The sequence below is a fragment of the Panicum virgatum genome, chromosome 8K (genome assembly GCF_016808335.1).
Source record: "Panicum virgatum strain AP13 chromosome 8K, P.virgatum_v5, whole genome shotgun sequence".
Classification (NCBI taxonomy): domain Eukaryota; kingdom Viridiplantae; phylum Streptophyta; class Magnoliopsida; order Poales; family Poaceae; genus Panicum; species Panicum virgatum.
In genome coordinates, this window is record NC_053143.1 from 9,833,737 (window position 1) to 9,903,753 (window position 70,017).

The window sequence follows — 70,017 nt, forward strand, 5'->3', positions numbered from 1 at the left end:
TCTGGGCTTAATTCTGGCCTTTTTGGATGGTTCAAAACTAACTGACATACGGTCTCTTTTTGGTCCCAACTACTCTCATTTGAATTTTGCAATCAACGTTCTCTTCTCAGCTGTGCCTTTAGGTTTGTTTACCTGAATGAAGCAGCAGGTAGATATGCTTAATTACAGCCAGTTTTCATGTCTGGAAGCTTTTTTTTAAAGAAAAGTTCAGTTTAAACTCTTAAACTATAATAGAAGTTCAATTTTCAACCTGCTTCAACTGCAAAAAAGAATAATGGAGGCCATCAAATTATCGAAACTGGACAAAATTGGCCCTTTGGGTGGTTTCAAAGCTGATTTTTTCATGAAATTAAAAATATTCAAGTTTAAATAAAAATTCATAAGTCATTTATTTTAAATAAAAAAGAAACATGTGTCAACAATTTACTAAAAATGTAACCTATCTATTGGCACTCTACTTCAATTGTTCAGATCCATTTTTTTCATGTTTGTAGCTATGCTTATTATTTTTGAATAAATAACATTCAACTAGAGAAACAACAGATAGGTTATATTTTTAGAAAAAATCTTGGTCCTAATTTCATAATTTATAAATTATAATTAATTAATTGCATAACTAACCAGAATTTTTTATTTTTTAATAAAATACAAAACCACATTTAAAAACCACCCAAGAACCAAACTTGTCCAGATTTGACAGTTCGATGGTCCTTGTTATCCGGTTTTGTAGTTGAAGGTTGAGAATCGAATTTTGTGATAGCTCAAAAGTGTAAAGTGGACTTTTTCCTTTTCTTTTTCATTCCGAAGTAATTGGATTCCGGTGGTTGTGTCAAATGCATAAGAAAATCAATGCAATTCTTCCCCCTGCCTTGGCTGTGAAAAACAATATTGACACCGTTTATGTCTAAATATTTGTTTATAGTTGAAAAATTCAAAATTATGTTTCTTAAACGACCTTGAATGAAGGCATGTCCTATACCCAAGTTGTAGTGCTCAATGAGATCTAAAATATTATAGTTGAATTTTTTTTATTTAAGATCAATTAAGACCTCAAATATTGAATTTTTCGGGAGAAGTTAATACAAATGATAGTGTGGTGTGGTGTCTAGGAGTCCTCATGCCAAGTTCAAGGTCAAACAAACTATGGTGTATGGAGCATGACCGTGTAACGGTGGGTGGCCACTTGGGTACAAAGAAAAAACTTATTAATTTTTGGTGTAGTTTTCTTTTTTTTCTAATTTTTCGAATCAATTTTTAGGGCAGCTTGTAACATAGACAGTGTAGCTTCCTATTTTCTATAATGTTATTTTGTTTCAAAATCATTCAATACATGTGCAGCCGTGAAAATTTTGTTTGCAAAATAAGGTTAAATTGCTGTTTTATTAGATTTTTCATGTAAATTAGATGTGCGCGAAAGCTATTTAGTCACAAGAGCTCACGGATGAGTTGGATTTTCATTTGGATTTCTGTGTCGAATTCAATCGAACCAGATCTAGACACCTAGCTGGCTCGACCCTATCTTAAGCGAGCTCACCACGAGCCAACCTGCTAACTCACCTTTTTTTTTTTTGGGAGGAAGCTAACTCACCTAACAAGCCAGCACAGCAAAGCTACCACCAAAAAACGTCGAGGCCTGCTGCTTCTAACTTAACTATCCTGGTCCAAGACCTTGTTCAGGCCCAGCAACAACCAGCGCGCTCCTCTCCTTTTCTCTTCACTGACCGGTGGGACCGCAGCTGTATCAGCGTCGTTCCCACGCAGGCTCGTTCGCTCGCTAGCCGACAACGCGACGACGGGCCCTATGCATGGTCGCTTCCACCGCCGGGCGAAGTTCCCACGCTGCCCTTGCTAGGCGAGGAAGGATGATGAGTTCCTGTCCACCAGTCCTGCAGCAGTTCACTGTTCCCATGCCTCCCGGCTAAGGATGGATTCGGATGTCTGAACATCCGAATTATCCGTATTCGTATCCGCTTAAAACGTAAATATGGATATCCGTATCCGTATTCGAATTTAATATGGATGTCATATGGATGCATCCGAATTCGATTTTAAGAACTTTTCTCTATCCGATTCCATATTCGTATTCGAAGAATATCCGATTACATCTGTATCCGTCCGTATCCGCAAAGAAAAAATGACTAGTGAGACAATCTTAAACTTATCTTTATACCTATTACTTAATGATGTACAATATTTAAATTATTTAGAAAGCTAGATAACTAATAATATATTTATTAAAATTAGTAATGATATAAAAATTAACTTTAACTATTTAATATATTTATTTCATGATTAAAATTATTTAATACGAGTCAAATTAATTATTTATTTAATGATAAAATCTTTTTTATATATCTTAATTATTAAGTATTTAAATATTTATTTATTTTACATTTATAATTAGTATTATATATTTAATATAAAAGCTATGCATAGATAATTATATATTTTTTTATTAGCTATCTCCTAATCCTTTACTTCCTACTTACAGTATATAATTATTTTGATCTACTATAAGATTATTTACAAAATAAACATACTTATGATAGCTCTATGTTTCAAATCGAGAAGGTATTCGGATTCGTATCCGGATTCGAACTATCCGTTTTGTATTCGTATCCGATGAGATCTGCATTCGTATTCGTATCCGGATTAAAATGTGGTAAAAGGTGACATCCGGATCCGATTTCATCCGTATCCGATCCGAATCCATCCTTACTCCCGGCATCGCTACCTCTCCCGCTGAATTCACTGTTCACTACATGTGCCTCCGCACGGCATCGCTGCCGCACCTGACCCCACCGCCCGGCGCTCCTCTCCGCCGCTCGCTTTCCAGCCTAGCCTCAGGCCCTGTTTGGCAGGGCTCCACGAGCGGCTCCAAAACCGGCTCCGGTAGGAGCCCTGCCAAACGGGGTGCTCCACAGCCGGCTCCGGCTCCATGTCCCTAAAAATCCGGTGACTTGAGCACTTTGGGCGAGACGGAGCCATGAAAGTGTGGCTCCATCCGGCTCCGAGCGGCTCCTCCTCATCCTTTCCCAGTCCTGCCCTCGGTGGGGCCCGCCAGCACTGTGTGCCGGCATGTGGCCGACGGCCGCCGCGGAGGCGCGGTCCGCGGGGACCGGGGAGGAGGGCGGCCGGAGGGTAGATGCACGGCGGGCCCGAGATGGCCGGCGGAAGATGGCCCTGGGCGCGGCGGAGAGGGGCGGCGGTGGAGGGGGGCGAGGCCGCCGGCGGTGTGGAAAAGGGAGGCGGGGGGGGGGCGAGGCGGCCGTCGGCGTGGAGAAGGGCCGCGCCGGAGGGACCGCGTGGCAGCGGCGGGGCTCGAGGCGGCCGGCGTCGCGGAGAAGGGCGGCGCGGTGGAGAGGGCTGGTGGCAGGGGGAGCTCGCAGCGGTGGGGGCCGAGGCGCCGTCGGTGTGGAGAAGGCGGCCCAGTGGAGCTCGCGGCGGCGGGGGTCGAGGTGGCTGTCCGTGTGGAGGAGAAGAGGAAAGCTAGAGCAGAATGGATAAGGAGAGGAGGAGTAAAAAGAAAAGGGGAGAGAAAAAAAGAAGAAGAAAGAAAATAAAAGGAAGGGTAATTTAGATATTTTATAACATCAATCAAACAGGTGAAGCTGTTTTGCCAAACGTTTTTCAAAATGGCTCCAGCTCCACTAGAGAAGCCGCTCCATCAGAGGAGCCAAAGCTGAAGCTGTTTTTGGAGAAGCCGGAGCCCTGTCAAACAGGCCCTCAGACTGACTCCAACAAAGGAATGCAAAGTCATTTTTGCATCTCGGCGGACACTGTGCCGCATGAAATCCATCTCCAACAGATGAGGCATTGCAGCATGAAGTTTGCATCGTGAGGAGAGAGGTGAGCTAAAAATAGATTCCCTCTCTCCTCCTACGCAAATCCGAAGGCGAGCGGCGGGGCTGGCAGCGTGAGCGAGCGCGGGCGATCTCCTCCCCGCGCAGCGGGGTAGCGGCGACGCGCGCGGCGGGACGGAATGGTGGCGACGCTCCTTCCTCCCTGGCCGGCCGGCTTCCCCGCCGCCACCCACTCCCTCGCCGGCGCTCCTCCCATCCTCCTCCTCCCTCCTCTCTCCGCCGCGACCTCCGTCGGCCATCCCCCTCCTCTCTCCGCCGCGACCTCCGCCGGCCTCGAGCTCACCGGCCAAGCGGTGGCACGGGCGTGGCGAGCGGAGCCGCAGGCCCGCGCCGCCCTCACGCGTCTCGAGCTCGACCTCCATCACAACCTCCGCCGCATCATTTTGGGAGAGTTGCACTTGTGAGAGGGAAAAGCTTTGCTTGGGGAGTTTCTGCTTTGTTCTTGGCTCCTGGTTTTTCTCGTTTTCCCTCTGCTTCTTGCATGACTGCGTCGAGTGTTACCTCTGTCTTTGAGGAGTCTTGTTTTGGCTTTTGATCGATTGCGTCGAGCCGTTGCCCTTGTCTTAGGGGATCGATCTCTACTTGGGTAAGTGACTGTTTCTGCTTTTCTGAGCTTTGTGTCACTTGCTTGAGTTCTTCACTTTCTTTCTTCTCTTTTTATCACTTCTCTGGTTTCAGGTGGTGTGTTGACAATACACTCATCAAGGGGGAGATTGAGGAATGTTGAGTACTCTAGCCTGCTTGTGATGAGTGAATTGTCAACCGTGCTGTGTGATCGTTCGCTTGGTCTTTGGATTGCAGGTACACGGGCGTCGAGTGTCGACGGGGAGCTGCCGTGGAGGTGCTGTGGCCGATGGACCGTGCGGTGGACGGCGGTGAAGGGCAGCCGGGACCGGAGCTCGGACCGGGCGGCAGCTGTGGCGTCCACTCCTGGATCGAGGGCGCAAGCGGCGACAGAAGGCGGGTTTCTTGGTTTGCGCCACAAAACCAAGGAGGCGGACGGCGGTTGAAGACGCCAAGTCGTGGAGGCACGGGCGTTGGTCTCGGGACTGACGGAGGCGACGGGCATCGACGGTGTCTAGGGCCTCGCTGCGGGCGAGGAGGTGACGGGCGTCGGGCGGCGTCTAGGGCTGTCAGGAAGCCGAGGCGGGAACGGCGTCTAGAGCCACGGCGTGGAGGCGGGAATCTTCCCGCGCGTGAGGTTTTGGCGGTTTTCTCAAAACCGGCCACCTACCCGGGTTTCACGGACCCTCCAAAACCGCGGACTGGATCTTCATCAAGACGGCGGCATCGTGGAGAAGACTTCATTCCGAAGAAAGAACCTCGGCCGTCTGATGAGATCGTGTACAAGGGGTGCTGTAGGCCAACCGGTCTGACCGGTCCCTGGCACCGGTCTGACCGGTCTAACCAACCGGTCTGACCGGTGCAGCGTACCAGTCTGACCGGTCCCGCGGGTATAAATACCCCTTCACTTGTGTTAGGTCAAGTGCGTCTTTTGTATTGTGTCCGTGAATTCTATGTTTCCCCAGGCCGCCGCCCCTGCGTCTCCCTCCCTCTGTTCCTCTCGTTTGAGTTGATTTTGTCCATGGATTGTTGAAACCTTGTAAGGGATTTGATTGGGAAAGGAGGCCCTATCCTTCTTGTGCCCTCTGGGCTTTTGAATCAACTCAATTCTCTGGTTTTTGTGCCCGGTTGTGTTGAATTTCGGTTTCATTTTTGGTGCTCACGATTGCGATGGTTCCACGAGTTCCTTGATGTGATTCTTGTGCTTCTAGCCCTGTTCTAAACCTTCTGGAATCACTAGTTCGTTCGGATTCGATTTCTTGAGTTCTAGAGAAAACCCCATCCCTTTTGATCTCCTCCATAATTCTCAAGATTCGTTGATCTTTAGGACGAGACCTTTTGGGGATATGTTCACGGGGTAGGGGCGAAGCTATCCCCAAAGTTTCATCGATTTTCATGGTCGTTTGATCGAGATTCACCGTTTGAATCTAAGTTTTCGGGGGTTTTCTGGGTGCCACCGGTCAGACCGGTAGGCAAGACCGGTCTGCTCGCTTTTGCACAGCCCCGACCGGTCAGACCGGTCCAGTGCACCGGTCAGACCGGTCCTGGCTGTTCAGATCAGCTGTTTTCCCTATTCGCTTCCGATTTGCTTCATGGTTTCGCTCGCTCGTTCGAGGCCTTTTGTGTTGGTTTAGCTTTTCCATAGCTATTCCAAACTTTGGCCCGAACGCTTGAGGGCTTGGGTGATTTTCGGGATATAGGCTGACGGTTTGAATTTCGGAAGAAATTTTGATCGGCTCCCATTCACCCCCTCTGGTCGCCGGCTTCGGTCCTTCAATTGGTATCCGAGCTCGGGTGAGGTTTTCAGTACCTTAACCGGTTCGAAAACCACTCGGCAACCATGACGAGTCTTAGTAAGATCCCGGTGTTTTCCGGCGAGGACTATACCTACTGGAAGGTTCGCATGAGAGCCTTCCTGCAGAGCATGGGAGCCGAGGTCTGGGAGATTACCAAGAACCAGCTTTATGAGGTGCTGGCTGTTCGGACTACGCCTCTTCAGGTGACCCAGCACGAGGCTAACGCCAAGGCCGTCAATGCCTTGTTCGCTGGCGTTTCTCGTGTGGAGTTCTCACGCGTCCAGGGTTTTCAGGAAGCCCACAAAATTTGGACGTGCCTTGAGAACTACCACGAGGGTACACCTCAGGTGAAGGCCAGACTGTTCGAGACTCACCGGCGTGAGTACGAGAACTTCACACAGGAGCCGGGTGAGAGCATTGACCTGATGTTCAGTCGTTTTCAGTCGATTGTGAACAAGGTCAATGCGAACAGATCTGCTGGTGCCCTTGAATACACAGAGCACGAGAAGGCCCTCAAGTTCCTTTACGCACTTGATCGCTCTGTGTGGGATCTCAAGGTGAACACCATCATTGAGTCTGCTGGCTATGAGACTCTGACGGTGAACGAGCTTTTCAGCAAGCTCAAGGTCACGGAGGTGGATAACCAGACACGAGCCAAGCTCAATGGTGCCCCTCCTTCCAAGAGCGTCGCTCTTGTGACTGGCCCAGGTGGATCGAGCTCTAACGCTAACTCTGCTCTTGGCTTTTCTCTTGCCTCTTTGCCTTCTGTTTCAGATGAGCAGCTAGAGACACTAGGCGATGACGACTTGTGCCTCCTCATCAGCAAGTTCCAGCGCGTCTACCACAACAGGCAGAGGAAGAAGAACCCCAGGTGCTACAACTGCGGCGATCTGAACCTCTTCGTCGCCGATTGTCCCAAGAAGTCCGGCGGTGGCCAGAACAACTCCTTCAACTACTACCGCCACCGCGACCGCGACGAGGGAGGCTCCAACAAGGAGAATCGGCACCACAAGCACCGCAGTCGTGACCGGGGAGGACGCTTCGACAAGGAGTCGCTCAAGAAGCGCTTCCAGTACAAGGCCAAGAAGCGGGAGAAGGCCTTCCTGGCGCAGCTCAGCGACCTCGACAAGAGCTCCGACACCGACCACTCTTCTTCACCGACCTCCGACGACAACGACAACAAGAAGAAGAAGCGGGACAAGGAAGCCACCGGCTTCATCGGCCTTTGCTTGGCGGCCGGTCGGCGCAAGAGCTTCTGCACCATGGCGGGCGAAGCCAATGGTGCTCGTGCGTCTTCGGGTGGACATGCTACACCGACGCACTCCGGCTCTTCTCCTGGATCCGAGAGCAATTCAGAGGTCGAAGGCTTGGAGAACAGGTGGATCATGGACTCCGGTTGTTCGCGCCACATGACCGGAAATGACAAATGGTTCTCCAGCCTCACCCCGATGCGCTCAAAGGAGTACATTGTGTTCGGGGATAATGGAAGAGGAAAGGTACGTGGACTTGGCGCTGTTCGAGTTTCTGATCGCTTTACCCTAAGAGAAGTTGCTTTGGTTTCGAATCTTGGTTTTAATTTGCTCTCTGTCTCGCAACTTCTTAATGAGGGGTTTGAGGTTCGCTTTAAGGAGGGCTGTTCGCGTGTTCTTGATTCCAGGGGAGATTTGGTTTGCCGGATTACACCTCGCGATCGAGTTTTCTTGGTTGACTTCTCTGGAACTCCTTTTGGCCCTTCTCATTGCTTGATGGCTGGTCCTTCTTCTGATTTATGGAAGTGGCATAGGAGACTAGGACATTTGAGCTTCGATTTGTTGTCGAGACTGAGCTCACTTGGCCTGATCCGAGAATTGCCCAAATTGAAGTTTGAGAAGAACCTTATTTGCTATCCTTGTCGTCACGGTAAGATGATTGCCGCTTCACATCCGTCTGTTAATCAGGTGATGACCTCTCACCCTGGAGAGTTGCTACACATGGACACTGTCGGTCCTTCCTGGGTGATGTCTGTTGGTGGGAAGTGGTACGTGATTGTGATTGTGGACGACTTTTCTCGCTATTCTTGGGTCTTTTCATGAGAACCAAGGATGAGGCTTTCGAGTTTGTTCGAGACTTGATCTTGAGGTTGAAAAACGAGCTACCCCAGGCCATGCGAGCGATCCGCTCTGACAATGGCACAGAATTCAAAAATGCTCGTTTTGATGTCTTTTGCAGTGATCAAGGTCTTGAACACCAGTATTCTTCTCCCTACACTCCACAGCAGAATGGAGTTGTAGAGAGAAAGAATCGGACGCTGGTTGAGATGGCGAGGACGATGCTCGATGAGCATAGGACTCCTCGCAAATACTGGGCTGAGGCGGTTAACACCGCTTGTTACGTGTCCAACCGCATTTTCTTGCGTGCCTTCATGCACAAGACTTCTTATGAGTTGCGGTTTGGACGCCAGCCCCGTGTTGACCATCTCAGAGTTTTCGCTTGCCGGTGCTTTGTGCTGAAAGATGGAAATCTTGATAAGTTTGAGTCTCGCTCGTCTGACGGTATTTTTCTCGGTTATGCTTCTCACTCTAGAGCGTACCGTGTGCTGATTATTGATACTAACATCGTCAGAGAGACATGTGAAGTCACTTTCGACGAGACTGCACCGTGCAATTCTTCTATCTTTGAAGTTGCAGGAGATGATGAGCTCGGCACCTCCATCTTTGAAGATGAGGAGGAAGAAGCTACAGAGGGCGACGCTGAGGCTACCACGCGTGCTGTGGACCCAGCTATCTCTGCCACGAGCTCGGACGATGACGACGGCCCCGATCCGACTACATCTACTTCACGGGGGCTGTTTGAGGAGGTGACTCAGGCTACACCAGCTGCACCTGAGGAGGCACCAGCTTTGGTTGAGGAGGAAGCGACTTCGACACGGGAAGCACCACGACACATTCAGCGTCGCCATCCCCCTCAACAGATGCTAGGTGATCTCAACGAGCGAGTCACCAGGTCCAAGGTAACAAGTATCGCTGCCTTTGCTCATTCAGCGTTTGTTGCCTCTTTTGAGCCCAAAGATATTGGACACGCTCTTTCTGATTCTAATTGGGTCAATGCCAACATGAGGAACTTGAAAATTTTGAAAGAAACCAAGTTTGGGTTTTGGTCGAGCCTCCACCTACTTGTAATACCATCGGAACGAAGTGGGTTTTCAAAAACAAGCAGGGTGAGGATGGTTTGGTTGTTAGAAACAAGGCTCGTCTTGTTGCCCAGGGGTTTTGCCAAAAAGAGGGTATTGATTTTGAGGAAACTTTTGCCCCTATTGCTCGTTTGGAAGCAATTCGAATCTTTCTTGCATTTGCTGCTTCCAAGGGTTTTAAAGTTTTCCAAATGGATGTTAAATCTGCATTCTTGAATGGCTTTATCGAAGAAGAGGTTTATGTGAAGCAACCCCCTGGTTTCGAAAATCCCAAGTTTCCAAACTGTGTTTATAAACTTCAGAAAGCTCTTTACGGTTTGAAACAGGCACCTAGAACTTGGTATGATAGATTGAAAATCTTTTTGCTGGCTCAGGGCTTTAAAATGGGATGTGTGGATAAAACTTTGTTCCTCATGCGATCTGGCACTGATTTCCTTGTGGTTCAGATATACGTGGATGATATTATCTTTGGTGGCTCTTCTCACGCTCTTGTCTCCAAGTTTTCTGAGCAGATGTCCAGGGAGTTCGAGATGAGCATGATGGGTGAGTTGCAGTTCTTCCTCGGGCTGCAGATCAAGCAAACTCCTCAGGGCACTTTTGTCCATCAAGCCAAGTACACTAGAGACTTGCTGCGGAAGTTTGACATGAGTGACTTGTCTCCTCAGCCGACTCCGATCAGTACATCTACGGCGCTTGATGAGGACTTGGATGGTGAGGCGGTGGACCAGAAGGAGTACAGGAGCATGATCGGCTCCCTCCTGTACCTGACGGCGACGCGGCCGGACATTTCATTCGGCGTCTGCCTCTGTGTGCGGTACCAGACTTCTCCGCGCACCTCCCACAGGCAGGTGGTGAAATGCATCTTCAGGTATCTGAAATTCACCCCTGAATTTGGTCTTTGGTACTCTGCGGATTCTTCCCTTGTTTTGGTGGGCTTTTCTGATGCCGATTTCGGTGGGTGTCGGTTGGATCGCAAGTCGACATCCGGCACTTGTCAATTTCTCGGTACATCTTTGGTGTCTTTGTCCTCTCGCAAGCAGGCTAGTGTAGCACTTTCTTCCACAGAAGCTGAGTATGTTGCCGCTGCTAGCTGCTGCTCCCAGATACTTTGGATGAAACAAACCTTGCAGGATTATGGCTTGAGTTTTGGTCGGGTTCCCATCTTTGTAGACAACATGTCAGCCATTAGCATTGCAAAAAAACCTGTCCTACACTCCAGAACCAAGCACATAGACATCCGATTCCATTTCCTGCGAGACAATCATGAGAGAGGACACATAGACCTGATCCATGTCCCTTCAGAGAGGCAAACCGCAGATATACTAACCAAACCGCTAGAGCAGGACACTTTTGCTCGCTTGCGAGGGGAGCTTGGGGTTTGTTACCCCTTTTGATCGCTGACTTTTGCTTTGGTTAGCTTGGTAGGTCTTTGTTTTGCTTCTCTTTGTTTTTCTAGGTTTGGTAGTTGCATTGTGCATATGCATTGTATATGTTTGCATCTTGCATTGTCTCACTTGCACTAGCATTCTTGAATACATTGCTATGATCTTCTAGTGCCTGCTAGTGTGAGTTGATAAACTTGATCATGTATAGCTTGCTCCACTGTGTATATGACATCATCTCAGTTAAGCTATTTTGTTTTGAAAATCTAAAAACATGATCACCCTGCTTTGGCTACTAGCATGTTAGGGCGTGTTGATGTGCTTTGCTATCTTATTCATGCTAGTATAGCTTTCTGTTCAGCAATTCACACTTGAAATGATCTAAATCTGATAAAATTGCTTGAACTGTTCTTGAAATGGATTGAAAAGATCCAGGTGGGATTGCTTGTCGCACTGATCGAGGTTTCGGGACGGCTCACTTTGCACTTGTGAGAACCCAGGCAAGGCTGTGCATGACTGAAACGAGTGCTTTAAGCTTCTGATTGTCTTTTGGCATAGGCTTGGCCTCGTTGCTAAGTGAAGCATGACAAGCTTTCAACCCCTGGCATTAAGAATTGATTGAGATAAATTTGATTGAAAAATAAATGTTGGCAACTTGTTTTGGCTGTTTTGGCTCACCTGTATGAGTTTGAGTAGCTCTGCTTTCCATTTCCTCTTGCTAGTACTAGATCATGGGTGTTGCTTTTATTTCTCCTAAACTGAACTTGCCTAGCTCTAGACTGTTTTGATATACCCTGTTGAGCTAGATGCAGTTCTTGTTTATGGATGCACACATGCTTGTGACTAGATGTTGCTCATATCATTGTATCCCTGAATGCTTTCACTTACACCTCCTGCATTGCATTCATGGCATAGCATCTGTTCAGGGAGAGTTTTTGCTTCAGGGGGAGCTTTAGGTCTTTTTAGACTTGATGTGTGCATGTGCCAACAAGGGGGAGAATTTTGAGAGAAGTGATCGAACAAGGGGGAGACTTGTTTGATTTTTTGAAAAACTTGTTGTGCACAGGGCTTTGAGAGTGCATCATTTTGGGAGAGTTGCACTTGTGAGAGGGAAAAGCTTTGCTTGGGGGGAGTTTCTGCTTTGTTCTTGGCTCCTGGTTTTTCTTGTTTTCCCTCTGCTTCTTGCATGACTGCGTCGAGCGTTACCTCTGTCTTTGAGGAGTCTTGTTTTGGCTTTTGATCGATTGCGTCGAGCCGTTGCCCTTGTCTTAGGGGATCGATCTCTGCTTGGGTAAGTGACTGTTTCTGCTTTTTTGAGCTTTGTGTCACTTGCTTGAGTTCTTCACTTTCTTTCTTCTCTTTTTATCACTTCTCTGGTTTCAGGTGGTGTGTTGACAATACACTCATCAAGGGGGAGATTGAGGAATGTTGAGTACTCTATCCTGCTTGTGATGAGTGAATTGTCAACCGTGCGGTGTGATCATTCGCTTAGTCTTTGGATTGCAGGTACACGGGCGTCGAGTGTCGATGGGGAGCTGCCGTGGAGGTGCTATGGCCGATGGACCGTGCGGTGGACGGCGGTGAAGGGCAGCCGGGACCGGAGCTCGGGCCGGGCGGCAGCTGTGGCGTCCACTCCTGGATCGAGGGCGCAAGCATCGGTGGATGGCGGGTTTCTTGGTTTGCGCCACAAAACCAAGCTGGCGGACGGCGGTTGAAGACGCCAAGTCGTGGAGGCACGGGCATTGGTCTCGGGACTGACGGAGGCGACTGGCGTCGACGGCGTCTAGGGCCTCGCTGCAGGCGAGGAGGTGACGGGCGTCGGGCGGCGTCTAGGGCCGTCAGGAAGCCGAAGCGGGAACGGCGTCTAGGGCCACGGCGTGGAGGCGGGAATCTTCCCGCGCGTGAGGTTTTGGCGGTTTTCTCAAAACCGGCCACCTACCTGGGTTTCGCGGACCCTCCAAAACCGCGGACTAGATCTTCATCAAGACGGCGGCATCGTGGAGAAGACTTCATTCCAAAGAAAGAACCTCGGCCGTCGGATGAGATCATGTACAGGGGGTGCTGCAGGCCAACCGGTCTGACCAGTCCCTAGCACCGGTCTGACCGGTCTAACCAACCGGTCTGACCGGTCCAGCGTACCGGTCTGACCGGTCCCGCGGGTATAAATACCCCATTCACTTGTGTTAGGTCAAGTGCGGCTTTTGTATTGTGTCCGTGAATTCTCTGTTTCCCCAGGCCAGCGCCCCTGCGTCTCCCTCCCCCTGTTCCTCTCGTTTGAGTTGATTTTGTCCATGGATTGTTGAAACCTTGTAAGGGATTTGATTGGGAAAGGAGGCCCTATCCTTCTTGTGCCCTCTGGGCTTTTGAATCAACTCAATTCTCTGGTTTTTGTGCCCGGTTGTGTTGAATTTCGGTTTCGCTTTTGGTGCTCACGATTGCGATGGTTCCACGAGTTCCTTGATGTGATTCCTGTGCTTCTAGCCCTGTTCTAAACCTTCTGGAATCACTAGTTCGTTCGGATTCGATTTCTTGAGTTCTAGAGAAAACCCCATCCCTTTTGATCTCCTCCATAATTCTCAAGATTCGTTGATCTTTAGGACGAGATCTTTTAGGGATATGTTCACGGGGTAGGGGCGAAGCTATCCCCCAAGTTTCATCAATTTTCATGGTCGTTTGATCGAGATTCACCGTTTGAATCTAAGTTTTCGGGGGTTTTCTAGGTGCCACCGGTCAGACCGGTAGGCAAGACTGGTCAGACTGGTCTGCTCGCTTTTGCATAGCCCCGATCGGTCAGACCGGTCCAGTGCACCGGTCAGACCGGTCCTGGCTGTTCAGATCAGCTGTTTTCCCGATTCGCTTCCGATTTGCTTCGTGGTTTCGCTCGCTCGTTCGAGGCCTTTTGTGTTGGTTTAGCTTTTCCATAGCTATTCCAAACTTTGGCCAGAACGCTTGAGGGCTTGGGTGATTTTCGGGATATAGGCCGACGGTTTGAATTTCGGAAGAAATTTTGATCGGCTCCCATTCACCTCCCCTCTGGTCGCCAGCTTCGGTCCTTCAAGTTGGCTTATTCTACTCACCTGCTAATTGAAAACATTACTGTTGCTTCCTAGTAGTTGCCCAAGTACAATCAGCAAGCGACGAAACGAAGCATTGGTCGCTGACTCGCTAGTCTCTGCTCTGCAGGGCCTTGCAGCATTGTTTTGCTCACCGGATGCAATTCCTCCCACTCCATCGAACTTGATCTAGACATCAACAAAGCCGGGACGGCAACGCCTGCTTGTTCTTCCTGCATTTCGAAGCGTTGACCTGAAAGCTAGCTAGAGTTGACTTGTCAAATTTGTGATCAGATTTTTCACATACACTTGTAACGCTGAGCTCTCCGGTAATTCCACACAGCCATCATGGCAGAGGCTGTTGTGGGAGTTCTGATCGGCAAGCTGGTCACAGCATTGGCAAACGAGGCAGCAACCTATGGCGCATCCCTTTTGTGCAAGGAAGCTTCTGCCCTCAAGGGTCTCTTTGTTGAGATCCCTAAAGCCGAGGTAGAGCTGCAGAGCATGAAGGCCTACCTGCGTGACTCTGAGAAGTTCAAGGACACTGACGAGACTACTGGTATCTTCATCAACAAGATCCGGGAACTATCTTTCCGGATCGAGGATGTTGTCGATGAGTTTATGTACAAGCTTGAGGATAACAAGCATGGAGGATTTGCAGCCAAGACCAAGAAGAGGATTAAGCATGTCAAGGTTTGGCGCCGCCTAGCACTCCAGCTCCGTGATATCAATGCCGAGCTTGAAGACACTACAAAGAGGAGGGACCGTTTTGTCATCCCAGGAATGCAGATATACACTGGGAGCAGTAGTGACCATCATTTCAGATCCACCAATCAAACTTCATGTTTTGCAAGGGAGGAGGATCTAGTGGGTATTGAAGGTAATGCAACCAAGCTCAAGGGGTGGCTAGTTGATGATTTGGAAGAAAGGAAGACCAAAATCACCAGAGTTTGGGGGATGGGTGGCATAGGTAAAAACTACTTTAGTTGATCATGTCTATAAGATTGTGAAAGTGGAGTTTGACGTTGCTGCATGGGTAACTGTGTCCAAGAATTACCAAGTCGAGGATTTGGTAAAGAAGATTGCTAGAGAGTTCAGCATCTCAATCGATTCCAGCAATATGGATATGAGAAGAGTAGTTGATGTCATCCGTAACCATCTTGAAGGTAAAAGGTTTATCTTGGTTTTGGATGATGTTTGGGAACAAGACCTGTGCATTAATAATATCATGGAAATCTTTCCAACTACTTGTATCAGCCGATTTGTCCTCGCATCTAGAAATTTTGAGGTTGCAACATTGGCAACTGGTAACTGCAACATTTGAGGTTGCAACATTGGCAACTGGTAACTGCACAATTGAGCTGGAACCACTAGGAGAAAATCAGTCTTGGAAGTTATTCTGCAAAGTAGCTTTCCGGAACAATGATGACAAAAGGTGCCCACCAGAGTTGCTAGAATTAGCAGTAAAGTTCTTACAAAAGTGCGAAGGGTTGCCTATTGCCATTGCATGCATAGGCCGTGTGCTGTCTTCCAGGCCCCCAACATACCTTAGATGGGAAACTGTGTACAAGGAGCTAGAATGGCACTCGTCTAAGAATGGGATCCAGAATATTGACAACATTCTGAAATTCAGCTTGGAGGATCTTCCATATGAATTGAAGAATTGCTTCTTACATTGTGCAATATTTCCAGAGGACTATGTAATGACGAGGAGGAGTTTAATTAGGCACTGGATTACTTCTGGATTCATCAAGAAAAAGGACAATGAAACACTAGAACAAGTGGTAGAGGGATACCTGATTGATCTTGTAAACCGAAGCCTACTACAAGTTGTGAGGAAGAATGAGTCTGGGCGAGTGAAACATTGCCGAATGCATGATGTTATCCGCCATCTTGCCATTGAAAAAGCCACGAAAGAACGCTTCGGTATAGTCTACGAGGACCATGGGACACTTGAGGTACATGGAACACGAAGACTGTCAATACAGAGCACCGATATTGCACTGCCAAATCAATCTGGTGCTCGACATCTCCGTGCAGTATATGTTTTTATGAGTTCTGTTGATATTGGTTCATTGAAGCCTATCCTTACATCTTCGATTTTACTGTCAACATTGGATCTCCAAGGTACTGAAATCAAGGTGCTGCCTAATGAGGTCTTCAGCTTGTTTAATCTGCGTTTCTTGGGTCTTCGGGATACTAGAATTGAGATTCTACCAGAGGCCATTGGGAGATTACAAAACTTAGAAATACTAGACGCAGCGCATACTAGTTTGCTATCTTTACCAAAGGATGTAGCAAAACTAAACAAGCTTAGGTACCTATATGCGACTGTAGAGGTCACTGAAGGATGTATAATCCGTCGGCGTGGAGTTAAGGTGCCTGGGGGCAAAGGAACTTGACAGGACTGCATGTTCTGCAGAATGTTAAAGCTAGCTCAGAGACTCTACATGACATTGCAGCTTTGACCGAGTTACGAAAATTAGGAGTCGACGATTTAACAACTGAGCACTCGTTAAGCTTGCGTAATGCTCTCCTGAACATAAAGAATCTTGTCAATCTGGTAATTATGAGGAATGTTGAGTACTCTATCCTGCTTGTGATGATTGAATTGTGAATCGTGCGGTGTGATCGTGCGCTTGGTCTTTGGATTGCAGGTACACAGGCGTCAAGTGTCGACGGAGAGCTGTCGTGGAGGTGCTGTGGCCGATGGACCGTGCGGTGGACGGCGGTGAAGGGCAGCCGAGACCGGAGCTCAGGCCGGGCGGCAGCTGTGGCGTCCACTCCTGGATCGAGGGCGCAAGCGGCGACGGAAAGCGGGTTTCTTGGTTTGCGCCACAAAACCAAGCAGGCGGACGGCGGTTGAAGACGCCAAGTCGTGGAGGCACGGGCGTCGGTCTCGGAACTGGCGGAGGCGACGGGCGTCGACGGCGTCTAGGGCTTCACTGCAGGCGAGGAGGTGACGGGCGTCGGGCGGCGTCTAGGGCCGTCAGAAGGCCGAGGCGGGAACGGCGTCTAGGGCCACGGCGTGGAGGCGGGAATCTTCCCGCGCGCGGAGTTTGGCAGTTTTCTCAAAACCGGCCATCTACCCGGGTTTCACGGACCTTCCAAAACCGTAGACCAGATCTTCATCAAGATGGCGGCATCGCGGAGAAGACTTCTTTTCGAAGAAAGAACCTCAGACGTCAGATGAGATCGTGTACAGGGGGATGCTGCAGACCAACCGGTCTGACCGGTCCCTGGCACCGGTCTGACCGGTTTAACCAACCGGTCTGACCGGTCCATGGAACCGGTCTGACCGGTCTCGGCGGGTATAAATACCCCCACCAGCCCATGGCTGGTTGAGTCTTTTGAGTCTTTTCGAATCCTTTTCGTTTTTCCTTTTCCTTTCCCCTGCTCCAGTTTAGGGCCAAGGGCTCCAACACAAATGAGGTTTAGGGTTTAGCTAATCTCTCAAATTAGTGGGTAGTATGATGGGCGGATGGCTCTAGCCTTGTATAGGTGAATTCCTCTGAGATTTATGAATGAAATCTGGTTAAGATTCACCCTTGTGTACTGAGTATTCATCCTCCCCTTCCTCTTTTGCGTTTGGGACTTGATTTCTCCCCTTTTGGGATGTTTCGTGTTTAGAGGAATCAAGCCCGTGGATTCGTGTTTTGCCGAACTCGTTGTGATGATTCTGATCTATCTAGCCTAGTGCCAAAACCTCTAGAATCGCGAGTTCTCACGAATTGGAGATTTTGAGTTATTGAGAAAACCCCAATCCTCTTTGATCTTCTCTTGATTTCTCACGATCTGTTAATCTTTTGGGAAAGATCTCTTGGGGATATGTTCACGAGACAGTTGTGAAGGTATCCTCCAAGTTTCATTGGATTTGGACTTCGTTTGCTCGAGATTCAACTTTTGAAGTCTTGTTCCCGAGATTTCTGGAAGCGACCGGTCTGACCGGTCCCTTCCACCGGTCTGACCGGTCTCTGCAGTCCAGTTCTGTGTTTCGACTTGTTTTGCTTCCACGTAGTTCCCTAGGGCGTTGTTGCTCTGAGATAGTTAGTCCATAGTTATTCTCTCATTTCCTAGGTGTGAGGGCTTGAGATGATTTCTGGGATATAGGCCGACGGATCGATTTCGAGAGAAATTTTGATCGGCTCCCATTCACCCACCCTCTGGTCACCAGTTTCGGTCCCTCAATTGGTATCAGAGCTTGGTTGAGGTTTTCAGTACCTTAACCGGTTCGAAAACCACTTGGCGATCATGGCGAGTCTTAGGAAGATCCCGGTGTTTTCCGGCGAGGATTATGTTTACTGGAAGGTTCGCATGAGAGCCTTCCTGCAGAGCATGGGAGCCGAGGTCTGGGATATTACCAAGAACCAGGCTTACGAAGTACTTGCCATTTGGACCTCACCTCTTCAGGTGTCCGAGCACGAGGCCAACGCCAAGGCTGTCAATGCCTTGTTCGCTGGCGTTTCTCGAGCGGAGTTCTTACGCGTCCAGGGTTTTCAGAAAGCCCACAAAGTTTGGACGTGCCTTGAGAACTACCACGATGGTACACCTCAGGTGAAGGCTAGACTGTTTGAGACTCACCGGCGTGAATATGAGAACTTCACACAGGGGCCGGGTGAGAGCATTGGCGATATATTCAGTCGGTTTCAATCGATTGTGAACAAAGTCAATGCGAACAGATCTACTAATGCCCTTGAGTACACAGAGCATGAGAAGGTCCTCAAGCTGCTTTATGCACTTGACCGCTCTATGTGGGATCTCAAGGTGAACACGAGCATTGAGTCTGCTGGCTATGAGACTCTGACCGTGAACGAGCTTTTCAGCAAGCTCAAGGCCACGGAGGTGGATATCCAGACACGAGCCAAGCTCAATGGTGCCCCTCCTTCCAAGAGCATCGCTCTTATGACTGGCCCAGGTGTGTCGAGCTCTAACGCTAACTCTGCTCTTGGCTTTTCTCTTGCCTCTTTGCCTTCTGTTACATATGAGCAGCTGGAGACGCTGGGCGACGACGACTTGTGCCTCCTTATCAGTAAGTTTCAGTGCGTCTACCACAACAAGCAGAGAAAGAAGAACCCCGGGTGTTACAACTGCGGCGATTTGAACCACTTCATCGCCGATTGCCTCAAGAAGTCCGGCGGTGGCCAGAACAACCACTTCGACTACTACCGCCACCGCGACCGCGACGAGGGAGGCTCCAACAAGGAGTGTCGGCGCCACAAGCACCGCAGTCGTGACTGGGGAGGACGCTTCGACAAGGAGTCGCTCAAGAAGCGCTTCCAGTACAAGGCCAAGAAGCGGGAGAAGGCCTTCCTGGCACAGCTCAGCGACCTCGACAAGAGCTCCGACACCGACCGCTCTTCTTCACTGACCTCCGATGATGACGATGATGACAAGAAGAAGAAGAAGCAGGACAAGGAAGCCACCGGCTTCATCGGCCTGTGCTTGGCGGCCGGTCGGCGCAAGGGTTTATGCCCCATGGCGGGCGAAGCCGGTGGTGCTCGTGCGTCTTCGGGTGGACATGCTACACCGACGCACATCGACTCTTCTCCTGGATCCGAGAGCGATTCAGAGGTAAACTCCACAATCGACCTGCTTGATACGGAGGTTAGGGAGTTGTACGCCGCTCTCGACAACCAGAAGAGACTGCTTAAGGAAGCAGCTAGAGAGCGTAGAAAGCTTAGGGCTGAGCTGGCTTGTGCTAGGGAGAAATATGGTGAGGATGAGTGCACTGGCTGCATATCTCACATGAACGATCTTGTTGCTCTCTGTGCCAAGCATGATGAGAACGTTGCGAACTTAGATGTTGCTAAGACTTCGCTGGCTGACGTGTCACATGAGCTCGCTAAGGCCAAGCATGAACTTGAACTGGTTAAGGACGCTCCCATCATTAGTGATGTGCTTGAATATGATGAGTGTCCTATCTTTAAGGCTGATCTAGCTTCTTTACAGTCAAAGTTTGCTACTGTTGTTTGTGAACTAGAGGAGCTTAGATCTAGGCATGTTCTGCTTGGTGCCTGTAAGCTTTGTCCCACGCTTAGGTCGGAGCTAGATGAGAAGAACGCCTTGGTTAAGTCTTTAGGGAAGACTAAGGTCGTGGAGTCTAGCCCACCTATTGACTGCTCTGTTTGCCCTGTTTTGATCTCTGATTTGGATAATCTTGCGATAGAGAAAGCCAACTTGGAGAATGAGAATACCTATCTTAGGGCGATTCTTAGTTGGGTTTCTGCTAGTGAGACGCAGTTGGGCATGATGATTAAGCAATTCTAGCGTGGTGATGGTTTTGGGGTCGGTTACACCTACACGAAATCAGACTTTGACAGGTTGTATGGTAAGATCGGCAAGGCTGCTAGAGTTCATAGTACTCTAAACACTGCTAGTTCGAGCACGCAGCCTTCGCTTGTTGACCCCGTGGATGGTGTGCTGAAAGAACCATCAAAAGCACCTCCACAGAAGCAGGTTTGGGTTCCAAAGCCCAATGAGCTGAGGAATCCCCTCGACACGCACCCTGCTGCCGCAGCTCAAGTTGCCCAGAAGAAGAGGGCTGCTCCTCCCCGTCTGCAGGCTAGGCCTCCACCTCCCAAGAGAGAGGTGAGGTACCACTGCGAGTACTGTGACAAAGAAGGTCACTTGGAGGAATTTTAATTCAGGAGGAAGCGGGCTGTGAGGCGTGAGCAGGAGAGATGGAACTCGTACATGTACTCTGCTTGGGTGCATGGTCCTCCTCGGCGTGATGGTAGGCAAGTTGCTAGGGCGCGCCGTGTAGGTGGAGGTCAGGGAGACGGTGGTGGTTACCGTGCTCCAGCGGGTGGTCGCTTTGCCGGTCGTGCTCCTGGTCGTTTTTAGTACGGCTATGGACCACGGGATTGAGGCTTTGGAGGAGGTTTCGAGGCAACATGTTTTCCTCGTGGTGGTGTTCGTCAGTCACGCCGTAGACGGGACGGGGGATACGCTTTGCCTGGTTTTGCTAACCCTTCTGTAGAGCAAATGGCTCGACACTGGTTTGCTTCTCACATTGCTAACCCCCAGTGTTGAGACATTTGCTCACCCTTTGTCTCACTACTGATGTGCAGGTTGGAGGCTTGGAGAACAGGTGGATCATGGACACCGGTTGTTCGCGCCACATGACCGGAAATGACAAATGGTTCTCCAGCCTCACTCCGATGCGCTCAAAGGAGTACTTTTTGTTCGGAGATAATGGAAGAGGAAAGGTACGTGGACTTGGCGTTTGTCGAGTTTCTGATCGCTTTACCCTGAGAGAAGTTGTTTTGGTTTCGAATCTTGGCTTTAATTTGCTTTCTGTTTCGCAACTTCTTGATGAGGGGTTTGAGGTTCGCTTCAAAGAGGGTTGTTCGCGTGTTTTGGATTCCAGAGGAGATTTGGTTTGCCGGATTACACCTCGCGATCGGGTTTTCTTGGTTGACTTTTCTGGAACTCGTCTTGGCCCTTCTCGTTGCTTGTTGGCTGGTACTTCTTCTGATCTGTGGAAGTGGCATAGGAGACTTGGATATTTGAGCTTTGATCTGTTGTCGAGACTGAGCTCATTTGGCCTGATCCGAGGATTGCCCAAATTGAAGTTTGAAAAGGACCTTGTTTGCCATCCATGTCGCCACGGGAAGATGATTGCCGCTTCTCATCCGCCTGTTAATCAGATGATGACCGCTCACCCTGGAGAGTTGCTACACATGGACACAGTAGGTCCTTCTCGGGGGATGTCAGTTAGTGGGAAGTGGTACGTTCTTGTGATCATGGACGATTTTTTTCGCTATTCTTGGGTCTTTTTCATGAGAACCAAGGATGAGGCTTTCGAGTTTGTTCGAGACTTGATCTTGAGGTTGAAAAACGAGCTACCCCAGGCCATGCGAGCGATTCGCAGTGATAATGGCACAGAATTCAAAAACGCTCGTTTTGACGCCTTTTGCAGTGATCAAGGGCTTGAACACCAGTATTCTTCTCCCTACACTTCACAGCAGAATGGAGTTGTAGAGCGGAAGAATCGGATGCTGGTTGAGATGCCATGGACGATGCTCGATGAGCATAGGACTCCTCGCAAATACTGGGCTGAGGCGGTTAACACCGCATGTTATGTGTCCAACCGCATTTTCTTGCGTGCTTTCATGCACAAGACTTCTTATGAGTTGCGACTTGGACGCCAGCCCCGTGTTGACCATCTCAGAGTTTTCGGTTGCCGGTGCTTTGTGCTGAAAGAAGGAAATCTTGATAAGTTTGAGCCTCGCTCGTCTGACGGCATTTTTCTCGGTTATGCTTCTCACTCCAGAGCTTACCGTGTGCTGATTATTGATACTAACATCGTCAAAGAGACTTGTGAGGTCACTTTCGACGAGACTGCACCGTGCAATTCTTCTGTCTTTGAAGTTGCAGGAGATGATGAGCTCAGCACCTCCATCTTTGAAGATGAGGAGGAAGAAGCTGCGGAGGGCGACGCTGAGCCTACCACGCGTGTTGTGGACCTAGTTGCTCCGCCACGAGCTCGGACGATGATGACGGCCCCGACCCTACTATGTCTACTTCCCGTGGGCCGATCGAGCAGGTGACTCAGGCTTCACCAGTTGCACCTGATGAGACACCATATTTGGTTAAGGAGGAGGCGACTTCGACGCGGAAGCACCTCGACACATTCAGCGTCATCATCCACCTCAACAAATTTTAGGTGATCTCAACGAGCGAGTCACCAGGTCCCAGGTAACAAGTATCGCTGGTTTTGCTCATTCAGCATTTGTTTCCTCTTTTGAGCCGAAGGATATTGGACACGCTCTTTCTGATTCTAATTGGATCAATGCCATGCATGTGGAACTTGAAAATTTTGAAAGAAACCAAGTTTGGGTTTTAGTCGAGCCTCCACCTGCTTGTAATCCCATCGGAACGAAGTGGGTTTTCAAAAACAAGCAGGGTGAGGATGGTTAGTTGTTCGAAACAAGGCTCGTCTTGTTGCCCAGGGGTTTTGCCAAAAAGAGGGTATTGATTTTGAGGAGACTTTTGCCCCTGTTGCTCGTTTGGAAGCTATTCGAATCTTTCTTGCATTTGCTGCTTCCAAGGGTTTTAAAGTTTTCCAAATGGACGTGAAATCTGCCTTCTTAAAAGGTTTTATCGAAGAAGAGGTTTATGTGAAACAACCCCCTGGTTTCGAAAATCCCAAGTTTCCAAACCGTGTTTATAAACTTCAAAAAGCTCTTTACGGTTTGAAACAGGCGCCTAGAGCTTGTATGATAGACTGAAAACTTTTTTTTCTGGCTCAGGGCTTTAAAATGGGATGTGTGGATAAAACTTTGTTCCTCATGCGGTCTGGCATTGATTTTCTATTGGTTCAGATATACGTGGATGATATTATCTTTGGTGGCTCTTCTCACGCTCTTGTCTCCAAGTTTTCTGAGCAGATGTCCCGGGAGTTCGAGATGAGTATGATGGGTGAGCTACAGTTCTTCCTTGGGCTGTAGATCAAGCAAACTTCCCAGGGCACGTTCGTCCATCAAGCCAAGTACACCAGAGACTTGCTGCGGAAGTTCGACATGAGTGACTTGTCTCCTCAGTTGACTCCAATCAGCACATCGACGGCGCTTGATGAGGACTTGGATGGCGAGGCGGTGGACCAGAAGGAGTATAGGAGCATGATCGGCTCCCTCCTGTACCTGACGGCGACGCGGCCGGACATTTCATTCGGCGTCTGCCTCTGTGCGCGGTACCAGACTTCTCCGCGCACCTCCCACAGGCAGGTGGTGAAACGCATCTTCAGGTATCTGAAATTCACCCCTGAATTTGGTCTTTGGTACTATGAGGATTCTTCCCTTGTTTTGGTGGGCTTTTCTGATGCCGATTTCGGTGGGTGTCGGTTGGATCGCAAGTCGACATCCGGCACTTGTCAATTTCTCCGTACATCTTTGGTGTCTTGGTCCTCTCGCAAGCAGGCTAGCGTAGCGCTTTCTTCCACAGAAGCTGAGTATGTTGCCGCTGCTAGCTGCTGCTCCCAGATACTTTGGATGAAACAAACCTTGCAGGATTATGGATTGAGTTTTGGTAGGGTTCCCATCTTTGTAGACAATATGTCCGCTATTAGCATTGCAAAGAACCCTATCCTACACTCCAGAACCAAACACATAGATATCTGGTTCCATTTCCTGTGAGACAATCATGAGAGAGGCCACATAGACTTGATCCATGTCCCTTCAGAGAGGCAAACCGCAGATATCCTAACCAAACCGCTTGAGCAGGACACCTTTGCTCGCTTGCGAGGGGAGCTTGGGGTTTGTTACCCCTTTTGATCGCTGACTTTTCTTTGGTTAGCTTTGTAGGTTTTATTTGCTTCTCTTCGTTTTCAAGGTTTGGTAGTTGCATTGTGCATATGCATTGTACGTGTTTGCATTTTACATTGCCTCACTTGCACTAGCATTCTTGTATACATTGCTATGATCTTCTAGTGCCTGCTAGTGTGAGTTGATAAATTTGATCATGTATAGCTTGCTCCACTGTGTATATGACATCATCTGAGTTAAGCTATTTTGATTTGAAAATATGAAAACATGATCACCCTGTCTTGGCTACTAGCATGTTAGGGCGTGTTGATATGCTTTGCTATCTTATTCATGCTAGTGTAGCCTTTCGTTCAGCAATTCATACTTGAAATGATCTAAATTTTGATAAAATTGCTTGAACTGTTCTTGAAATGGATTCAAAAGATCCAGGTGGGATTGCTTGTCGCACTGATCGAGTTTTCGGGATGGCTCACTTTGCACTTGTGAGAACCCGGGCAAGGCTGTGCATGACTGAAACGAGTGTCTTAAGCTTCTGATTGTCTTTGGCATAGGCTTGGCCTCGCTGCTAAGTAAAGCATGACAAGCTTTCAACCCCTGCCATTAAGAATTGCTTGATATAATTTGATTGAAAAATGAATGTTTGCAACATGTTTTGACTGGTTTGGCTCACCTGTATGTGTATGATTAGCACTGCTTTCCATTCCCTACTTGTTAGTGCTAGATCATGGGTGATGCTTTTATTTCTCCTAAACTAAACTTGCCTTGCTCTGGATTGATTTGATATACCCTGTTGAGCTAGATGCAGGTCTTGTTTATGGATGCACACGTGCTTGTGACTAGATGTTGCTCATATCCTTGTGTCCCTGAATGCTTTCACTTACACCTCCTGCATTGCATTCATTGCATAGCATCTGTTCAGGGGGAGTCTCAGCTACAGGGGGAGCTTTAGGTCTATTTGAGCTTGATGTGTGCATGTGCCAACAAGGGGGAGAAGTTTTTGGGGAGAGAAGTGATCGAACAAGGGGGTGTTTGATTTTTGAACTTGTTGTGCACAGGGCTTTGAGAGTGCATCATTTTGTGAAAGTTGCACTTGTGAGAGGGAAAAACTTTGCTTGGGGAGTGTCTGCTTTGTTTCTGGCTCATGGTTTTTCTCGTTTTCCCTCCACTTCCAGCATGACTGCATCGAGCGTTACCTCTGTCTTTGAGGAGTCATGTTTTGGCTTTTGATCGATTGCGTCGAGCCGTTGCCCTTGTCTTAGGGAATCGATCTGTGCTTGAGTAAGTGACTATTCTTGACTTTCTGAGCTTTTTGTCACTTGCTTGAGTTCCTCACTTTCTTGCTTCTATTTTATCACTTCTCTAATTTCAGGTGGTGTGTTGACAATGCACTCATCAAGGGAGAGATTGATCAATGTTGAGTACTCTATCCTGCCTGTGATGAGTGAATTGTCAACCGTGCGGTGTGATCATGCGCTTAGTCTTTGGATTGCAGGTACACGGGCGTCAAGTGTCGACAGAGAGCTGCCGTGGAGGTGCTGTGGCCGATGGACCGTGCGGGGGATGGTGGTGAAGAGCAGCCGGGATCGGAGCTCAGACCGGGCAACAGCTGTGGCGTCCACTCCTAGATTGAGGGTGCAAGCGGCGACGGAAGGCGGGTTTCTTGTATTGCGCCACAAAACCAAGCTGGCGGACGGCGGTTGAAGACGCCAAGTCGTGGAGGCACGGGCGTCGATCTCGGGACTGGCGGAGGCGACGGGCGTCGACGGCGTCTAGGGCTTCGCTGCAGGCGAGGAGGTGACGGGCGTCGGGCGGCGTCTAGGGCCGTCAAAAGGCCGAGGCGGGAACGGCGTCTAGGGCCACGACGTGGAGGCGGGAATCTTCCCGCGCGTGGAGTTTGGCGGTTTTCTCAAAACCGGCCATCTACCCGGGTTTCACGGACCTTCAAAAACCGTGGACCAGATCTTCATCAATATGGCGGCATCGCGGAGAAGACTTCGTTTCGAAGAAAGAACCTCAGCCGTCAGATGAGATCGTGTACAGGGGGATGCTGCAGACCAACCGGTCTGACCGGTCCCTGGCACCGGTCTGACTGGTCTAACCAACCAGTCTGACCGGTCCATGAAACCGGTCTGACCGGTCTCGGTGGGTATAAATACCCCCACCAGCCCGTGGCTGGTTGAGTCTTTTGAGTCTTTTCGAACCCTTTTCATTTTTCCTTTTCCCTTCCCCTGCTCCAGGTTAGGGCCAATGACTCCAACACAAACGAGGGTTAGGGTTTAACTAATCTCTCAAATTAGTGGGTAGGATGATGGGCGGATGGCTCTAGCCTTGTATAGGTGAATTCCTCTAAGATTTATGAATGAAACCTGATTCACCCTTGTGTACTGAGTATTCGTCCTCCCCTTCCTCTTTTGCGTTTTGGACTTGATTTCTCCTCTTTTGGGATGTTTCGTGTTTAGAGGAATCAAGCCCGTGGATTCGTGTTTTGCCGAACTCGTTGTGACGATTCTGATCTATCTAGCCTAGTGCCAAAACCTCTAGAATCGCGAGTTCTCACGAATTGGAGATTTTGAGTTATTGAGAAAACTCCAATCCTCTTTGATCTTCCCTTGATTTCTCACGATCTGTTAATCTTTTGGGAAAGATCTCTTGGGGATATGTTCACGGGACAGTTGTGAAGGTATCCTCCAAGTTTCGTTGGATTTGAACTTCGTTTGCTCGAGATTCAACTTTTGAAGTCTTGTTCCCGAGCTTTTTGGAAGCGACCGGTCTGACCAGTCCCTTCCACCGGTCTAACCGGTCTCTGCAGTCCAGTTCTTCGTTTCGACTCGTTTTGCTTCCGTGTAATTCCCTAGGGCGTTGTTGCTCAGAGATAGCTAGTTCATAGCTATTCTCTCATTTCCTAGGTGTGAGGGCTTGAGGTGATTTCTGGGATATAGGCCGACGGATCGATTTCGAGAGAAATTTTGATCGGCTCCCATTCACCCCCTCTGATCGCTAGTTTCGGTCCCTCAAATTAAAACGTCAAACGAAAATGAAGTTTTGCCATTGGAAGAACTCTGTTTACCAGAAACTCTTTCTAAACTTGCTCTGACTGGGCAGCTGGAAAAGGAACGGATGCCTCATATTCTCTCATCCTGGTTGCATCCCAACAACCTCACCGATCTGCATCTTACGTTCTCCAAGCTTGATGGAAAATCATTTCCTAACCTCATGGTGTTGCAGAATTTACGCTTCCTTACCCTTATTAAGGCTTATGATGGAAGGACGCTGTGCTTCTCTAGGCAGTCATTTCCAAGACTGAGATTCCTAAAAATATTGGATGCTCCGCACCTCAACCAAGTTGAAATAGAAGAAGATGCACTGGGAAGCCTTGTTACCCTAAAGTTTTCAGAGTGCCCAGAAATGAAGCGCCTCCCTCATGGCATTGAGCACCTCAGGGCCCTTGATGATATTTATTTGAAAAATACTGCAGATGAGTTTATAGAGATGCTTAGGCAGGAACATGAAACTGCTGAATGCAAGCAAGAACTTATGAAGATTGGCCACATTAGAAGGGTTATCATTGTGTCAACTGAGAAAAACTTTGGGCGAAGAATTATTTCCAGAAAAAGGGAATGAATGAGCTGTCTGAAGGCTTGTATGCTAGCTGCTAAGTCAACGTACAAGGTACGCGTTTATGCAGCTTCTTTTTTTGTTGGGTTCGGCCGGCGGCATGCAACACATTATCACTCCTAAACATCTCGTTGGTTTCATTTTCTTCAGGTTCCTGCGGCATGCCTCTGTTGCACTGCTTTGGTTGTTCAGTTCAGCGGTCAAGGAACATGCATTGAGCTACCGACCAAGGAGGCATAGGACGTTTACTTAAGAAAAGTAGTTTGCAAATTAAGCACAAACAATGTTCTGATTTATGTAATCCACGTCATTTGCTCTTGGCGTTCATGTAAACATAAAAAGTTGTGCTGCAGAGAACAGAGAGTGCTTCGCTTTGGGTTCCCGATTAGTTAGTGGTCGGAATGGATTGGCTTTATGTCCATGGGTGAAGCATCTCCAGGTCTTTTCCTTTTGTTTTGCTTAATAAATACTCCATCTGTCCCAAATTTTAGGTTGTTTTTACAAATATAGATGCAACTTTTTCTATGCAAACGACATAAATTTTGATGGAGGGAGTACTTGTATTTGGTGATGTCTTTTGTTGTGTGCATCAAGAAATTTGATTTGAATTTCAACTAGTAATTTGTTTATAAATAATTGATCAGATAAATAAAATAAATACTGTATGTAAATAAATTAGCACCAAAGGCTTTTCCTACTCCTATGGAATTGTAATTTTAGTTGGTTTTAAAAATGCATTGTAGTAGAAATCAATGATCAAATTTGTACACTTCGACCGTGTCAACTTAAATTTTTGGTAGCATTTTTGGTGCCAAAATGCGCGTCCTTTTTCCTATAACAAAAAGAAAAATCATGAACACATTCATGTCAAATTCATCCAGCATGTAGAAGAATTTAGTGATCGGTCTCTAAACCATTCCCCCAAAGACAAAACATGCAATTGCTCAAAAAAAAAAAAACACGCCCCTTCCTGAGCAACTCAAGAGACTATCTTTTCTCATCGTTAGTATTAGAAATTTTTATAGAAAAATACTCAGCTATCCAAATATAGACATCATCCATTTCGCATTTCTCTCTAGTCAAAGGTAGATAATAAAAATAGTTTTCTAGAGTGCACACAGCATATAGAAAAATTATTAGAGAGTAAATATATATAAAAAGTAATTTTTATGCAAAACGCTCTCCAAATAATAATTTAGAAAGTGAAATTTAAAAAAAAAAACTCTTGGAGTTAGACCCCTCCACCACCTCTCTTCTCCCCGTTCCGAGCCCGGCCGCTCGCCTCCACCGCAGGCGCAGCACCAAGCTCGCCCCAGGAGTTAGCCCCAGACCCAGGCCAAACTAGCCGCCTCCCCTCCCTCCCGCGCGGCCGCAGCCAAGGCGGCGGGGTCATGGGAGGACCTACCTCAGCGCCTAGGTGGAGCGCGACTAGCGCCGCCTCGTCGGCTCCGTCGGCGCGCTCGAGCCGGCGCTCCGGCCTCCGGTGGCTCTCCAACGAACAGGTGCCGCGGCTACAAAGGCACCACCACCAACCCCGCACCCGCCAGGCATACCGGGAGAAGCTCGCCGATGCCCAGGCAGGTCTCTCCTTCTCCTGCCAGTTGCCGCATCGCTGTCCTGTTTTAGGTTCAATGCTGACGGCAAGATTAGTCAAGTTCTGCTTGGTTGGGTACGATTGTGGTGCTTAATTGGTGATGTTATGCTTCACCATGGATAAAGCATTGCGCAGATGAACATGAGCGAGGGGGAACATTACTGGAGAAACAGTCTTGGGTCCTTCACATCAGCCCCGGCGACCATTAGACCCAGTGGCGGATCCAGGATTCATGGACAGGGGGGCTGACATCCTTCTTCCTCCTCCAGCCCCCCCTCTCCTTCTTTCTTCTCTTCTTCTTCCCCTCATTCCTCCCCTATTTTTCCTTGATGTGCAAGCACGTAGGGGGGCTGGCGCACCCCCAGCCCCCACGCTAGATCCGTCCCTGATTAGACCCAGGGCCAACGAAGATTTTATTCCCGGTTCCAACGGCCAGGGGCGACGGGGAGCTTTAGTCCGGTTGGAGCCACTAACTCACACTAAAAGTCACCCTTTAATTGGTGGCTCCAATCGGGACCAAAGTCCTAAACCACGCTTGGAGCATGATCGAGCAAGCATAAACATGCAGCAAAGTTAAGCCTGAGCGCAGGTGAGGTGACTACTGATAAATTCGATCTTTGTTATGAAAATTATCATTGTAATTTATGAAATTTTGGCTGTTAAAAAAATTTTACACCCTTTGAAATTTTGAATACCTACCTTCCAAATTCTGACCCGCTCCTGGATTAGTGGGTCCTATTTGATTTATGGATTTCTGAAACTTATACCTCACGAGATTATAATTAGCTGACGCGGGAGCACAGGTCAATAGATTCCCACACGGGTCAATAGACTAGTGAAAGAATAATACAAAGTTGGGCCGGCCAACACACCTGCTACGACAACTGCTGCTAACTAAAAACACTAGTGGCGCTTTCTCAATTATTTTTCTTGCTTCTTTCCACCCTCCATGTTGCTTCCTAGTAGTTGCCCAAGTACAATCAACACGGGATGAAACGAAGCATTAGTCGCTGACTTGACTTGCTAGTCTCTGCTCCTGCAGGGCCTTGCAGCATTGTTTTGTTCACCAGATGGCCGATGCACTGAGTGGGAAACTGTGTACAAGGAGTTAGAATTGCACTCGGCTAATAATGCGATCCGGAGTGTTGATACCATTCTGAAAGTCAGCTTGGAGGATCTTCCATATGAATTAAAGAATTGCATCTTACATTGTGCAATGTTTCCAGAGGACTACAACTTGCAATGGTCAATTGAGCACTGGATTCATCAAGGAAAAGGAGAACAAAACACTTGAACAAGTGGCAGAGGGCTATTTGAGTGATCTTGTAAACCGAAGCCTACTACAAGTTGTGATGAAGAATGAGTTTGGACGTGTGGAATGTTTCCGAATGCATGATGTTATCCGCCATCTTGCCATTGACAAAGCAGAGGAAGAATGCTTTGGTAAAGTTTATGAGGGCCATGGGACATTTTCGCTACGTGGAACATGTAGACTGTCAATACAGGGCACCAATATTGTTCCATTGGATCAATCCAGTGCAACACATGTCCGTGAAATCTATACTTGTATGAGTTCTGTTGATATTGGGTTCCTGAGACCTATTCTTGCATCTTCATTATTGTTGTCCACATTGGATCTCGAAGGCTCTAAAATCCAGATGCTGCCTAATGAGGTCTTCAGCTTGTTCAATCTGCGTTTCTTGCGTCTTCGGAAAACTGGAATTGAGATGCTACCAGCAGCCATCGGAAGACTGCAGAACTTAGAAGTACTTGACATAGTGCGTACTTGTCTGCTATCTTTACCAAAGAATGTAGCAAAACTAAGAAAGCTTAGGCACTTACATGCGTCTACAAAGATCAATGAAGGATATTTCAGCCGTCAGGGTGGAGTTAAGGTGCCTAGGGGCATAAGGAACTTGACAGGACTCCATGTTCTGGGAAAAGTTAAAGCTAGCTCAGAGACTATCTGACGTTGCAGCTTTGACAGAGTTACGACATTTTGGAGTCGACGACGTAACAAGGGAGCACGCGTTATTCTTGCGTGCCGCTCTTCTCAACATGAGCAGTCTGGTCAGTTTGGCAATTAATATGTCAAATAAAAATGAAGTACTGCCATTGCAAGAACTCTGCTTACCAGAAAGTCTTTCTGATCTCGTATTGATAGGGCAGCTGGAAAATAAAAAGATGCCCCGTATTCTCTCATCCTGGTTGCACCTTAACAACCTAACTCATCTGGAACTAGTATTCTCCAAACTTGATGAGAACTCATTTTCAAGCCTCATGGTTTTGAGTAATTTATGCTTTCTTTCCCTTTGTAAATCTTATGATGGAAAGACGCTATGCTTCTCTGCACAGTCATTTCCTAGACTGACAAAACTAAGAATACTGGGTGCTGTGCAGCTCAACCAGATCCAAATAGCTGAAGATGCGCTGGGAAGTCTTGCTATGCTACGGTTTTTACAGTGCCCAGAATTGAAGCGCCTCCCTCATGGGATTGAGTACCTTACGGCCCTTGATGAATTATATTTGTTAGATACTGCAGATGAGTTTATAGAGATGCTTAGGCAGGAACCCGAAGCAAATGAATGCAAGGAAGAACTTAAGAAGATCAGTCGCATTAAAATTGTCATTGTTCAATCAACTGAGAAAAACTTTAGGCAAGGAATTGTTTCCAGTAATGGCAATGAATTCAGTGGCTCAAGGCTTGGATGCTAGCTGCTACTCCAAGAGATCCATGTACAAGGTATGCGTTTATGCAGCTTCTTTTTTGTTGGGTCGGAGGCTACACATGATCGCCCCTAAACGTCTCATTGGTTTCAGTTTCTTCAGGTTGCTGCTGCCTCTGTTGTGCTACTTCGGTGGTTCTGGCTCACTTCAGTCGTCATTAGTCAAAGAACATGCATTGAACTACTGACCGAGGACGCATAGGACATTTACGTGAGCAAATTAGTTTGCAACTTAAGCGCAAACAATGTTCTGATTTATGGGATTCATGACATTTGCTCTTGGCGTTGTTCTGAACATAAAAGGTTGTGCCTGGTGCAGAGAACAGAGTGTTTTTGCTTTGGGTTTCGGGGTTTCTGTTTAGTCAGTGGTAGGAATGGATTGGCTTGATGTCTCCAGGTGTGTAATAAACTTTGCGGAGTCTTTCATTTGCATTTTGCTGAAGATACTTGTATTTGGTGATAGTCTTTTTGTTGTGTGCATCAAGAAATTTGATTTGATTTCAACCAGCAATATGTTTATGAATAATTTGATAGGATAATTCGATTATAATGTCTGTGTATAATTAAATTAGCCTAAAAGTAAATCTTTATTTTTGTTCATGTAGTAGAACTCAATGATCAAATTCGCACATTTAAGCCGTGCCATTGTAAATTTTAATTGGCAGCGGGAATATATGACTTCTTTTTGGTAGCATTCTTTTTTTTTAATAATGTGATGTGTCTTGGATATGAAACATGGAGCCGTGAAGGCATTGAGAATCACCATTTGCATTCTCTCCTTGGGGAATTTTCAAATTCGGGGAATTACGTCTTTTCTCAGGGTTGACGTAAAAGAGGTATACAATACGCCGAGTCAAAGGTCACATAAAAAAACAATCTCCCTTCCATGTGGGGCCAGCTTTTAAGACAATCTCTCTTCCTCCTCCGTCCCCTCATTTTCCCCTGCTCTGGCCGATTTCCATGGCCGCCGGCGCTGCTATCGGGTCTCGCCGCCTCCTCCACCACCTCCCTCCGCCCCACTCCGAGTTCGGAGGCGACGCTCGCCTCCTTCGCAAGCGCAGTACCAAGCCCGTCCCAGGAGGTAGCCCCAGGCCCAGGCCAAACTAGCTTCCTCTCCTCTCTCCTGCGTGGCCGCAGCGACCCCCGAGGCTCCACAGCTGAACCAAGTTGAAATAGCTGAAGGTGCACTAGGAAACCTTGTTGAGCTAGAGCTTTCTTACTGTCCGAAACTGAAGCGTGTTCTCATGGCGTCAGGTTCCTTAGAGCCCTTGAGGAATTACATTTGATAGATACTGCAGATGAGTTTATAGAGATGCTTAGGAAGGAACCTGAAGCAAAGGAATGGAAGGAAGAACTTATGAAGATTGGACACATTAGAAAGGTTATCGTTGAATCAACTGAGAAAAACTTTTGGCGAAGGATTGTTGTTTCCACAAGAGGGAATGAATTTGCTGGCTGAAGGCTTGGATGCTAGCCGCTATTCCCAGAGTCTACGTACGAGGTATGCTTTTATGCAGCTTCTTTTTTGGGGCTCGGTGCAACACATTGTCACTCCTAAACATCTCTTTTTTTTTGGGTGGCTCCTAAACAAGTAAACATCTTGTTGGTTTCACTTTCTTCAGGTTGCTGGCTTTGGTGGTTCCGTTCAGTGGTTACTGAACATGCATTGTTCTAGCGACCACAGGGGCCATTGGGGCATAGCCGCATACGACATTTACTCATACAAAATTAGTTTGCAAATTAAGCACGGTGTTGATCTAAAAATATAAACTTGTGCTTGCTCGCATTGAGTTTCTGTTATTCTGCTCGGGGTCTCAGGAGTGGATTCTGGATTGGCTTGATGTCCTTGGGGCGAGGCATCTCCCAGGTGTTAAACTTGCGGAGACTTTACTCTTTTTTTTTTGTGTGTGTGCAGCCAAAAGTTTAAATTTCAATCAGTAATATGTTTATGTTTATAATAATTTGATCAGATAAATGGAATGGAATGTGCTAAATGATTTATCTAGGTTTCAAAACTAAATTGTAGTAGAAACGTACTGTCAAATTCGTACCCTTTGTGTCAATGATTTTTTTTTTGGACAGTTTTCAATGCAATGCGCCTTGGATATGGAACACAAAGAAGGCAGACATCAAAAACATGCTAGTACTTTCTTTCATATAAGGAAGTTGAGGGTTCGGAAGAGTAGCGTCACTGCATCAGTACCGAGTTGTTGGATTGCTCGGATTGCCCATAGTGGTTTGACTTTGAATTTCCATATTCAGAAGCGGTCCATCAAGAATGATCCAGTGCAAGTATGGTTGCCAAAAACACAATTTTTTTGGCCGAAATCACAATTCTGTTATACTATTGCACGTCTTTGCGGTCATGATTGAAGGGCATGATTCTACTCTCCCGCTATTTTATTTTTTGATCAGGGCATGATTCTACTATTCTAGTAAATGAAGTACACGTTTGTATGATTCTTAACTTTTATGTTTACAGTCTTATGAATGGTGAATGCGTTCCTAGTCTTGCTGGCTGGAACAGATGAGGACCCTCATTTAGTGGGAAACTTCTTAAATCCAAATCAAAAGAAAGATTTATGAAAAATTTAAGGGCAGGATTTGCCAAAAAAAAATCCAAAAATGAGATTCCGACAATTACAAAAATTAGAGAACGATATAAAAAGGGAATTGTATTACCGTTTAATAATTTTAAAAGCTATCAATTGGCCATTTTCAGCATCTCCACAAGAAATATGGCCCCATGCGATTTTCTATTTTCCAGCATGAACCAGGCCTCCTGTTATTCCCGTATGGCTAGATTGCCTAAAGTTTCCCAAGGCACACATGGCTTTCAAAATTCAACATTTACGTCTTCGTTCAAGGTTGACGTAAAATTCCATGTTACGCCTTCGCTAGTCAGATGACACCCTCCTTCCGGTGGGGCCATCTTGTAAGAAAAGGCATAGGGGCCCACATGTCAGTAATATCTTCCTCCTCCCCTCCTCTCTCTCTCTCCTGGCCTGCTGTCAGCTCATCCCAACCCATGGCCGCCGCCGCCGCCGCGCTCTCCGCCCCCTCCACATCCCTCACCTCCATCTGGGCCTCACCCCCTCGCCTCCTGCGAAGGCGCAGAGCCAATCCCCTCCCCGGAGCTACCCCCTGCCCTAGGCCAAAGAAGCCGCCTCCTCTCTCCTGCGCGGCCGCAGCCACCCCCACCCCCGCTCCGGCGGCCGCCAAGGCGGGGTCATGGAAGGACCTGTGCAGACTCAACGCCTGGGTGGTGCGCGACTACCGCCGCCTCGTCGACTCCGTCGGCGTGCTCGAGCCGGCGCTTCGGAGGCTCTCCGACGAACAGGTGGCGTGCTGCGGGACACCGCCAGCAGATGGTTTCTTTAATGTAGCTTTTGGTGATGGTTTTACCTTCCTTGGTGTGGCTGATGAGGCTATGTGCGCGTCCGCGTGCAGCTGAAGGCGAAGACGGCGGAGTTCCGCACCCGCCTGGGGCGTGGGGAGACGCTCGCCGACGTCCAGGGCGGTACGGCTGCTGACCCTACTGCCAATTCCCTCGTTGCAGTGCTGTGCTAGTGTCTGATGTGCTTGTGCTTATTTTTGAGTGCAGAGGCGTTTGCCGTGGTGAGGGAGGCAGCCAGGAGGACGCTGGGGATGCGGCATTTTGATGTCCAGGTGCCCAGCTTTGCTTCCTCAGGGTTGAAATTTAAGGCCCGAGTCGGTTCTTGTGATTGAGTTTTCTTTGTTGGTGTATTTGGTGCAGATAATTGGTGGTGCTGTGCTCCACGATGGGTGCATTGCAGAGATGAAGACGGGCGAGGGAAAAACACTTGTTTCCACTTTGGCGGCTTATCTTAATGCCCTGACAGGGGAAGGGGTTCATGGTATGTTTGAAATCAGATCTTTTGAATTCGTCCTGTAAATATAGCCTAAGTAGGTGGCTTGAAATCAGTTCTTTTGAATTCGTCCTTTAAATCTAACCCACTTAGGTGGCTCACTAGTCCATTGAATTTACTTTCCATTTCACATTTATAATCAATGCTATGCACAAGTTTTGCTTCCCGTATCCGTATGTCCTTTGTAGTGGATCAATTGGACAACTGAAGATAGTTGACTGTTGTGCATCCCAGTGATGTGTCAATGACTCGATTCAATTTTCAAGAAAATTTTAGGTTGTGCTTGGTAATTGGTTGCCTGCATAAGTCCAAGCTAGCTTAATGGGAACACATGACCAAGCTGGCTTGGTGGGATCACTGGTTTGGTTTCTATAGGATATGAGGATGGTTACGTTTGGCTGAAATTCATATTGGTATTCTGTTTTTAAAGACAAGTGATCTTGTGCATGTTTATTCTATTGCTTTTGATGCCTTTAAGAGATAGATGGATTAGAGCTATGTTTGAACATTGCAGTGCCAGTATTGTTAGCAATATTCGGAATAAATGATTTAAACACGAGAGTAAGTTCGAAGAAATTGCAATTGCAGTTACCATGAAATTCGTGCTTGTTGGCCATGCTTAACAATCTGAAGATAGAAAATATAATGATCTGACCCACTCACCCACATTTCACATCTATAGTGTTAGGAGCTGCTCTAGTTAGCTCTCAATGTCCTTTCCTATTTCTTCACAATTAAACACTGCGATGCTTTTTTCAGTGGTGACTGTAAATGATTATTTGGCGCAGCGTGATGCTGAATGGATGGGCCGTGTTCACCGCTTTCTCGGTCTCACTGTGGGTCTAATTCAGGTATTAAACAAACCTATAATTACAGTATTTGACATTCCAGATCCCCTTCTCCTGGTTTGGGAGCACCTGACTTTGGTAGAGTAATTTATAGAATTAGCATAACAGGCAAATATTGAAATATAGAATCATAGTTTGCTCTTCTTGCACATGCATAGGCGGGTATGAAGTCAGATGAGAGAAGGGCGAGCTACAGATGCGACATTACATACACTAACAACTCGGTGAGATGCTCAGTTGAAAATCAGATCTTTTTTGCTCTTATCTTGTGGTTATCCAGTTTAGAGTATCAACTTTTCTTGTGGTAATATGGTATGACCTTGCTATGGTGAAATGCTCACTTGGGTCAAACACAAACAAATACCAGTCAATGAGGACTTCATTGATCTTAATTTTTGTTACTATGCGTTCTTCATATATCAGGTTCTCAAAATCTGTGCATACCCTGCAGGAACTTGGATTTGACTATCTTCGTGACAACCTATCTCGAAACAAAGAACAACTTGTTATGAGATGGTACATTTTGAGACTGTTCTCTCACTTTTCAAAGTTATGGTTTCCCCATGTTTGTTGTTTTTCAAATACTATTGATTTTATAGGCCAAGACCTTTCCACTTTGCTATTGTGGATGAAGTGGATTCAGTGCTTATAGATGAGGGAAGAAATCCATTGTTAATAAGTGGAGAGGTCTGATCACTCATTCGTTCTTGAAGCTGATTTCTCCAATGCTGTTTGAATTTCTTGACCTGTGAAGTGTGACATATTCAACAGCGTCTTCCATATTTTTACTAGGATAATAGAGACGCAGCTCGGTATCAAGTTGCTGCTAAAGTCGCAGAACTTCTTATGGAGGGTGTTGTGAGTTTTTTTCTTATTTATATCTCACAGTTCCCAATATTAGTTCCTTAAAAATGATTATTCATGCTTACTTATTCCTGCAGCATTACACTGTTGAACTAAAGGGCAATAATATAGATCTCACAGAGGATGGAGTAGCGCATGCTGAGATTATTCTCGGGACAGATGATTTATGGGATGAGAATGATCCATGGGCAAGGTGCTGGCACTGTTTTTTTTTATGTATTATGTACCTTTTTATCTTATTATAATTCTCTCCATATATGCAACTTCTGATCAGTTAGCCAACTAAGTTATTGAATTGCACTTGTAAATTTACCTTCTACCCTTTTGCTAAAGAAATACATATGTGTGCAAGAAAGGAAGTGAACCTAACGTATCAGTTCTTTCATGGCAGTCTTAAGTCATTTTGATCAATGTGTGCCTCCTTTGTCATGGTTGCAAGTAGCTGCAAAATAAAATGTTAAATAATGGCATCACAGGTTGAACCTTAAATGCAAGTTGGACGTTCAGTCTCTATTGAGTAGTGACTAACCATAACTTCTCAAATGCTGCAGGTTTGTGATGAATGCTTTGAAGGCCAAAGTGTTCTACCGTAGGGACGTGCAGTATATTGTTAGGGATGGAAAAGCTATCATAATTAATGAGGTACTATCTGATCTTCAGTATTTCTTACGAGAATGCCATTGGTTCCATAGCAATCTGTGTACGGGTTTATAACAACATAATATTTTGTGCAATGTGCATGTGCACTGGTAGCTTATGCAAACCTGCAGCATGAATCAACCATTCTTGAGTCACTGGAAGTTCCATTTGCTGATTCAGTCATTTTTGCATCATTTGTATCAATCATGGCCTGTAAGTTGTTTATGCATTGACAAACTTTTCTGTCAACCTAAATAAGATAATATCTGTCCATGTTGATCCTTCAAATTGCCATATCCTTTCTCCAGCACTGCATTATTTGGATTTTTGAAACATAACACAGCACATTTCTTTTGATCACATTGGTTTTCTTTGAGCAATGTCTATCATATATGTATTATAACTGAAAGCAATAGAGATTGCGTGGAAAGATTGATTGATTGATTAGGGTAAACAAAGGTTACATATATAGGCTGGAATCTCTCAAGCCTAACCTAATCAATCTAGGACTCGGCGGGCTCGGTACACGGCACAGCCGGCCCAAGCCCTGGCGCACAGCACGCCTGGGCCCTCTCTCACACAAATACATATACATGTCTAACACCCCCCCGCAGTCTGATTGTCGGCAGCCTGAACGTTCAGACTGGACCTGAACTCTGTGAAAACAGAAGACGGCAAGCCCTTGGTGAAGATGTCGGCGTACTGTGAGCTTGTTGGAACATGAAGGACGCGGACAGCTCCTTTAGCAACACGCTTCCGAACAAAATGAAGATCAATCTCAACATGTTTGGTGCGTTGATGCTGGACGGGATTGGCGGACATGTAGACGGTGCTGATGTTGTCGCAGTAAACCAGGGCAGCCCTGCTAACAGGTGCATGCAGCTCAACCAGAAGTTGGCGCAACCAAGAAACCTCTGCAACAGCATTGGCGACAGCTCTGTATTCGGCCTCAGCACTGGAACGCAAAACTGCAGTTTGGCGTTTGGAGGACCAGGAGAAGACAGCATAACCGGAAGTCGACTTGCGAGTGTCAGGGCAGCCAGCCCAATCAGCGTCTGAGCAGAAGGACGCAGCAGGAGTCCCATGTGAAGAGTGCCTCGAACATATCGTAGAATCCGCTTGAGAGCAGCCAAATGGGGCTCCCGAGGATCGTGCATATGAAGACAGACCTGCTGGACATCATATGCGATGTCTGGATGGGTGAAAGTCAGGTACTGCAATGCGCCGGCTAAACTACGGAAGTCGGTAGGATCAGCCACAGGAACACCACCATCTGCAGGGAGCTTGGGATTTGTATCAACAGGCGTGGCACAAGGCTTGCAGTCAGACATGCTAGCTCGCTGAAGGATCTCCATCATGTACTGACGCTGAGACAACAGAAGACCAGAACCAGAACGCTGCACGTGCATACCTAGAAAGTGATGAAGCTCACCAAGATCCTTCATGGAAAACTCAAGCTGGAGCGCATCGATGACATGACGAAGCAATTGTGGTAATGAAGCAGTAAGGACAATGTCATCCACATAGAGCAGAAGATACACTGTGTCGCCACCCTGATGATAGACAAACAGAGATGTGTCTGTCTTGGCCTCCACAAACCCAAGCTGAATGATGTAGGAGGCGAAACGACTATACCATGCCCTGGGCGCCTGCTTAAGACCATAGAGTGACCGATTAAGCCGACACATAATCTGGATGAGCTGAGTCCTTGAAACCAGTCGGCTAAGAGCAATAAACTGTCTCGGACAGGTTGGCATGAAGGAAAGCATTCTTGACATCCAGCTGATGAATAGGCCAGTTGTGAGAAAGAGCCAAAGACAGAACTGTGCGAACTGTAGCTGGTTTGACAACTGGGCTGAAAGTCTCATCAAAATCAATCCCTGGACGCTGTGTGAAGCCACGGAGAACCCAGCGAGCCTTATAGCGCTCCAGAGTACCATCAGCCTTGAACTTGTGCTTGAACAACCACTTTCCACTCACAATGTTGCAATGCGACGGTCGGGGAACCAAATCCCAGGTGTTGTTCATCAACAGAGCGTCGTACTCCTCTTGCATAGCACCTCGCCAATTGGGATCAGCAAGCCCCCCGCGATAGGAGCGAGGAATGGGAGAAAGCGACGAAGCAGTGTAGATGGACGGGAAGCGCAACCTACTCTCTGCACGTGTGGTCATCCTGTGTTGACAGGCTGTGTCGGAACAGCACCACGTGGAAGAGGTCGAGGAGGAACTGGCCGATTGACAGGCCGCCGGGAGTAGATGTGGACGAACTCCTGCAGAGGCCGACGGGAGACAGCTGGAGGCGAGGCCGCGACCGGGGCAGCCGGAGCAGGCCGCGACGTGAAGACGAGTGGCGCCGGGGGAGCGCCAGCTGGTGGAGCACCAGGCTAGAGCGCGGAGGGCGCCACGGGGGCACCGGTCGATGCCGCCGAGGATGCCACTGGAGCACCGGAGCCTGGAGCCGATGCAGAGGACGCCGGGGGAGCTGAGGCGCCCAACACAGGGGGCGACCCCAGCTCAGCTGATGGTGCCGTGGACGTCGCCGGGGCACCGCTCGACGGTGCAATGCCTGGAGCCGGTGCAGGGGATGCCAGGGGAGCTGGGGCGCCCAACACAGGGGGTGGTCCCAGCTCAATCTGCGTTGAGGGCGCCGAGGTGGCCGTATGTGGCTGTGCAGCGGGCGCTGGAGTACCTGCAGGCAGAAGTTGTACGGGTCCGAGGGGAGCCGGTACAAGGTCAGAGTGATCATATAGAAACTCAAAAGTCCGCTGCACCAGGGGGTGGTGGCTGCGAGGAGAACGGAAATGAGGTCTCATCGAACACCACATGGCGGGAGATGATAACTCGGTTGGATTGTAGATCAAGGCAGCGGTACCCTTTATGATGAGCAGAATATCCCAGGAAGACACGAGGCTGAGCGAGGGGCGAGTTTGTGGGCTGCAGTGGTTGAAAGGTTAGGATAACATAAACAGCCAAAAAACTCGCAGATGACCATATGAGGGTGCAGTGCCAGATAAAGCGAAGTGGGATGTGACAGACTGCAGAGTTTTGGTTGGGAGGATGTTCAGCACGTGTGTAGCAATGTGGAGAGCCTCGACCCAAAGATGGGGGCATACTAGCCTGAAACAGCAGGGAGCGAGCAGCATTATTGATGGTGCGAATCATGCGCTCAGCTTTACCGTTTTGCGGCGAAGTGTATGGGCAGGACATGCGCAAGTGAATGCCGTTGGTGAGGAAGAAGGTGCGCGTGCTAGAGTTATCAAACTCACGCCCATTGTTGCAATGGACAGCTTTCACCGTGGCCCCAAACTGTGTGCGCACATAAGAAAAGAAGTTTGCCAATGTGGAAAAGGTGTCAGATTTAACACGAAGAGGGAACGTCCACAAATAATGAGAACAATCATCTAGAACAACCAGGTAATATTTAAAACTAGAGACACTGGGAACTGGTGAGGTCCACAAATCACAGTGAATGAGATCAAAATTACTAGTTGCACGCGAGTTTGATGACTGAAAAGGCAAACGAGTATGACGCCCTAGCTGACAAGCATGACATATGGAGCTAGGTGCAGTAGTACAAAAGGGAACGACCGAGGTGACCTTCGCTAAGACCTCATGACCAGGGTGACCAAGACGACGATGCCACAGCGAGGAGGTAGATGAAGCAGCTAAGGCCTGCGCCATGGGAGGGATGAGTGGGTACAACGGGCCGGAGCTATTGCACCTGACGATCACCCTCTGTGTTGTGAGATCCTTCACAGAACAACTAGCGGGGTCAAATTCAACAGAGCAATTGTTATCAGATGTAAACTGGCGTACGGAAATAAGATTTTTAATAAGTCTTGGAGAAACAAGAACATTATTAAGAGATAAATGCCCAGGAAGGGATGCAACGCCAGTAGCAGTGACAGGAAGTAAAGAACCGTCGCCGACAACAATTGATGAAGGAAAAGGGTACCGCGGGGATAAAATGTGTGAAAGAGTTGAAGGGTTCGAGGTCATGTGGGAGGTAGCACCTGAGTCGAAATACCAGTCGGTCTGAGGAGGCTGCTGGAGAGTCATGGTGCTGAAGGTCGAAGCGAGGGATTGCTAATCCCAGGACGAGGGGATGCCGCCGGCTGGTTGCTGGAAACCAGGGGGCAGCGCCTGCTGAGGTGGAGGGGGCGCCGAAGTAGTACTGGGGCGCCAGGGGTCCATACAACGGGTGCTGAACCGGGTGGAGAGCCTGCTGCTGCACCGGGCAGCCTGGAGTGCCTGCTGCTGGGCAACCAGCGCATGCTGCTGGCACATTTGAATAGAGCCGGCCCAGGGGTTGTAGAAGGAGGGCCACTGCATGGATGGCCCCTGGGAAGGCGCTGAAGGGGTTTGGCTGCTGGAGCCATTGCCGCCCCTGTTGTTGCCTTTGCCGCGCTTGCCGCGACCTCCCTTGCCAGAGGGGGTCGTGTTGTTGCTGCCACCCCCCCTTTCCCCGGACCCCTTGCCGTCCCCAGAGCCAGAGTTGGATCGGCCAGGGGGCGCTGGGAAGATGCAGCTGTCCCAGCAAGAAGAGCGGCGGAGGAAGCGGTCGCCTGATTCGACAAGGTGAGCTCCTCCAAGGTGAGGTCGTCGCACACCTCTAGGAAGGAGGGGAACGGGCGACTTCGGCGCAGATGGCGTCCGATGGAGGCGAACTTCTCGTTGAGGCCACGGAGAACGTTGAGGACGAGTGTACGGTCGGAGACGACTTCGCCGAGATCGGCTAGGTCATCCGCCATGCACTTGAATCACTTGCAGTAGTCCGTGATGGAGAGGTCGCCTTGGACGAACGTCCGAAAACGAGCGTCGAGGTGCAGGGCGCGCGCCTCCCTATTCCCAAGGAACTGGGCTTCAATGGCGAGCCAGGTGGAGCGAGCCGTGGCGCCCTGGGCGCCGCGGGCCATGACGAGGTCGCCGGAGAGGGTGCCGTGGAGCCAGGACCGGACGACGCAGTCCATGCGCGCCCAGTCCGGGGAGTGGCGCAGGGGGGCGTCCAGCGAGTACTTACCGAGGGTGAGCAGGAACTGTTCACGCCACTTGGAGTAGCTGCCGGAGTTGACGTCGAGGACGATGAGGACGAGGCTCCGGATGTTCTGCACGGCGACGGCCTGAGCATGCAGATTGAGGAGAGCAGCAACCTCATGTAGGAGGAGGGCGCCGTGGAGATCTCCTGGGGCATCCTCAGGTGTTGAGACAGAACCGTCGCCGCCGTTGTCGTCGTCGAGGGCGGCGGCGGTAGCCTGGCACTCGCGACGGGCGCGACCCAGGGCATCGCGGGCACAGGTAGCGGCGGCGTCGCGCTCTGCAAAGGCGGCGGCGGCTTCCTTCTCGGCTTCCTAGGCACGAGCGAGGGCGGCGTCGTGCTCGGCCAGGCGCGCCTTGCGTGCCTCTTCCTCGCGCAGGCGGGCGGCCTCTGCATCGGCAGTGGAATCAGGGGCCATCGGGCAGCGACGGCAACAGAGCCGGTGCGGGATGGGAAGGGGGGCAGCGACAGCCGCGGGCGGCCGGTGCGGTGGACGCGTCGTGAGGGAATCGCGCGGGGGAGCAGCGACGGCCGTGGGCGGCCGGTGCGGTAGACGCGTCGCGAGGGAGTTGCGCGCGGGAGCCGCGCCGGCGGCGCGCTCAAGATGCGGAAGCGGGATCGAGATCCCGGTCTCTTGATACCATGAAAACAATAGAGATTGCGTGGAAAGATTGATTGATTGATTAGGGTAAACAAAGGTTACATATATAGGCTGGAATCTCTCAAGCCTAACCTAATCAATCTAGGATTCGGCGGGCTCGGTACACGGCACAGCCGGCCCAAGCCCAGGCGCACAGCACGCCTGGGCCCTCTCTCACACAAATACATATACATGTCTAACAATAACCTCTTGATAATATAGCTCACATTTCCTATTAGTTCATTGCAATTGCATGCTTTGGCATCCTATTTGTTTGGATAATAATATTAATTCTTCTCCAGCTAACTGGCCGAGTTGAACCAAAAAGGAGATGGTCTGATGGTATTCACCAAGCAGTAGAAGCAAAAGAGGGCTTAAAAATCCAGGTCACTATTGACTTACACATTGCCAGTTTACAATGGTGGAACCATATGTGGCATTACAACATTTAATTAGTCTTTTGTCATTTTCTGGAAGTTTATGATAGTTTCTGGTGTGCAATGCTAACTGCAATTTAATCAGGCAGACTCAGTAATTGTGGCTCAAATCACATATCAGTCACTTTTTAAGCTTTATCCTAAGCTTTCTGGGATGACAGGAACTGCTAAGACAGAGGTATGGTATTTATTAGGCTGCTTTCTTGGTAATTTATTGATTTGCATAATTAATTCCTGACTGACAGGACCATGCTGGTTTTACAGGAAAAGGATTTTTTAAAGATGTTTAAGATGCCTGTTATTGAAGTACCCACAAATCTGCCCAATGTACGGGTGGACTTGCCTATCCAAGCTTTTGCGGTGAGTTTTTGAGGAATTGGTAAATATAACATCACATGGAAGTCACAAAAAGAAAAGTTTTATTGATTATGTTGCTTTTGTAGACTGCAAGAGGCAAATGGCTATATGTACGGGCTGAAGTAGAGTCTATGTTCCAGTTAGGCCGCCCTGTTTTAGTTGGAACTACAAGGTGAATTCTATTTTATGTTTTTATACAAATTTTATCTTATCACCGCCATATCACATGCCACCAAGCCTAATATAGGAAAATTTGGTCATGCGTCTGGAATTCTAGATTCTTAGGGCAGGAGATTATTAGTATTATATACTTTTTCATTTAGTATTTATAATATTTTAGGAGCTAATGAAATGGAAAACTACAAAAGGTTTGTTCTGTTCGAATATGCTTGTTGTCACTGTGTGCAAGAGAAATGTTACTAATTAGGATTCTTCAACACTACCTTTATATGTTGTTTATACTGCTGGAAGATTGTTTCTAGCTACAGTATCTTTGGATGGACACTGACAAAGTAGATTAGTTAATTATTATTACTTCTATGTTTTGTCCTTCGTGCCTATTTATTAGAAAATAAAGAAATAAATTGCAAATAGATTTGTGGGAACAATCCCTCGTTTACTTTGGAGAAAAAGCTCCAAATGTATAGAAGCAGTGTGAGCAATATCATTCCCATGTTGTTTGCAGCTGTACAGTAGCAACAGATCTGTTAGCTGTCTGTTTCTTTTTAAATTAGGTGCTAAGCTGCTAAAGATTGTGATGTCTATTTTTGACATAAGAAGTTAAGATTTTGTTTAGAAGTTTCCATTGGAGAGAAACCTATCTATAAAGATTTAAGGTGGCTAGTTGTTATCATGACCAACTAGTGAAGAGGCCTAGAGAGTAATGAGGATGCCAGCTGTAGTTCCATAGTTTTGCATGTACAGTTCGAAGTTCTATTTAAATCTCACCTTCTGTAGGTTAGAGTCATCGTCCTTGCAAAATAAGGGTAAGGCTGCCTAGAAATATGCTTCCCAAACCCCACCTTTTGTGGGGATTCTCAGCACTGATTACGCCTTTACAGTTTGAGTTCTGTGCATTTCACACCACTGTCTATATCTGTTGCAGTGTTGAGAGTTCTGAATACTTGTCAGATCTACTTAAAGCTCACCATATTCCCCACAATGTCCTTAATGCAAGGCCAAAGGTTATTAAAATGTTGCTTTAGTTTAACTTCTTGTCATATTATTTGCCATTGATAGAGCTGATTGCCTTATTCTTGACAGTATGCTGCAAGAGAAGCTGAAATAATTGCACAAGCTGGACGAAAGCATGCTATCACAATTTCAACTAATATGGCCGGGAGAGGAACAGACATTATTTTAGGTGGTAACCCTAAAGTAAGTCCATACATATATTTAGTACCGCTCACCAGAGTTCCTTTTAGAAATTATGTAAAAGTAAAAAAATTGCATCGTTTTTTTTGTGTATTTTAGTTGTTCATACCTAGCAGAAACATGATCCAGCTTTTTTGTTTTCAGATGCTTACAAAAGAAATAGTAGAAGATAGCATACTTCCCTTTCTGACACATGAACCCCCTGATATTGACATGGAAGGGGAATCAACATCCCACAAGGTGGTTCATTCAGAGCCTTTTCTCTTGCTCAAAAGTTTGCAGGGTGCTTATCTCTATTTCATTTTAATATATCTAGGGTCTTTCAAAAATAAAACTTGGGCCATCATCTCTAGCTCTGCTTGCCAAAGCTGCAATCATGGGTAAGTATTAAGAGCTAATGATTGCATATTAGTCACAATTTATCTTTTTTTTGTTGTTTGTCTCACTCTTTTTCATATGCTTCCAGCAAAATATGTTCACCAAAGTGAGAGAAATGAATGGTCATTTAGCAAGGCAAAATCCACTATTGCTGAATCTATAGAAATGGGTCAAACGATTGGGATGGAGAAGCTACAAGAACGCTTGGCTGAAGAATTTGAGATATACCCTCTTTGTGATGCTATAGGACTTGCTTATCTTAGTGTCTTAAGGGATTGTGAAATTCATTGTTCTGCTGAAGGTACCGAGGTGAAGACATTAGGTGGGCTCCATGTAGTAGGAACTTCTTTGCATGAGTCACGCCGAATTGATAACCAAGTAAGATATTGCTCATGTAGCTGGAAGCACCTGTGGCATTGCATGATGCTTAGCCTTTTGTATCATATAGAAACCCTTTGATTCTGGACTAAAATAGAATTCTTTGCTATCAGCAGTCTTTGAATGATTTCATTAGTCATCTTATGATGCATACATAGTGTTAGATAATATGGTGGGCTGGTTAGGCCGGCCCTTTGGGCTGTGTAGGGCTGCTGGACGCACGGGCTTGTGTGCCGTGTGCCGGCCCCTCCCGGGATAGCTTCTAGGTCTAGTATCCTTGATTGGTATTGTTTCCATAAACCCTGGGACATCCTTACCTATATATCTTGTACATGTGCTTTGCATCCTAGATTCCTAATCAATCAATTATCCTGAGCCATACTTGCTTTCACATAGCATTAACTGGCACAGTATCATAAAAAAAGAACCTCGAGAGTTCACATATAGATTCTGTTCATATATTACTTATCCTTTTTAATTTATTTTCAGAAAATGAATTTGTTTATTAATGAATTTTTATGTTATTTAATGTTTGCCCAGACAAATCAAGTAATCAATCCGAGTCCTTTGAATAGCCTTTTACAATTTTTTTTTTGGCTTCTATCCTGTTTAAGTCAGGCTATTATATTTTTAGATTTTTTTTCATTTCCTTTGATAAAAACATACTTCGAAGTTAGGACGTATTAATTCTAGCTAAGAGAATGTTTGCTGCACCAACTTTTTTGTATATATTAATATTATATTATTCTTTTGTGCTCTTTTTGGGTTTCGTCTCTAGCTTACCCCAACCTGCTTGTGGCAGAAAGGCTTTCCTGTTTTTGTTGTTGTAATCTTTTTTTTTTCTGATACAGTACAAATAAATCAGTAAGCTTTGTTTTCTTTCAGTTGCGTGGCAGGGCGGGCAGACAGGGTGATCCTGGGTCGACACGGTTTATGGTGAGGTATGTTTGTTCCCCAACAAGAATACCTTCACCCTGCTACTGTTATAGCTTCTGGTACAATCTGATAATATCTTTACTCAATGAATTTGACAGTATCTAACTTTGTTCAACCAGCTTACAAGATGAAATATTCCAGAAATTTAATTTGGACACTGAATGGGCTGTGAGGCTTATATCAAGGATAACAAATGATGAAGACATAGCTATTGAAAGCAACGTTGTAGTAAAACAGGTCAGATTTGCATTTCTTGGCATGCCATATGAGCATCCTTTGTTTGGCATCACAGTGATAATCTTATTTACACTCATTAAATCTTTAAATGCAGCTTCTAGGCCTTCAGATCAATGCAGAGAAATATTATTTTGGAATAAGGAAAAGTCTTGTTGAGTTCGATGAAGTCCTGGAGGTACAAAATTGCTCCATATTTGAATTCTTGTACTCCGTAGTATCTTGGTTTGCTCTCTAACCTTTAAACTAAATGTAAGCTACTGAGTTATTTTTATAATGTGTTCGAGAAAAAAGTTATTTGTATAACCTTTTGCTATCCACTAGCGTGAACCATAATCTTTGGTACCAGTCTCCATTTTTTTCTTCGATTTTACAGGCAATCTCCTTTTACTATCATTCCTATTACGAATAACTTTTTTTTCTTGTTATCCTTTTCTCTTCCTATCATATTGCATTTACAGCTTTTGTTGGGACTAAAAGGCTTTGTTGTCGTTGAAATTTTTGTGTGACCTTTCACAGGCTTTAACAGAATACTATAGTAATTTTAATGCCCACATTAATTCTAAGCTATCTTGGCGGGAAAAAAAAAACTTTCCCTTCCCATTGTGCATATTTCGAGGCACAATTTCATGTTTTACATAAATGAGCTTAAGTAGTCAGTTTGTTATTTCTTGTTCTTGTATAGTGCAGTCACAATTACTCATGGGACTAATTTTGTTCACAACTTTTATAGGTCCAAAGAAAACATGTCTACAACCTTAGGCAGGTGATATTATCTGGTGATTCGGAAAGCTGCAGTGAACAAATTTTCCAGTAAGTTGACTTTTGCCTCTCGTATAAAGCTTTTTGTGCAATTAATGAAATGGTAGCGCTATAAACATATTAATGCATTGATTCTTTGGGATCAAAGATGTGAAGTAGAAAAAAATAAGAAGCAATCTTACTTTACGCACTCATTATTTTTTCTCATTTTAGGAAAGATGGACAATCCCCCATTCCATTTTACTAATGCCAAAATCTACTCTTCGGTTTTCGGATTGATGTTCAGCTTTTACTTAAATCATTATGCAAAACGCTTCCATTTTTCTGATGATTTTAATTGAAATGCTATTAGGTACATGCAAGCAGTAGCTGATGAAATTGTTTTGCTAAATATTGATCCCCAAAAGGTACGTTGCTGTTTCCTGATTCTTAAGTTAGTTTCCTGTAAACATTTATTTTTGGTGCCATGTCAATTGTCAAAAACGTATGTTTCTTTCAGCCTCCCAAGACATGGAATCTGGCAAAGCTTTTGGATGAATTTGTCGGTCTAGGGGGCAAGCTACTGGGTGGTAATATGCACAAATTATATTTACTGAATGCTCTTCTATATTGGGATCTTCTGACTTCTAAGATGCTTTGCAGAATCATTCAAGGACATCCAAGAGGAAAACCTACAATCAGCACTTGAACAAATTCATGGTAGTGGCTCTGTGAAGGCTGATAGTTTTGCTCTTCCAAACATGCCAATGCCACCTGATTCATTCAGAGGAATCCGAAAGAAAACATCTTCTATAATGCGGTGGTTGGCCATTTGTCTTGATGATACGTCAAAGTATGTTGTGATATAGTGCCCATATATTTTTATTGTTAACATAATATGTCACGCACAATAATAGTTATTGATTCGATGGTTTTATCTGTTGCTTCTTTGTGCTAAACAATCCAGGAAAGGGAGATATACGAACACTGTCAACCTGCTCCGCAAGTATTTTGGGGATTTTCTAATAGCTACCTACCTGAATGCTGTGCAAGAGTCCCATTACGATGATGCACATATAAGTGGAATTGAGGTTCGATTCTCATGTGAATTTCTTCGCACAGTTTTGTCCAGCATAAAACCCAATGAAACCACATCCATGTTTTTGTGGACTCTAGCAATTCTGTTTTCCCCTATATATAACGTATTTGATTATTTAAACATACAGTATCTATTTTTCTTCTTCTGAAGTTTACGGAGAATATTTGATTTTCTTTATTTAAACATCTTTATCTCTGTCATTGCAGCGGGAAGTACTTTTGAAGACTCTTGATGCCTTATGGAAGGACCATTTGGTAAACATGAACAAGCTCAGCTCTGCGGTAAGTTCAGTCATCCTTTGGATGTGTTGCTTTTGAGTCACCTCTGTTTTTCTTTTCCTAGAACACGCCCTTCAAATTATATCAACAGGAAAAATAAGTCAATATCCTTGTCTGTGATTCTATCATCTATCTTTTTTTTTCTTTCTGAATACTGCGGCCTTGACTGGGTTTCAAACTTTTGCTAGGTGAATGTCCGGAGCTTTGGGCACAGAAACCCCCTAGAAGAGTACAAGATCGACGGCTGCCGCTTCTTCATCTCAATGCTGAGTGCCACGCGGCGACTGACCGTGGAAGCCCTACTGCACTACTGGTCGTCTCCCATGGAATCCGACGAGATCTTCAACACCGAGGATCAATAGCCGAATAATGGGGGACCACGCCTAATGCAGAGAAAACGTTTCAATGGAGCAGTACTGCAAGAGACCAGCGAACCTTTGTTGGAGAATCAGCATCACCGCGGAGACTCACGCGATGCCGACTCCCGTATCGGTCTGTTAGGTGGGCTACTGGGCTGGCCTAACACACAAAGTCAAGACATATAGTTTAGCTGCTAACATGTTTAATTAGTGGCCGAAGCACAAGAACACGCATAGGGACTCCCAAGGGGTGTGTGGTGTGTGCCCTAGTTGGTACGGCGCCGCCATCGCCATCGCGTACCCGCTCATCTTGATCCACACAACAGAATGTACTGTGTTTCGCTGCTCCGGCATCAGCGTCGCTGCTGTATACCGCCGGAAAGCTCGGAGCTTGTTTGCACGCTACAACTTTGGAGCCGGGCTCATCCCATCCACATCAGACGGTACCGTGGTCCTTGGCTTATTATCACGATGATGAATTGCGCTCTCCCAAGTCCTAAAGTCCATTCTGTACCTCTTTTTTTTCCTCCTGGGAGTGCAATACCTGCCGATCGTGCCCTGAATTTCAACCAGAAATTGTGGCACCAAGTCTGATGATGCCCTCGCATCTGGTTATTTCTTCGCCTGTGGTTTGACATTCACGAAGCCGGTGCCTTTCCCTGTCACGGGGAATGATTGGTAAGTCAGCTCTGCCTCTCCAGACTCCCATAGCGACTGAACCTGTTTCGTGTGGAACGGCCGCTGCATTCCGGATCAGATATTTCCCGTGAACTTGTTGGTGACCGGAGTTTGTGGTGGTGGTGCTAGTGTTACTGTTTCCGTTTGGCATTTCCAAATGATCCAGTCTGGTGGCCTGGCTGCTACTGCTGCAGCTTGGCCACTCAAGTGCCCACCACCTGCTGGGATGGAAATGGTATGGATATTTCCAATCGTATTCAAATTCAATCTGGTTTGGAAATTTTTTTATTTGTTTGTATCTGATTTTGAATTTCGAATATTCAATATCCTTAACCAATGCGTATCTGGATAGTAAAAGTTATGTTTTTATGGTGGCAACATCCATTATAATCTTATTCGGTAAAAATTAACACTATTTGTATCCAACTATGTATTCGAATAAAAATATAAAAATAAATATGATATCAGTAATATCCGTCTGTATCCCTGGCTCCTGCCGCGAGAGAAGCCTGTAGTTACACGTGCCAAAAAGGATTGAGCCCGGGAATATTTGGGGTGCTGCGCATTTGGGTGATCCATGGTCGCATGCGATGCACCGAAACGTGTGGCCTGGTCAGGTTCGGAGAACCGTTTCCTGTCTGGATCTTGTGCTACCAACCTGCTGCCATAAGAGAGTTAACTGCCTCGGGCCCAGCTTGAGAGAGGCGAAATCGAGGCGAGCCGTTTCCGGCGTCGATCCGCCCAATCCCTCCCCTCCGGCGGCCTCTCCGGCACCGGATCGGGTGGGGGAAGGGGCGGATCGACGGCCGGCGTAGCTATAGCTGCTAGGTTAGGCTGTTCTTTATCTAGCAGGCTAGGGTTTGCTCGTCGTCCCCATGGCAATGGAGCTTAGGGTTCCGGCGGTGGAGGTGTCTCTACCACGGCGATTTTGGCTCCTCCGGGTCTTTGGCAAGGTCGACGGCGACGACTTCGGTGTGGACTTCGGCGAAGACTCTGTGAGATGTTTTTGCCTTCTCTGCTTTGGCTCTGGTGGTCGGGAGGCGTTTGCGGGCGGTGCGTTCATCGGCTCGGGAGCCTTCCTGTTCTCCGGCGGCGGAGGTATGAGACCTGTCTGGCCTCCTTTGCGGGATGCTTGTCCTAGCGGCGTCGGTGAGGCGACGGCGGCGACGGCGCTGCGGAATAATGCTCCAACTCCTCCTCGCCTCGTTGGTTCTCGACTCCGGTGCCAGCGGTGAGTTTGGGAGCTCTTGTACAGGAGTCCGGGGCCGGTGCTCCATCGCCTGAGTCAGGTGATGCGTTTGCTGCCCTCTTTTCTCGTTGATGCGGAGCTGGTTGTGGGTGATGTGGATGGCGGCCGGCTGGATCGGGCTTGTTCTTCCCTTGGCGGCGGAAGTCGTCGACGGCACGCCGGGATCCTGGAGCTGGAGGGGTCGGGGCGCTGCCCCGGTCGTTGCACGGTCACCGATGGCTTCATCCTGTTCTGCGGAGCGGGTGTCAACTTCGACTCCTTCCAAAGCTTTTGCGCGATGGGGCTCTTCCAGCTCGTGGTGGGGCTTGATTTCTTTGGCGGCGGCGGTGGCCGCCGATGGTGGAGTCGAGTCTGTTATGGGTGCAAAAGTCTTAGGGACCTCGTTGTAATTTTTGCTTTTTTCAGGGACCTTTGCGTAGTTTGGCTGCAACAACTGTCTCCGTATCTTTTCTGGACGTATCTGTACCAGCATATGTATTTGTACGCTTTCCTTATCTAGCAATACAGATGCATATTATCAAAAAAAAACTGTTGCCATCAATCACACTGACACAGTGAAAAAAAGTAAGACAGTTAAACAGGTACTCCCTCCGTCCCAAAAAGAATGTAAATCTCGTTTTCCGAGGAGTAAAATAATTTTAACTTTGATTGAATTTATACAAAATAGTACTAATATATACATTGCAACATAAGTATTTTAGTTTAATCATGTAACATATTTCTATACTACATCAATTCGAAGACACAAATGTTTGTAAATTTTTTTATAAATTTAGTTAAAATTAAAAGTGTTTGACTTTTCGAGAAGCGAGATTTACATTTTTTTTTGGGACGGAGGGAGTAGGCAGCAGGGGGCACTTTTGTAAAGGACCATGTGTTTGCTCCGCGTGGGCGGCTAATCGATCGGCTGATGTCTCTGCCCTCCTGATTGATGGTCCCGGATCAGGCACTGGCAGCGATCGCGGCCGCCGTCACCACCGCGTTGACGCGAGAGCGGGCCCCACCGGGGATGTGGGTGACGTCACACGTGACGTGTGCGCGCAACGTTGGCTTCTCCTGCTAGCTCCGACCGACACCATTCTGTTCTACTTACAACCCAGCAGTATTTTTTTCTCACGCTAAATCAGCATCATCTACAGCCAGCCGAACATAGTACTCCCTCTCACCCCTCGGGTAGATGCTGTGATTCTTTTTCTTCTTTTTCTTTAAAAAAAGAGAACTAGATGTTGTAATTCTGTTCTCCTTTTACAGCTGTTGTAGCGGCAGCAAACATAGCACGTGATTCTGTTATTATAGAAAAACAGAGCACCTGATGTGATGTTTCCATCTGCCCTGTTTAAGTCGTCGATCATTTCTTTTCACAAAATGTCGTCGATCATGGAGGGCACCAAACCGCAACGATATTTTAATTCCAAGTTGTGTAAAACAAAGAGCTAAGCTGCCATGCATCCGTTTAGGCTGTAACATAAAACATAAACAGAAATCGGCTGGTTTGTGTTTTGATTATTTTTTTATGTAACCTGCAGCTCTCCTATTCGATTCATCTTTTTAAAGAAAAAAAGTAATTGACAAAAAAAACCTTTGCTCCCCTGTAGTTTCCCAGATCCAGCAAGGCAGGGCGACAGTGCTGCTGCTGACCCTCCAACAGTGCACCGTGGTCCGTACCCTACCAACAGGAACCTGAATCGAACAAGATGGTGACGAGTGGCGAGTGGCAAATTCCCTTGCCACCACGGAACCAGTGGCATCCACACACACACACACGCCCATGCAGTACCCAAGCTTGGACCAACAAGTCTGATCTCGCTGGGATGGGATGGGATGGGATGGGATGCGATGCAAGTGATATGAAGCCGTGTCACCGAAGCGAGACGTTCTTGACTATGTATTCTTCGCTGGAGTTCGCAGGGCGAGCGAGACTCCTGAATGGTTTCTGCAATGTTTTGTTAGCATTGACACAAGTCTGTATACACGGTGCTAAACGAAGATCATGTAAAGCTCTTGCTTCGGTTATCTTAGCACTTCCTGGCTTAGGGAACTGGCCGGGGGAAGTCGTCGCCGTAGGATCCGTCGGTGTCTTCGGTCGTCTCTGGTGAACGAAGACCACGACCACATCAACAGTCGGTCAACCATCAAACTCGAATCATCTGTCGAAAATCTCAGCTCCTCGTACATTACTCGCTTACCTTTTCTTCAACAACCTTATCTTAGAGACTTAGACAGAGTCTTCTTTAAATTCAAACAACGTATTATTAATTGCAACCAACAATAAAGACGGCAATTGGTGATTGGAGCAGGTACGGTGGTTATTTTGGATACTCCCTCCTTCCTTTAAATGTCAAACATAAAAGGAAGGAGGAAGTACTCATCACTTGGGTGTTACGTAGTTTAGGATCTTCTAGCCTAAGAGTGAACCACAAACAGGGGCTCGGATTAGGGTTAATACCTTGATCTTGAGCTCCTGTCTTCTTCTTCTGTTCTTGTTCTCCTTCTTCTTCTAGCCGGTTAGAGCTCTAGGAAGCCTCTTCCCATTGCTTCAGTGCTCTGTGGATTGGGTTTCTTAGGGGCAGAGGCAAGGGCAGTCTCTAAGATGTGCCTCTGCCCAGGGGTTTTATCCCCTTATATTGTTGAGCACAGCACACTGGGGGACTCCCCTGGTGTGTTCTAGCATCTTTGACCTCCAATCAAAGTCAAAAATTGATGCTTTGTCTATTAGTTTAGGATGACAGATCATATTCACACTTGTTCATACTAACATTCTCCCCCTTGATCGTTAGACTAAACTCATAAGTCCATTTTTCAACAAAATGACATACCAAGACAAAAATATTACAATGGTGAATCATACATACCATTGAACCCAGTTGCTATAGTATGCCACCTCATATCAAACGAACTTATTTAACTTAGGAGCTCCAAAAACTTATTCTTTATACTTATACAAAACTTACGGACTCACTTTTCAAAAGATGGTACACCAGATCAATCAATCACTGCAGTCAATTAAGTACCACAGGACTAAGTGACCATGGTTCCCATTCAAAATCAAAGTGATTTCTCTTAGGCTTATGAGGAGATGGGGTTATTATAGTCCCTGAGTGCAGTTGGTTTTTCATATATTTTGTCCTCACACATTTATTCTTATGTGCATGCACTTTTAAAGGAAGAAAACCAATATATTTCCAGAATCATAACTTGTCCCTTAGATAATAGGCTGCCATTTATCTCTTATGCCGGCAATATATTAGGCAAGTCTCTGAACATGAGGCTCAATCTTTAGAACTTATGTCACATCACTTAAAGCTTATATATATTGAGTATCATAATCTTAGAACTTATTTGATGCTCAACACTTATGACATACTTAATTTGTTAAGCACCACTTAGTCTTAAACTTAGTTCATTTAGGCCTTAAATATTTATGTTTGATTCTAGATTCAATCTTTCATAATGTCTTAGGTCTGGTAATACCTCTCGACATGTTACTCGATCCAAAATTGCACTCTTTCATTTAATAATTTCCGGGATAAATTGCTTAAAGCAATTTCTTATCTTTAAAATGATATGGATTAGGGACACAAATCCATATTTGACGGTGTATAATTCAAGACATGCCACAATTTAACTTGCATCTTTAATGATGCCTTTAGGAAAAGTATTGTTTGAAGCCTTCCACATATGACTTCTCCCACAAGAGTGTTGATAACATTTTATGTGGAATTTCTTATTATCAATATTTCTTGTAACATAATTGTCCAAATACTGGACTTCTTATTTGTGGGCATGTAACATAGCGCCTTTTGCACTTATGCCAATAAGGTTAAGTGTTCTTAATGATTTTCCAGGGGTCCAGTCCTTGACTTATTTCACATATATCCCGGTCGTTTTAAGAAAATTTAGGGCAATTTATAACTTAATTAAACACATAATGCTTACGTCTGCCATAACATAAGCAAATTTATTGCCCTTAATGAGAATCAACCCATTTCCTGGACCTTATCTTGGTGAATATTATTGTTCAAAACTTAAGAGATATCACCAAGACAATCTTAGTATCCAGATAAAAGAAAATCTGGATTTTATGTACACAATATCCCTATTATTTAAAACTTAATTAAATAACTTATTTCTTATTGTACTTATGTATCACTTATGGACTTCAATAGTTTTTCAAATGATGAGCAACGAGTGCCATCCAATCTTTATGACATAATCAATCCCTTTTATTTTAAGTGGGATTGATCAAAGATCTTCATGTGGGCACAAAAAGCACCACAAGGAGCTAAAGCAAGTATTCATAAGTGAACTTAGCTATTTTTCTTTCAATATTATTCTTCCTTGCTTTAGAATTCCCATCTAATTCTCAACTTAGCGACATTAGTGGTGAGATATGATACTGAAATAGTATTCAGTTCTAAGGCTAGCATATAGCTCATAATAAGATTAACATTGTCAATTAAATGACACATAAGAAACTAACACATGATAAATTTATCTTAATATATATATTTTAATATTTAATTCTTACCTGACATAAAGAGGTGGAAAATACTTTCTTAATGAAAGTTCCACTCTCCCCCTCGAAATATGGACTATGCAGTAGTATGATATTTCGAAGAACTTTCATAGCCTTTTGTTAATATATGTTCTAAGTAAAGATCACTATTCCAACATATAAGAACAATAAACATAACTTTATACTAATGGAATCTAATGACATTATCTTTCTTTTCATAAATACAATTCTTTAGAACTTCGGATTTTCATTACTTAGAGACTCATCTTTTTACCTTAGTCTCATTTTCTTTGATCTTAATTATGCCCAGAGGCGTATCACATTATCTTATCCTTATTGATACATGATGAAGGAAATAACTTACCATTAATGTAAAATGTGCTCTTTAACATAACTTATCTTGAGGATTGCTCCCCCTGATTCTTACGTTTATCTAGAATTTAGGGATTGCTCCCCTTTATTCTGATATTTGTCCATAAGTGACTTATCTTAATATTTTCCCATTAGGTATTGATGATCAATTATTTTCTCATCAATATCCTTAGTATTGAACTTTTCTAATGGGAACTACACCTCTTATGACACTTGTATGCGCCATCTTAGTTATGATCTTAAGAACCAATGAGGTTCAGGTAAAAGCACTTCACTTCTGATAGTGGTATTTAAAACAACTTTATTAGAAACTTATGACTTAATTAATGCTTATCATCAATAGGGATAATTCATAAGTTTGATTTTGAATCCATAAACGGATGTACTTTCCAAAAGGCATAGTTATTCACACTTAATTGCTTAGTGCCACTCATTGTTTTTTATCTTTAGAGGTTTTATTGAATACTTTAGCAAGCATCAGCACAAACTACTTCTATTGAACCAGTCCACATCAGCTTTGGCCAGAAATGGAAAAGAACAATAGAATTTTGTGAACAAATACTTATTCATCAGCTTTGGCCAGAAAGATAAGTACAAGCCACACTTAATATCTTGTGCATGAAATTTCTTTTGTTGAATGATAACCCAAATCAGCTTTGGCTAGAATGATAAACACAAGCCACACTTAATCAGAGTGTTATTTCTTTTGTAGCGGAAACTTTATTGGAAATGACCCATGTGCCTTTCAACATAATTTCTCATAACTGAATCATTAACTAAGGCATTTTTTTGATTTTTCTTAATAAGAGATTTCTTAATTTTGTATAAACATAATCATTATTGACATTAGTCATCAATAGTTTAGTCTATCTTAATTTATGATTATACCCATAATTCCTCTAGAGCTGGCAGCTTAATAACTCAATCAATCTTAGTGACACATGATCATAAACAACTTTGGTTAGTATATAGTCATGAGTCACAAAATTAATCATAATCTTCAGGCTGAGAATGATATGTGGCTACAAACAATTTTGTTCAGTATGTAGTCACAAGTCATATAATCGGTTACATTATGTCAATACTCTTTTGAGCAAATTCTCACTTATTAGAGAAAACTTAGTGTTTCCCTAACATTCTTATCAACATTATTTGTGGATCAACTAAGAAAATATTCAAAAGCCAGCTTTAAGATTTATGTCCAAAATTGGACTCACTAAGTATGCATGGATTAAGAATAATATTTTTTATTAATAAATGAATTAAATCATGATAATCCATGATTGTAAACAACTTTGATCATAATACAACCACGAATCACCATTGAAATTCAAATCATAAATCTAAATATCCCGTTGGATTGATTCCAAACTGGAATAAAATTATAAGTTAGAGCCACTTAATTATTAGAATTTGTGCATTCCAATCATTATAAAAAGTAATTCCTTAGTGGCGTTATTAATGGAATGCACATTTTCTAAATGTAAATAAAAGTATTAATGACATCAAATGAATATGGCCCATTATTTAATTTTCTTAGGTAATTGGCCATTAAGGATGTCATTATTTAATTCTTCCCAAAATGGGTCTTAAGCTTTATGCTTCACTTATGGGCATATCAATTTTTGTGAGTAAAACATGCTCACATAATTGATAATACTTATGGGTCATAAGGTGCTTCATTATTAAGCCTCAATTCAAGTGGCACGTAAGTATGTGGCAGATAACTTATTTTCATAATGAAAGTAATTCATCATCATAATTGGACCATAAACATTACAAATAATGCTTTAAACAGACTAAAACCTGAATCTAAAACTTCACTGAAAATAATCCCAATTTTAAATGCAGACTTATAACTCAATTTTCAGTGGTAACATAAATTGTACTAAGGCAAAACATGAACATAATAAAATACTTTAGAAATAAATTAAAGTATTAAAACATAATGAGTATGCTTAATCGTAAACATAAAGAAAATACTTAATCATAAATGGAGAAAAATTTCCATAAGATTTGGCCCAAAAAACAATATTATTTAAGCAAGAGGCCAATTATCCATGATTACATAAATTTACCATAATTTGCTTAATTTTGGCCTTACTTAAAAATGAGAATTACTTATAGCATATAAAATAATAACTTCAAGTAATAGACATAATATAAATATCATAAAAATTAAATGAACATGAGAAAATTCCATTATATAACAAATCTAATTATTATTATTCTTATCATTATTTGCTAAAGCACAATAAAATATCTTCAAAATTAAACATGAAATAATATACTTATCTTAGCCCGAAGGCTCTTTTAAGCCCATTACTATGTAGCCCAAAGATCAAAAATAGAGGAGAAAAACATTCTAAATTTTGACATTATTTTCAACCCTTTACTAATTTTAACCCAATACTGTGCGGCCTGTTAACAATGTAGGCCATTAGCTAAATAAAGAAAAATATTAAAAACTTTTTGGCCTAATCATCCATTTCCAAGACGGGCTGATTTCGGCCTGGCCCACTTTGCAGCGCTGCCTCCCCCGCCCGGGCTCCAGGCCCAACAACCTGGGCCTGGGCCGGAAAAACGGCTCCCCTCGCCGGCCTGGATGGCCCGTGGGGTGATCGGCTGCCGCGCGCCGTCGGATGCGATCTGACGGTTCACACTGAGCCCACGCGGAACAAAACCGCGGCTCGTCCGACGCCCCCTAACCCTAGCCCTCATTTTTCTCTTCCCTCTCTCTCTTTCTTCACCCGACAGCGGTGGCAGCGAGCTGAGCGCGACGGCGGCGCGGAACGCTCGCCGGCGCGGAATGCTCGCCGGCGCGGAGAGAAGCAGCGGCGCCGCCATGCTTTGCTCGCCGGAGGTGCGCGCGGCCGTGGCCGGTGCGCAGCTCCGTCGAGCATAGCTCGCGGTGCCCTAAGGCCTGCCTCCCGCGCGTGCGAGATCCCCTGGATCCGCGGCGGTGACGGCGAGCAGCGGCAAGGAGGCGTCAGATCTGGCTGGCGGCCAGCCACCGCGGCCTCGTGGCACGCACGTGGGGTCGGCGCCGGGCAGTTCGGGGGCCCGCGAGGCCACTCGGGACCTAGTCCCGAGCGCGCGTTCGCCATCAGATATGGCCATGGCGGCGGCCATGGCGATAATGGTGGCCATGATGGCCCTCAGGTAAGCCCCCGACCCATTTCTTTAGATCTTAGGGTTAGGGTTCTTAGTTTGGGAAAAATTTGGGGATTTTTCCTGTAGCTAGGGTTTCGGATTTTTGGGATTTTGGGGAATTTCTTACGATTAGTACTTACTTAATTCAATTCCCCTCCTTCTGTATGCTTAATTCAAACCCTAATACAGTTTAACATAATTTTGGGCATGATCTTGATCTTAACAGAGGCAAGAACATGAACTCGGGCCTTTTAGCATGAAATTCTTGATCTTAGTGGGTTCAAACTTAGGTCTAAATGGCTCTGGTGCCATTGTTAGGTAGTTTAGGATCTTCTAGCCTAAGAGTGAACTACAAATAGGGGCTCAGATTAGGGTTAATACCTTGATCTTGAGCTCCTGTCTTCTTCTTCTTCCTCTGTTCTTGTTCTCCCTGGTTAGAGCTCTAGGAAGCCTCTTCCCAGTGCTTCAGTGCTCTGTGGATTGGGTTTCTTAGGGGCAGAGTCAAGGGCAGTCTCTAGGACGTGCCTCTGCCCGGGGGTTTTATCCCCTATATTATTGAGCACAGCACACTGGGGGGACTTCCCTGGTGTGTTCTAGCATCTTTGACCTCCAATTCAGGTCAAAAATTGTTGTTTTGTCTGTTAGTTTAGGATGACAGATCATATTCACACCTATTCATACTAACATTGGGATCATGCATACACCAAATTTGACGCCCTAGTAATGCAGCTTTTTTTTCCAGTGGTATGAAACATGGTCAACTGCAAGTTTCCTAATGATCCATCAAAATCAATAAATATCCGTAGGTGTTTAAATTAAGTTAACTATGTAAATATGTCCGTGCGTTGCTATGGACAAAGGTTGTATAAGTATCGGATACGTATAGTTGTCTGTGCATTAATTCGTAGGGTTCTATCTACGTGACCGAGTCGTGGATAGAGGGCTGGTCTGAATTGTATACGGGATGGATTAAGGCCCACATGTGAATGATAAAAGTTGGACCAAACCAAAAATATAAGATGCACCTCGCAGTGGCAGGATAAGCAAAAAATATAACCACTTCTTCAAGAAACCAGTTCTACTCTTCAGAAAAAAAGGGATGTATGCATGCCCAAATAAAGTCAATGGTAATGAAGTTGAGTGGAAAAAAAAGGTGTAATGCACTGTCAATTAACCACACACGTGCAAGGTTCGCAGAATAAATATAATACTTTTGTCATATCAAACATAATATCTGAAACTTCATACGTTGGAGAAAACTTTGCTTTCGTCTCTAGAGTGCCAAGAAAAATGATGATGAGAACGGTGTCCATGTATATGCTCCTGATGATGCTGCAATGACAGGACGGAAAAGTGGGCCAACTTTTTCACCTGCACAGACTTCAAAAGAACAAAAAGAAAAACGTAAGCAGAAGAAAGGATTAGAAATAAATTGAAGCAAAAAAATGCAAGCGGTGCACTGGTTAACTAGGATTCAATTTAACTATCAGCTAACAATAAGGTATCCTTCATTCCAGTTACACATTAAATGAGTAGTTGGATCTATAGACCTCATGGTTATTCTTATTCAACAAATAACGTAACCAAACTAATTTGGAATAAAATTAAATTAAAAGTTGGATATATGACCAAGGCTAGCTAGAAACCTAGTAAATTGGTATCGATATCTTACCACCCAACATCAGTTGGGGGGAAAATATATTCTACAATGCTTTTAGGGATATATTTTCGTTAGCTTAGCAAATTTTTGCTAACCAAAAAATAGTTATTTTATAAATATTGTAAGCATAATGTAGTGAAATGTCAAATCGATCTTATGTGTTTAATCTTTTCACATAGATTTCAACCACTTAGGCCATACTTGGGTCATCTTACTATTACTAATTAGAGGCTCCTTTTAAGCCTCCACGTGAAACTACCTAGGATGATCCTAGGTGGACACTCTATAAAAATAGAGAAATTGTAGAAATTCTTATAAAAATCAGGAACATCCGGATACTATGCATTGGATGAGCCGTATCATATTCGTGTTATATGACATGACTTTGGAGATAGTGACATATGATAAAATACACCAGCCAGAATGCAGTCGTTGTAGTTGATGAACACAAATATTTAATACAGAGGCAGTATGTACTATGTAGTGTACTGGTGATTGGACCAAACGTTAATAAAAGAGATAAAATAGCTAGTTTTGACAGTTACCTTTAAGGCTCGTGAGTTTTGACGAAGATGCCCACAAGTTGAGTACCTTCACATCTGGAGGCTTTGGACCCCTCTCACTCTTCATTGATGCATAGATAAAAAAGAAGATCCACTACTCAAATGGGAATTGTGCAACGGTTTCTTAGTTTTGCTCATATACATTATTGCTCCTATATAAGATGTGATAGCACTTAGATTTCCACTATGAAAAGCCAGCTGTTAATCAGCACATGCACAAGGAAAAAGGTATATATACAGCGGACAACGGTAGAAAAATAAGCACCACAACAATGATCAAGCTTTCGTTGTCAGCAATAAATTTAAAAAAAGTGCAGCAGCAACGACTTCCAGTTCAATTAGTCCGGCTTTAGTATGTATTATTATTATTCTAAACCTTGCCTATGTCATGTGCATGTATAATCAGAAGTTCTGTAAAGGAACATAATCATGCATGGGTTGTATGCTGTTCCAAAAGAAACTGATCACTCTGTTCAGACTGTTCGATATGGATGCTGCATGCATGCTGCCATAACAAATCAGCACCGGCCACAGTTTGTTACTGCAGTGCAGACTGTTGGGACTATATAGATGCTGCATGCATGCTGCCACAAGAGCTGAGGGAACCAACTTACACGTGGGCAAACCCAAACGATTGGGCCTTGGGAATTAATAATGCTGCAAAAGATAATGAGGACACTACTGAAAAACACGCTTTGAAATTCCTTGGGTGCTTGTTGCTATCAGCCTAGCTAATAACGTACATGCCAGCATATATATACGTCTATATGTAATTAGTCTATGGATTGTATATATAAATGTACCAAAGATAAGAGTATTTGTCTCGTTTGTTTCGCGTGGGCGGCTTCTCCTCGTTGCAGGAAACGCACAGCATCGCTGTCACGACTACTCGTCGTGACGACGCGAGCAGTGAAGGGGAGTAGTCGTAGACGTGTGCTTCATCATCATATCATCATCTAGCTACGTACTGTGTGGGCTGCGTTGTTAATCACAGGTTAGTTTAGGGTTGCAAATGGGTGATTTTTATGGGCACCTCCAACCCTCTTTAGTTCAAAATTTTGTACTTCTCTAAAATAAAATTCTATTTTAAAAAATTAGTACAATATTTTGAACTAAAGATGGTTGGAGACGCACCTAAAGGTTGCCCATTTGCACCCCTAGGTTAATTCTTTTCAAGGGATGCTAGCTGATGTTTTGTCCCCATCAAATCAACAGCTAGCTAGCTGCTCATGGAATTACCTTATCAGCAGGGAACTCATAGCATCCACAGCGTATACATGGGGACACGATATTCAAACGACGATGACTTGACGTGGACTTTGACCCCAAGACCAGCTCATGTACAGGTAGCTAGCCTAGTTAGCTAGTGATGTCCTATGGGGTTAAGGCATGAGCAATGTATAGTATTGTTGAAGTGGCAAGCAATGGCGGCATCCAGCCAAGCAGTACTTAAATAGTTAAGTGAAACTACACAATGGTTAAGTTTTGGAGCCGTAAATAAGGTGGGACCTAGCCAACCAGTAAAACTCGAGCGACAAGAATGGGATGGGAGCACAGCCAATTGCTATGCATTATTCATTTCACTTCTCTATTCTAGATGTACATATATAGTTACAGCACACATATTGTATTTTAATCCATTATTGCCGGCAATAGGCTTATGCCTCGGTAGTTGTTCCGGCCGACACCCACAATGCTTACTACCGGGTAGTATAAGCTAGCATTTATTGCTTACTACTAGCTTTTCACTACAATTGTGGGTGCCCTTAGAACAACGCTTATTGTTGCGCCCGCAGCAGGCGAAATGAAACACCAGCGTGGCTTCATTTATTGCGGCAACGGGCAGCAGCGGCAAGCGGCCAGTGCTGCGCAGCCAATGAGAGCGCGCGCTGCGCGCATCCGCCGGCTCTTAGCCGCCGCGTCGCGAGACGCCCGATCTCTTCTCTCTCTTCATTTCTCTCACCGCCACCTAAGATCTCGCCGATTCCTCGCCGACCGTAATACTTGCTCTTAGGGCACATGACACATAATTTATTGGCTTATCTATCGTCTGTGAGAGTTTGCAGACTAATACCATATATAGTCTCCGGCCCTAATGGAAGCAATAATGGCACTGTAAACTCTCGTGAAAACTCTAGTGATATCAAACATATCATCAGATTATATCATTATTCAACAATTAATCCGTGGTCAGTGCATGTAAAAAGTCTATCTCGGTGAACACACCTAATGTCAAAGATAACCAGGATCCATAGGTCATGGAGTGCGAGCAAATTTGGGGGCCAGTGGCCGTGTGGGCCCTACTGGACCTAGGCTTCGTCGTCGGTTGAACGAAGACCACGACCATCAGCATCTGCTGCCTCTCTGGTCAATCGCCAGTATTTTTAAATCCTTTGAAATCTAATTAATAAGCAGCTAGCTAGCTCCCATTTCTTGTGGTGTACATGTAGTTTTTGCAGTTCTTCGATCATAGTGAAGAGCCGTTAACACAAAATATGAAGGCAGCTTTCATTCATGAATTTGCCTTTGTTATCCATAGGGAAAAACAGAAATAGTTTCCTATGGCTAGAGAGTGTAATAACTTAGTTCCTTTTCCTTTGTTCTCTTTTTTGTAATTAACATACACTTTGTGGTCTGCTTTTTTACTATATAACCAGTAGGTGAGCTCTCCCCTCCCATCCCATAAAAAAAAGCATGGGCGAGGCACTATGGACATCCCTAGCTTTTCATCTTCATTCTTGTAAAGAAAAAACAGAGCCAACAACCCAAAGAGAGGGTGGGAGACCTTGCATAATTGCAATAAAAAAACAGAGCTGCTTCTCGGTCCATGCCGTACCTTGGACCTTGAGCGCCTAGGAGTGAGGCCGCGTAATAATAAGAACTAAGAAGATATAATGTGACTCACTACTATAGAATAGGCTTTTGTTCTAGGCCATTTGTCCCGACAGCTTTTGGGTCCGGGACAATATGTGGCTTTTGTCCCGGGTCCAACGGCTAGCCGGGCCAGCGGGGGGACAGGGGCCTTTTGTCCCGGTTGGAGGCACCAACCGGGACAAAAGGGTGGCATTTTATCCCGGTTGGTGGCTCCAACCGGGACAAAAGACCCGCGTAGCCTTTTGTCCCGGTTGGAGCCACCAACCGGGACAAAAGGCCCCCCTTTTGTCCCGGTTGGTGTCTCCAACCGGGACAAAAGGCCTTGGCCCCCTTATCTCCTTCCCTCTCCCCCCGCCCGAGCCATTTAGCTCACTTGTTTCTTGCTGTTCTTGGCTCGGGAGAGAGGAGTTCTTGCTCATTTCTTCACCACATTTGTGAAGATCTTTGATTCCCCGTCCATCCATCGGCGCTAAAAGGTTTGGGGCTTGTTTTTCTCTTCTTCCTTGGCTTGTATAGCTTTAGAAATAGAGAAAATGTGTCGCTAGCTCATTTCTTGGACATTTAGCTAGATTGCATATGTAGGTGTGATTTTCTTTTAGATTTAGATGAGTATGTGGATAGTAGAAATTTTTAGAATGAGTGTAGACACTTCATGTGATGTATTTGTATATATGACCATATTGTGGATAGTTGATTTTTGTATTCATGAATGAATTAATGAAATGAGTATATTAGAATTTTTTGTTTTATGAATGGATTATTTTGACACTCTAGTGATGTATTTATTCAGGCTCACATTGAAACCATCTAGAAGCTAAAAAAATCTTTATTTCGAAACAAGTATACGTCGTTAATCTCCATCCAACGGTGATGGCACTACCTTTCGGAGATACGCGATGCGCTATAAGGACGTCGCGAATTGGTTGGTCGCATCACCAGCACTTCCGATTGATAAGAAGACAGCATTTGACGCAGTCAGCATGGCCGTTGTTGTACTGAGAGCATATCAACGAGCACGCTGTCTGTGCCAAATGCTGTGCCTATTAATTGTAAATGTTGGTGCTGCGACTGGCCGATTGGTGACATCCTTGTACCGCACCGTGTCCCCCCCGAAAGTCAGTGTCATCACTGCAGGGTTGAGGTTACTGACATATACATTTTCAGAAATAAAGGTTTATTTTTCTTCTAGAGGGTTTCTGGATATTGAAAATATTGTACTCCTAGAACTGAAGGGTGTCAAAGGACACATGTCATCTTAGTTATCCTCTTAGTTTGTCAAAGAAAAAAAAAGATTTCTCTTTTTGCAGTAAAGAAGATTTGCAGGTCTCGCATCAGAATAAAATCACATTATTGAAGGAAAAAAGGAAATAAAAGGTGTAGTGTGGTTTCAACTCGTCTATTAACCATGTGCAGAGAGTGGTGAGATAAAATACTATAATCTTTTTGTCATGGAGAATCTATGTCAAGGATATGAGAAAAGGATCCACTTGGGGGAGTTGGCAATGATAAGAGTGGTGGCCACGCTCCTGATGATAGTTCCATTCCAGGAATAAAAGTGAGATATCCTTTTCTTGTTGGCACAACTCAAAAGGCAAAAAAGAAAAGAATATAATTTAAGCAGAAAATATGGTAAAGAATCAAAAGAAATATGAGTTGGTCCACAGAGTAAATAGGATCGATTCAATGAAGTAATTACCAGCTAGTTATTAATATTCTCACTCCACTAGTTCAGTTACACGTCAATTAAAAGTGTAATCTCGAAGGTATAAGAATATTCAACCAAGAGTCCAAGACAATTTTACTGGTGTTATAGTTTGGTAGCTATTTAACAATTACCATTGAAGAACAAATTCTTTGCACTGCGTTGCACGCGTTGTCTAGCTTTTTCTTAACAACTCCACATGGGTTTTTTCATAAATTAGAGCCCCATATAGCCCCAAGTCAAGACCTGGCCGCCATAACATAATCAAACTCCATATGTATGTGAAACTTCACACAGAGAATCTATATGTCATGGAAAACCGGAGATGAAGTGAAAAGGATAAACTATGATTTGAATGTCACTTGAGGTTGATGAGAAAGGGCTCCATGGCCCTGATGATAGTGCAATCACATGAGGAAAAAGTGACACCCCTTTTTCATGTCCACACCTCAAAAGACAAAGGAAAAACATTAAAAAGAAAAGAAACAAAACAAAAAATTCAGGGAAATGCATGCCAGTTTGTCCAATTGGTGCATATATTATTATAAATAATAGGTTTCAATGCATGCCAGTTTCGATTCCATGCTAATCGGATAGTGGACTTGTTTGAAGCACATAAATAAAGTTCTTACATGCAAAAGTTGTAGTGTGCGTGTAGATAGATAGAGAGAGGCGGGGCAGGAGGGGTGGGGTTCCGACTTAAAGTGTTTCCTACATTGCTTTCATTGAATTAATGAGAATTTTTATAATGATTGAAAAAAATAAGAACCGTCCGTCTGATAGAATCATATGGTAGTTAAGATAGAAAGTACCTAGAAGACTAAAGTACCTGATGCTACAAAAATATGGGAAAATACTAAAAAGTAAGACCGAATACTAACTTAATTTAATTTTTGTAAATATCTTCCATTGATCAACGGTCAGAAAAATTAAAGGCAAAAGTACTTGAAAGTACCCAATTGATACTTTACAATCATTGTAACAAAGCTCTAAATTAATATTTTAGCAAATTTGAACTCAAAGAAAAAATTAAACACTCTATGACAGATAAATTGTGTGATACATAGTGTTTCAAGCATTTTTTGTTCATAATTTCTCGTATAATGTGGAAGTTATTATTAAGGGATATATTATAATCCTAAAAAACTTAAGCATGCACCTTCTCATGTCACAGTGCAGTTTTGACATATACTTTTATATCATAATATATTTACAAACATAATACTTTCAGGGAACACATATATGTTGGCTGCGATTTTGGACAACGTTGCAGTGTGAGGACACAAAGAGGGACAATAAGCTTGACAAGTAGAGCGCATTGGAGGAGGTTGTTGCTTTGGATATTTTCATCAATAAAAAATGGAGAAACAATAAAAGACTTCGCATTTGATCATTTCCTTTTTGTTTGTGTGCTTTTACAAGCATTATAAAATTATATTAATATGAAAAGTGTTGCTGCATGGGAAAAAAGTGTGATATCTTACAGCTCATTGGATTTCGGTAGTTTATATTAAGCTATCCTTTCAGTAAATACAAAATACATAGGAACTGCATGTAAATTTAGTAAAGAATGGAGAAACTCCTCAGATTTAAACAAATGTTAATACTCAGCAGTTCAAGATATTAAGTATACGAGAATTTTTACAATGATTGAAAAAAATAAGAGTCGTTCATCTAACAGAATCGTACGGTGATCAAGTTAGGAAGTACCTGAAAGTAGCTAGACTAAAGTATCTAGTGGTACCAAGATGTAGGACGAAGTATCAAAAAAATTGGAACCGAATACTACTTTAATCAGAATTTTTACAATGATTGAAAAAATAAGAGCAGTCTATCTGACAGAATCGTACGGTAATCAAGGTAGAAAATACCTAGACTAAAGCACTTGGTGGTACAAAAATGTGGGACTAAGTACCAAAAAATTGAACCGAATACTAATTTAATTTATTTTTTTGTAAATACCTTCCATTGATCAACAACCACTATTTAATTTAATTTAATTTTTGTAAATACTTTCATAGATCTACGGCTAGAAAAAATTGAAGGCAAAACGGAGCTGCGGCGGCGGGAACGCGCGCTCATGGCGGGCCTCCGCTCGCCGAACGTCGTCCCTGCACGACGGCTCCTACAGCCCGTGCACGTGTAGTCGGCGGAGAGCGGGGAGGCGTCCTCGACCGCCGTGGGGAAAGAAGACGAGAGGGTGTCGGCGTCCTCGACCGCTGCGCGGAGGCGGTGCTCCGGGAACGGGCCCCCACCACAACTCCCTGCACGGCCAGCACGCCGTGGCCACGTGGGCCGTTCTACACCGGCGACGCCCTGCGGGTGCCCTTCCCGGCCTTGCCGCTGCAGGCCGTCGGCGCTCCTGGCTTCATCGTTTCTGCCGGCCGCGAGCCGATCCAAGAGCACCCACGAGTGCGCAAGGGCTCCTGGCTGCCGCGCTGCCACTCCCTTGCCGCCGGCGAGCCACCCATGGCCGGCGTCTCCGCTCGCCCGCGGGCGGCGGCATGAGGGACGAGGCAACGGGCTCCGACTCCGCGGTTGAGCGTGGGGGAAGAGGGAGGTGAGCGTGGGGAGGTAACCGAAGACGAGCACAAGCGCCGGAACGAGCATGGCTCCAGAAAAACGCTCATCAGGAGCGTGCGGCCAGAGCCAAGAGAGAGAACGTTTTTTTGCATCCACAGGGACAGGCCGGGGAACAGGTAAACGAAATCAAACACGGCGCCCTGCAGCTGACGG

The 70,017-nt window shown here is 45.5% G+C and overlaps 1 protein-coding gene, 2 long non-coding RNA genes and 1 pseudogene across 5 annotated transcripts; all 4 read left to right on the top strand.

The window, feature by feature from the left end:
• The first annotated feature begins 13,962 nt into the window (after window positions 1-13,962).
• LOC120645418 lies at window positions 13,963-27,713 on the top strand (annotated as a pseudogene).
• A 2,848-nt stretch (window positions 27,714-30,561) lies between these two features.
• On the top strand, window positions 30,562-32,532 carry LOC120643869. Its single transcript, XR_005663232.1, has 2 exons — window positions 30,562-32,044; window positions 32,122-32,532. It is a non-coding gene; the product is annotated as an uncharacterized LOC120643869 (long non-coding RNA).
• A 432-nt stretch (window positions 32,533-32,964) lies between these two features.
• On the top strand, window positions 32,965-34,506 carry LOC120643870. The gene is made up of 2 exons (XR_005663233.1): window positions 32,965-33,528; window positions 33,650-34,506. It is a non-coding gene; the product is annotated as an uncharacterized LOC120643870 (long non-coding RNA).
• Window positions 34,507-35,035: 529 nt separating this feature from the next.
• LOC120643867 (protein translocase subunit SECA2, chloroplastic) lies at window positions 35,036-51,459 on the top strand. Of its 3 annotated transcripts, XM_039920352.1 has the most exons (31): window positions 35,036-35,367; window positions 35,478-35,547; window positions 35,632-35,696; window positions 35,785-35,905; window positions 36,677-36,768; window positions 36,924-36,989; window positions 37,217-37,281; window positions 37,365-37,452; window positions 37,558-37,623; window positions 37,707-37,822; window positions 38,181-38,271; window positions 38,383-38,481; window positions 44,246-44,329; window positions 44,466-44,558; window positions 44,645-44,740; window positions 44,824-44,909; window positions 45,843-45,921; window positions 46,001-46,114; window positions 46,256-46,351; window positions 46,428-46,491; window positions 46,578-46,867; window positions 47,753-47,808; window positions 47,923-48,040; window positions 48,135-48,215; window positions 48,771-48,850; window positions 49,152-49,206; window positions 49,299-49,368; window positions 49,442-49,631; window positions 49,746-49,869; window positions 50,084-50,158; window positions 50,344-51,459. In XM_039920352.1, the coding sequence occupies exons 1-31, from the start codon at window positions 35,056-35,058 to the stop codon at window positions 50,515-50,517; spliced, it is 3,276 nt and encodes a 1,091-aa protein (XP_039776286.1). In that variant the 5' UTR covers window positions 35,036-35,055; the 3' UTR covers window positions 50,518-51,459. The 3 variants fall into 3 exon arrangements, with proteins under 3 accessions (XP_039776286.1, XP_039776287.1, XP_039776288.1); XM_039920353.1 differs by lacking the exon at window positions 38,383-38,481 and having other exon boundaries at window positions 35,037-35,367; XM_039920354.1 differs by lacking the exons at window positions 35,036-35,367; window positions 35,478-35,547; window positions 35,632-35,696 and having other exon boundaries at window positions 35,779-35,905; window positions 36,706-36,768.
• Window positions 51,460-70,017: the final 18,558 nt, after the last annotated feature.

Bases quoted from the DNA above. Each gene is read 5' to 3' on its own strand.
- LOC120643867 (XM_039920352.1), top strand. From the start codon at position 35,056: ATGGCCGCCGCCGCCGCCGCGCTCTCCGCCCCCTCCACATCCCTCACC. The intron at 35,697-35,784 runs GTGCCCAGCTTT...TATTTGGTGCAG, and splicing joins TGCGGCATTTTGATGTCCAG to ATAATTGGTGGTGCTGTGCT. The intron at 44,741-44,823 runs GTGAGTTTTTGA...TTGCTTTTGTAG, and splicing joins TGCCTATCCAAGCTTTTGCG to ACTGCAAGAGGCAAATGGCT.